The sequence below is a fragment of the Chenopodium quinoa genome, unplaced genomic scaffold (genome assembly GCF_001683475.1).
Source record: "Chenopodium quinoa cultivar QQ74 unplaced genomic scaffold, ASM168347v1, whole genome shotgun sequence".
Lineage (NCBI taxonomy): Eukaryota > Viridiplantae > Streptophyta > Magnoliopsida > Caryophyllales > Amaranthaceae > Chenopodium > Chenopodium quinoa.
The window spans coordinates 2,255,274-2,327,362 of NW_018742418.1; the positions used below are offsets into that span (position 1 = coordinate 2,255,274).

General features: G+C 34.9%; 7 protein-coding genes, 1 non-coding gene and 1 pseudogene across 9 annotated transcripts; 4 read left to right on the forward strand and 5 right to left on the reverse strand.

Annotated features, from left to right (window-relative positions):
• Nucleotides 1–6,515: 6,515 nt before the first annotated feature.
• Nucleotides 6,516–9,702, forward strand: LOC110709155 (2-phytyl-1,4-beta-naphthoquinone methyltransferase, chloroplastic-like). Of its 2 annotated transcripts, none has more exons than XM_021887377.1 (8): nucleotides 6,516–6,832; nucleotides 6,986–7,050; nucleotides 7,980–8,070; nucleotides 8,150–8,238; nucleotides 8,342–8,475; nucleotides 8,562–8,623; nucleotides 9,015–9,114; nucleotides 9,346–9,702. In XM_021887377.1, the coding sequence occupies exons 1-8, from the start codon at nucleotides 6,683–6,685 to the stop codon at nucleotides 9,396–9,398; spliced, it is 744 nt and encodes a 247-aa protein (XP_021743069.1). In that variant the 5' UTR covers nucleotides 6,516–6,682; the 3' UTR covers nucleotides 9,399–9,702. The 2 variants fall into 2 exon arrangements, with proteins under 2 accessions (XP_021743069.1, XP_021743064.1); XM_021887372.1 differs by having other exon boundaries at nucleotides 6,518–6,832; nucleotides 9,341–9,702.
• Nucleotides 9,703–9,844: 142 nt separating this feature from the next.
• Nucleotides 9,845–14,409, reverse strand: LOC110709145 (cysteine-rich receptor-like protein kinase 2). Its single transcript, XM_021887366.1, is given in 8 exon segments — nucleotides 9,845–10,700; nucleotides 11,861–12,014; nucleotides 12,331–12,565; nucleotides 12,655–12,684; nucleotides 12,687–12,858; nucleotides 13,059–13,198; nucleotides 13,298–13,411; nucleotides 13,800–14,409. Coding segments are annotated over 8 exon segments (1,776 nt in total). The 5' UTR covers nucleotides 14,392–14,409; the 3' UTR covers nucleotides 9,845–10,361.
• A 4,903-nt stretch (nucleotides 14,410–19,312) lies between these two features.
• On the forward strand, nucleotides 19,313–23,841 carry LOC110707077 (polygalacturonase At1g48100-like). Its single transcript, XM_021885112.1, has 8 exons — nucleotides 19,313–19,776; nucleotides 19,988–20,116; nucleotides 20,315–20,482; nucleotides 20,694–20,735; nucleotides 20,982–21,189; nucleotides 22,652–22,733; nucleotides 23,016–23,124; nucleotides 23,219–23,841. The coding sequence occupies exons 1-8, from the start codon at nucleotides 19,507–19,509 to the stop codon at nucleotides 23,633–23,635; spliced, it is 1,425 nt and encodes a 474-aa protein (XP_021740804.1). The 5' UTR covers nucleotides 19,313–19,506; the 3' UTR covers nucleotides 23,636–23,841.
• A 501-nt stretch (nucleotides 23,842–24,342) lies between these two features.
• On the reverse strand, nucleotides 24,343–30,658 carry LOC110707904 (annotated as a pseudogene).
• Nucleotides 30,659–39,230: 8,572 nt separating this feature from the next.
• LOC110707922 lies at nucleotides 39,231–40,211 on the forward strand. The gene is made up of 2 exons (XM_021886006.1): nucleotides 39,231–39,492; nucleotides 39,631–40,211. The coding sequence occupies exons 1-2, from the start codon at nucleotides 39,231–39,233 to the stop codon at nucleotides 40,209–40,211; spliced, it is 843 nt and encodes a 280-aa protein (XP_021741698.1).
• Nucleotides 40,212–44,853: 4,642 nt separating this feature from the next.
• Nucleotides 44,854–47,929, reverse strand: LOC110709168 (high affinity nitrate transporter 2.5-like). Its single transcript, XM_021887387.1, is given in 3 exon segments — nucleotides 44,854–45,411; nucleotides 45,414–45,574; nucleotides 46,325–47,929. Coding segments are annotated over 3 exon segments (1,509 nt in total). The 5' UTR covers nucleotides 47,473–47,929; the 3' UTR covers nucleotides 44,854–45,211.
• A 1,270-nt stretch (nucleotides 47,930–49,199) lies between these two features.
• On the forward strand, nucleotides 49,200–49,273 carry TRNAN-GUU. Its single transcript has one exon. It is a non-coding gene; the product is annotated as a tRNA-Asn (tRNA).
• Nucleotides 49,274–51,531: 2,258 nt separating this feature from the next.
• LOC110707930 (miraculin-like) lies at nucleotides 51,532–52,248 on the reverse strand. Its single transcript, XM_021886018.1, has one exon. It carries the CDS (start codon nucleotides 52,246–52,248, stop codon nucleotides 51,532–51,534), a length of 717 nt encoding a protein of 238 aa, XP_021741710.1.
• Nucleotides 52,249–64,223: 11,975 nt separating this feature from the next.
• On the reverse strand, nucleotides 64,224–65,399 carry LOC110707950. Its single transcript, XM_021886038.1, has 2 exons — nucleotides 65,117–65,399; nucleotides 64,224–65,074 (listed from the first exon to the last, which is right to left on the reverse strand). The coding sequence occupies exons 1-2, from the start codon at nucleotides 65,397–65,399 to the stop codon at nucleotides 64,224–64,226; spliced, it is 1,134 nt and encodes a 377-aa protein (XP_021741730.1).
• Between the last annotated feature and the right edge of the window lie 6,690 nt (nucleotides 65,400–72,089).

Consider the following 72,089-nt stretch of genomic DNA (forward strand, 5'->3'; position numbering starts at 1 on the left):
CATTAACACTACGAATAGGAGAAGTCCATAAATCAACATGATTAATGTCAAAATCACAACTCGTATTATTATTTGAATTAAAGAAAGGAAGTCTAGTATGTTTCCCAAGGTGATAAGAATTGCAAAAACGTGGAGTCATGGTGAGGGAACGCTACTGCTATGGGAGAAGAGATTGTGCGTGGTGGGAAAGGAAGTTAGCACAGATCCCAAGAAAACTGAAAAAAATTTAAAAAAAAATTAAAACCTAAGCTGTGATACCATGTTAGATTTCGAGAAAACTCCTTGGGTTAAAGTGTGTACCATTGATCAATATATATACCGTTTACAATACTAGTCCTAATCACGTTAGGAAACCTAGTACGAGAAGGATAAAAAATATACACAAAATATATCCTAATCTACGACAAATATTATCCTAAATATAATATCTATCAGTTGCAAACAATGTCAACCTTCAAAAGTAGCTAGTTTACGGCTAGCTCTAACCTCTATCTATCAATTATTTCAACCTACGTACAAGATTTTACTCATTACTCAATATTCATTAAACCAAGAATGATCATTCAATGTGCTTCTGATATTGGCCTGGTGTTCACTTTATAATTCAAAGGAGGTTTCACCTCAAAACCATATGGCAATGAGGGGAATAGCTGTAGACACCTGATTGTGTCTCCCCAAAAACCAAACCCAGTGATGAGTACCTTTCACGTCTTTGATTATCGAGTTAGGTGAAGAGTTAGTCTTGAGGAATTCCCTTTAGCCTTGACCATTTCTAACCTTTCCTTAAATGTTTTAATCCAAAATCATTCATTTCGTGTCTTTAAACCCAAAATCATTCATTTCATGTCTTTAAACCCAAAATCATTCATTTCATGTCTTTGAAAATCAATCATTTCGTGCCCTTTTTATAAAACGTCCAAACCAAATTATTTTGGTCCATAAACCTGGTCTAATTATTGTTTAGTTGGATGGGTCGTGAAAACATCTTTCCAATGATATATTATAAGCCCAAATTCGACTTATAATGAAGAAGTTATGGCCAAAATACTAAACCGAGCCTGAACCATGCCTTACCTGCGACCCGATGACCATGTGGAAGGTCTATTAACCTTAACCAATTAGAATTTATTACAAGCTTCTAGAATCCTATAGAAGGTTGTTTTCGATCCTAAATCCCTTAGGATTTATTATTAGCTTTTAGAATCCTCTAGAAGGTTCTAATTTATCCTGTTTTTGAAAAGATAAAGATTTAAGAATTTTACATTGGATAAAACATCTTTTTTTCAATGATCCTAATCCCGGTCAAAATAAAATACGAACGGATATTCGGTTAACCCAATCCGATTGGGAATAAAATTCCGTACGGATTCAGTCTTTCTAAAACCATCGCTGAGCGACAACACCATCGCACTGCGGCAAGGCTGTCGCGCCGCGATGGAACCTGTTTTACGTTAATTTGAATTCTAACTCTTTTTTTACCCTTCGACCCACTTTCTTTCCTTATAAATAGAGGTTGTATCACCCCGTTTTCAATCACCAGCAATCATCATCTAATCCTCTTTCTGAGCTAAAGCTTTTCTCTCTCTTCTTGATTTCTAGCCTTAGCCTAAACATCCCAACACATCCAAACACACATCTTTTGATGCTTTTCCCAAGCAAACACCATACCTCCTTCACGAGCCTTGATTACTCCAAGCCAATCTCGAAGTTGCCTTTGACCTCGATGTGAAAGGTTGATAGTTCTAAGGGTTTGGTCCCAAATCTATATTTTAATTCTTATTTGATTTATTTGGTTAATCTTTCTTGAAGTTACTAATGCGTGTATTGTTTTGATAGAAAGAGATACGAGGCATCAAAGTGAGTAGATCTACTATCCTTATTCCTTGATTTTGATATAGAACTCATGTTAGGATGCTGTTTTTAATTCCTAGTATCATGTTTAGGGTGTTAATTAATATTTCTAATATCATGTTTATTTCTAGTATCATGTTTAGGCTATTTTTTTAATCTTTTTCATTAGTGACATGCTACGGTGTGCTATTAATTCATTTAGTATCATGCCTAGGATCTTGCTAATCATGTTTTGATTATGATGATGTTTTGTTGTGTCAATTATTATATGTTGCTTGATTTATTGCTATTGCTTGATTACGCCCCTTCAAGCAGGTTTAAAGGGAATTTGTACTTGAAATCACGCCTAATAAGATAGTTAATAATTTTTTTTAGGGTTAATATGATTTTAATTCAAGTGATCAACAATAATAGAGCTGATTGTGCATTAATAATCAACCAACGTAGATTAAATATGCGTAGGATTAATTTGATGAATGTATGTTGATCGAAAACGCACATGAATATCAAAAGAATTAAGTAGAGGACGATTTAGGGCGGGTTCAATCTCTTTTAGTTTGGATTCGTACCATCATCCCCGAATATCCAGTCATGGTTTCAGACCACTATGGAGTTAGTGATCTCCATGATCGTGAATGTGAACGGTTTACAAGTTCCTAAAACTTGTTGGCGACTCATTTATCTCTAGCTTCCTTCCCTTTGGACGCCACCATGCCTAAAAGCATGATCACAATAGGGCTCAAAGTTGAGTTTGAAAAATTCCCTACAGTTTTTTGGCGACTCCATTGGGGAGGATTTCTATTTTTGATTCCTAAAATTTATTTTGGCAATTGATTTAGAATGGGTGGATGAGACTTGAAAGATTCTAGATATTCATTGTGCGTAATTTTGATTAACATTGCGGCATAAGCATAAAAAGGTCCGCATTGAAAAGACCATCCGTAATGCGTCAAAAATATAGGATTTTTACACGTAGGAAAAGCTAGAAATATCTTTCACAACTAGAATCGAAAAGATACTACCATCAAGCGCATGGAGGATAGCTTGAGTCAAATCTCCAATGACTACAAGCACTTTGGAATAAGCTCTAAGGGAGTCTTAGTGGATAAGGAACTTATTCCGTAGAAGTTCTCTGCCAATGACCTAAATTCAAAGCTACTAACAACCCTTACTTCCACTTGAGGGCCTTTGAGACAATCATGGAGATCAAGGGGATTGACAAGAAAGTTTTCCCCTCGCTTTTCCCGCTTTCTCTTGAACCAGTATGCCAACAATGGTTCTTTTCCATAGGCACTGAGAAGATCGCTACTTGGGATTCAATTACACATGCTTTCATTGATAGATACAAATGTAATATTCAAGTAGAAACCGATCATAGGGAACTTGAAATTCTTAAACAAAAAGATAATGAAGGTTTCGCTGCATTTTACAATAGATGGAAGGAAACTTCCGCTAGAATGATTGAAGTTCTAAGTGAGAAGGAATATGTAAGGATGTTCATTAAGAACCTCCAAGAGAAATACCAAAAGCATTTGAAATATCAATGCAACCTAAATACTTTCAAAGCTGTCTATAACATAGGCATTGAAATTGAAGATGACCTTGCAAAATTGAAAGCTGCTAACAAATAGTTACAACAGTGGCTGGAAAGGAAAGAAGAACGACAATCCTTCTTCTTTCGAAAACACCCACTCTAGTAACAATGTTAGTACCTTTTACCTCAATGATGTCTTAGCCATGGATAATTAAGGGCCGAGAAGGCAACTAAGAAAGGAGTTCACCCCTATTAGGATGAGCTATGATACCGCCTTTGATCGACTCCATGCCAAGGGACTTATCACTCCCATTGGACCTACGCAAGATCCTCCACCTGAAAGGAGAACATTCAAGTGGAACCTAGATGCACACTGCAAGTACCATCAAGGTAGGGGTCATACTACCGAGAGTTATTGGAAGCTAAAAGAGGCCATCCAATATTTGATCGATAATAATAAGCTTCCCGTTCCCCCTGCCGGCAAGAAGACCGAGTGATAATGTGACAAGGCACATGATGCTACATATTTAGGATTTTCACGATTTTTCTTTCTTATTTTTTATTTCCCTTTTCCCCAATAAGTCTAGCATAAGCACCCTTCATCTTCCTTAGATTTATTTCATAAGTTTGTGTTTTTTTTTTCCTTTCCATTCCAATAAAATGAGCATTTCTTTCCTTGCATATGATCATTGTATTGCATTTTCTTAAAAAAAAAATAAAAAAATAAATAAAAATCCATGCTGAACTAAACATAAGGTATACCAATGATTTGAGACACCCTTTGTAGCCACATCATATTACCTTTACCCTCTTTTGAATATACAACCTCCCTTGATAAACCACTTTGAGCTAACCCACATCCACCTAACCTTGGGATGGAACGGTGTGCAACTTATGCAATTTTCAAAGTATAGTACAAAAGCTTGAGTGATTTTTACCAAAATTTCAAAAGTTTTAAAAAAGCAAATAAGGGCAAGTGTTCCAATGTCTTTGATATGAACACGTCTCAGATTGCGTCTCTTATCGAGTGCTCGCCACCATGCCTAAAAGCATGATCACAGTGGGGCTCAAAGTTGAGTTTGAAAAATTCCCTACAATAGCCCTTATCCTTATAAAGTGGACATAATTTATTCTTTTTCTTCAATGTGGAATATTTATTCAATTCTAATACTGACTCTTAATTTTACACTCAATTAATGCGAGACAAAACTTTCACTCATATATGAGTTTGCTCATGGGCTCAACAACTTCAAACTCGGGTCATGTTATAATGTTAAAACTAAATACACATATCGACCATTTGATTCATTCTATTTCTGCTTTACATTATATTTTTATATAGGGAATGTTTATTAGCTAATCAAACACTCAATAACTAAGACGTGAGCTATGACTCAAATAAGATAATTAATACTTTTATTTCATATTATGTGTTGCAAAAAAGCTTATACGGACTTTTAGGCTGAATTTGTTTGTGAATATTGAATGGAGAGGGAAAGATAGTGATGCCTATGATGAAAAGAGAGATCAAGAGAAATAATGACTTAAAATGAAAAGAAAACATTTGTTGCACATAATGTATAACAACCATTTTTAGTAAATGTTGCATTAAAAATTTAAAAAGGGAGAGGAATATACAAATCGAATAAAACTAAGAAAAAGATTAGTATTACAACTAAAAACTTTAGGTTATGGCCGACACGATTCTGATTGTAAGCCCAATCCAGCACAGTTGTTATCACCAAACATAGAATTGAATTATTTAATTTAAAATTAATTAATTCCATTTTCTCAATCTGGAAAATTCTGGTCAAAGCATCTTTGACACTTACCACATTTTGACTTCCGGAAAATAATGGCTTACTACAGATGGATCCCATATGTAGTATGCCAAATAAAGGTGTTGAAGTGATAGTTTAATCTAATTATTTAATTTAATGAGAAATGATTATCACATAAGAATAATTTTAAAGATTACTTAATAGGGATATTATCTCACATTATAGTATTAAAGAACATGACAAAAATGTCACTTTTTGTATCATTGTTAATTTGTTTAGTATTTGGAAGCCACCTTCAAGGCTCCAACTAAGATCATGTTTGGTAACGGTGTTTTCTTGGTCGGAAATAAATTCATTTAAACCAACACCATATTGAAGGTTTGGTTAGAAGGATTGGATAGCAATTATCATTTACTTAATGAGTTAGTCGTAATAATTTTTACCAATTTATTACCTCTTAAATTAAAGTGATTTTTTTTCATGGTCAAACAAAACAAATGAAATGAGAAGAGTTAATGATTCTTTTCCTCTCTTTTATTTGTTTTCTTTAGTTTTAGGGTAAATAAAAATGGGCATTTTGTTATTAATGTTTATACCAAACGTTCCTTTATTACTTTGTGTCCCCCCTTCTTGCAAGCAGGGAGGAAATTGGGGGTCCCACTTGTTTAGGATGAGGACCGAACCCTTCTCATAGGGGTGGAAGGAGTGCCTCCAACCAATTAGGCCAACCTTAATGCTCACGTTATGAATGATTATGTGTCCCCCCTTCTTGCAACCAAGGAGGAAATTGGGGGTCCACTTGTTTAGGATGAGGATCGAACCCTAGTCATAGGGGTGGAAGGAGTGCCTCCATCCAATTAGGCCAACCTTAATGCTCACGTTATGAATGATTATGGTGATTATTATATTATTGATAATAAATGTGTTTACGTGTGATCTAACACCCAATCAAGATATGAAGGTAGCGTGTTCAATTCTAATAGCAACCTTGGTGGTTGGGGTGTTACAGTAGTAACATAATACCAGAAATAGTTATTAATCTCTCTTATTTGTAATCCATATTTGTTATTTAACATCCGTCAATTGGATGAGATTGTTTTTACTCGCATATTTGAGCTCAATTAACATGTATTACAGTATGAGTCGTAGTCGGTAACATAATTTTAATAGTTGTTGAGATAGTCACAAATAATATAGTAGATGAGATTTGATCTAGTATTACTCAAATACTCTAATATTCATTTTGACAAATGGCATCTACTAACACAACTTAATGGATCAGTTAAATTGCAAACTTTGCTAAGTGAACAAAAACTTGAGTGTCTGACGTACTTGGGCCCAATCATTTCAGTTGCATCGAAACCGGCTAGAGATTGGGCTTGAGATTGGTAATATTTTTTTTCACGAAAGCCCAACTAAATTGCTATGAACGGCCCAATGAATCCCAATAATAAAAATTCGGAACTTTAATCTTTCTCTTCTGGAAGAAAGAGAGTGAGAAAGAGGATAACCCAAAATGCCAACACTACAACTAACACCACTCTTACACTGCCGTTCATCACTCCTTTCGCCGGAAAATTCTGTTTTCCGGCACCGTAAATTGAGGCTTCGATGCTCCGATCAACGCCAGGCGCTTTTTAGCCGCATTGCTCCTGTTTACGATAACGTACGCATTTTCTCTTTTTTTTTTTTTTTTCTTTTATTCATTCATATTTCACTTCAGTTAACCTTTTTATTTTCTTCTTTTGATAATTCATCTACCAAAGTAATTTTTATTGATTAAATCTGATTTTTTTTTTAAATAATTATAAAATCACAGTTGAATGATTTGTTGAGCTTGGGGCAGCATCGTGTTTGGAAGCGCATGGCCGTGTCCTGGAGCGGGTATTTTTTATTTTAATTTGTTTTTGATTATTTGAAGTTTAATTATGTGCCCAAATTTCTACAATTTCATTATTCTGATGACATTATCCTTGAACATATGCTAATTACTTGAATATTTATATTATTGAGAGGTGAATATTACTAAATTCCACTATTTGAGGTAGCTAATTGTTTCCTTTAATTTTGTTATCTGAGCTATTAACCGCAATTTTATAAAACTAGCTAATTTCTCCGTTTTTTTAGTTGAAGCATTTCTTGGAATTAATAAATTGTTTGTTTAGCAGAATGGTATTAGCCTACTAAGCAGTAGGTGTTATGTTACCTTGAATTCGTCAAATTAGAAAACACAGAGTATAAGTTTTGGTTTTGTTTTGCATTGCATTTCAATTAATTAGATATAGCTTTAAATAGATCACCAAGGGTGTTGATCATCACTATTTCACTCTTGGTTAATTGAATGGTGAAATCATGAAAGTTGAATTCGGTTGTTTACATTTGAATGATAGTGTTACCCTAACCAAATTGTCTTAACAAATACGGGGTATTTTTTCCTGAAAAATTAGAAAAGATGTTTAAGGTGGGAAAATGCTTATTTATTTATTTTTCCCTTTTATAATGTACTCCCTCCATTTAATGTGGTGAAAGACCAGGGATTTGTTGCTGAAACGCGTTTAGAAATAGGTTAATCTAATTTGAAAGAAATAGACAAGTGTAATTTTTATTGTAGAAAGAAGGAGGGGTGGGGGGATGTTATGCCATTTCTTTTTGTTGTAAGTGAATTTGTGAAAACTGAGTACATTATGTAAAGGAAATCATCAAACTTATGTTATGTGCTATTGGATTCCAAACTTTTAAGTTTTAACATTATTTTTCATAATTTATAGCGTATATGTTTCAATTGTTTGCTGTCCTTGCAATATTGCCAACAGAGCAAAGAGAGGGGATAATGTGTTGGACATATGTTGCGGAAGTGGGGATTTGGCGTTTCTTTTGTCCGAAAAAGTTGGCCTAGATGGACAGGTTTTCTATCTTTGTCTTTGTGATTTGAAAGTGTACCTACCTTGATTCCTAAGAGGTCGCAATAGGGATGTACTTACAGGTGATTGGCGTGGATTTTTCGAGGAACCAATTGTTAATTGCTTCATCGCGGCAGCAAGAAAGGTCCACTCTCTGCTACACGAACATAGAGTGAGCACTGGTAATTTTATAGTTGGTGGTGTTTGTTCGAGAATTCCTCTTGTAATAATAATTTTATTGGAGGTAGTTGAGTTTTGTATCAAATGCATCACAGGTGGTTGGAAGGTGATGCACTTAACTTACCATTCAGTGACAAAAATTTTGATGCCATTACTATGGGATATGGATTGAGGAACGTAACAGATAAAGAAAGAGCTGTAGAAGAGATTTTTCGAGTTCTTAAACCAGGTTTTTGTGATCTCTTCAATTGTCTACTCATCTATGGATATTATGTCACACTTTTTTTGTAGCTAAATGGTGAATTTCTTTGTCAGGGTGTAAGGCTTCAATCCTTGATTTCAATAAAAGCATGGAGCCGATTACTGGTGTGATCCAGGTACAGGTTATTGGTTTACAGGCTGAGAATTGAGTTCTGTCATGTTTGGCTTTTGTGGTGTCGATCAGTTATATTTTAATTTTTTCTTGTCTTTTGTGTTCTGAGATATTTGTGCTTCCAACTGATTCGAGCGTACTTGGTTTCATGTAAAGAAGAGTGTAGGCATGTGCCCCTGCTTGGCTGTTATTATTTGCCTTGTGCTTCCTCTGGAATCCTTTTCATTAGCTTATAGGAGTAGACGAGCTACAAAAGCATGAATATTTAATTTCCATGATGAATATTTATGATATTTGTTGCATTATATGAAGTTCATGGCTTCAGTTGCACACATAACAATGCTCATTGAATAGAGTTTGATTTTTCTTCTAATTCTTCTTTGCTTGTTTACTAGGAATGGATGATAGACAACATTGTTGTTCCTGTTGCTACTAACTATGGTCTGGCTGAGGAGTACCGCTACCTGAAAAGCTCAATTCAGGAATATCTGACAGGTCAGCACATTACATTAGCCTAATAGCTTGAGTTTATGCACCATAGCTTTGTCATGTAGGCATTCTCTACAAGTCTTAAGATATAAGGTTTTTGTTTTTGTTTAATGCTTCTGTTACTGTTTTCTGTGTTTGTTAAGAATGAAGAAATAAGGATAGACTAGATTATTATCTGAAAGTTTTAAGAGGTCAGATAGTTCATTCAGTCCATAAAGTTTTCTTGGTGTAGGAAAGGAATTGGAGCAGCTTGCTCTTGCGGCTGGGTTTTCAGATGCCAAATTTTATGAGATTGCTGGCGGACTAATGGGGAATCTGGTGGTAACTCGATAAGTGGGTCCTTGTCTATTACATCATAGATATGGCATTTTGATGAAATGGACATACATCAGTTATGTGCATTATTCAAGTAGTGTAGTATGAATTACTAGCTTTTGTTTTACCCTTGTCATCTTTTTATCTGTTAAATTACATACTGGATAATTTGTAAATGTAATGATTCTAATTATTGGTTCATATGACTTCTTTGCTACTTGTCAAGTTGTCATGAATCTGGAACTGATTAACTGTGAATAGAATCTATCAGTTATCTCTTTCCAACCTAGCATATTTTGCATTTAGCATCTTTTGCTTTGGGATTGAAGATGGACTTTTTTTTTTTAGGTAGATGAAGAGAACCTTTGAACATCCATAGAGTAAATAAATTGGTTATACTTCCTCCGTTTTTTGTAGATGCATCACTTTTAAATTCATGGACTACTAGGCAATTTTTGGAGCAGAGAGAGATAGAGAGAAAAATAAAGAAGGCCCATGTGATATGAGAGAGATAGAGATAATTTATTAATCAAAAAGGATATTGATGCATCTAAATTGAAACTTCTATTTTTAGAAAGTGATGCATTTAAAAAGTAATGGAGGAAGTAATACAGTTGTATTCGGATGATTGATGAATTTCGAATTATTTGAGCTGATTTACTGCTGTGAATGTAAGGTAACAATGCAGTGTTCCATTTATCGACTACATTAGTAGTATACATTTACTTTGTAACTATCTCCATATTCTAGTTGGTTCTACTGGAATTTATGGAGTAATGAGCATGCTGCTTACTAGCTCTTATGACAATATGTGTTATCTTTTCCTGTTTTACCTCTGTTTAGTCTCTAGCTTGCTTCACATACGCTTTACGATTGCCTTGGATTTTTTGGGTTTTCTTCTCTGAGAAAATGTGTCTTACCTTCACAAGTATGTAGTATCACCTACCGTGAAATGAGCTAAAAGCCAGAGTAGCGATAGAAGATGACGATTCTCCTCGTAGAGGGTGATTTGGATTTTCACACATATCATTGAGTTCCATAGTCCTTTCATCTATAAAAGGTGGACTAGAAGGTGGAGGAAGGTGCCTTTCCTTCTTCAGCATTTGTACTGTTGTCGACATTGATGGCCGGAGTGAAGGTACCTCTTGGGTGCACAGAAGTCCTATGTGCACAACTCTCATGGCTTCTTCATTGATGTTGCCGTCATTTTCTTCTGGTGGTGTTAAGTTTGGATCTAGGATACCTTCCAGAGTGCTCCTTTGGAAATGCTTCCATGTCTGTTAGAGTGTTAGGAGACTTAGGTCACTGGAAAATGGTTTTTGGCAACTTGATAGGACAAAAAAGAAAAATAGGAACTCACACTTGCTATTATTAAGCTTTCTGAGTAGTCTTCATTTTTTGTCCTGTTGTTTTGCATTCCTGTGACTATCTCTAGCAGCAGCACCCCGAAGCTGTAAACATCTGCCTTCTCTGTTAGCTTCCCGTGAGCTAAATACTCTGGGGCCATATATCCCCTGATAGATAGTGATGCAATATGCAATTTTGTGAAAATTGAGCTTTAGGCATGGAAATGAAAGAAGATAAATTCCCGACCCCTTATAATTAAGGACATAACATGATTTTTCTAAAACACCATTTGTACTAGTGTTAGGAGACTTAGGTCACTGGAAAATGATTTTTGGCAACTTGATAGGACAAAAAAGAAAAATAGGAACTCACACTTGCTATTATTAAGCTTTCTGAGTAGTCTTCATTTTTTGTCCTGTTGTTTTGCATTCCTGTGACTATCTCTAGCAGCAGCACCCCGAAGCTGTAAACATCTGCCTTCTCTGTTAGCTTCCCGTGAGCTAAATACTCTGGGGCCATATATCCCCTGATAGATAGTGATGCAATATGCAATTTTGTGAAAATTGAGCTTTAGGCATGGAAATGAAAGAAGATAAATTCCCGACCCCTTATAGTTAAGGACATAACATGATTTTTCTAAAACACCATTTGTACTAGTGTTAGGAGACTTAGGTCACTGGAAAATGGTTTTTGGCAACTTGATAGGACAAAAAAGAAAAATAGGAACTCACACTTGCTATTATTAAGCTTTCTGAGTAGTCTTCATTTTTTGTCCTGTTGTTTTGCATTCCTGTGACTATCTCTAGCAGCAGCACCCCGAAGCTGTAAACATCTGCCTTCTCTGTTAGCTTCCCGTGAGCTAAATACTCTGGGGCCATATATCCCCTGATAGATAGTGATGCAATATGCAATTTTGTGAAAATTGAGCTTTAGGCATGGAAATGAAAGAAGATAAATTCCCGACCCCTTATAGTTAAGGACATAACATGATTTTTCTAAAACACCATTTGTACTAGTGTTAGGAGACTTAGGTCACTGGAAAATGGTTTTTGGCAACTTGATAGGACAAAAAAGAAAAATAGGAACTCACACTTGCTATTATTAAGCTTTCTGAGTAGTCTTCATTTTTTGTCCTGTTGTTTTGCATTCCTGTGACTATCTCTAGCAGCAGCACCCCGAAGCTGTAAACATCTGCCTTCTCTGTTAGCTTCCCGTGAGCTAAATACTCTGGGGCCATATATCCCCTGATAGATAGTGATGCAATATGCAATTTTGTGAAAATTGAGCTTTAGGCATGGAAATGAAAGAAGATAAATTCCCGACCCCTTATAATTAAGGACATAACATGATTTTTCTAAAACACCATTTGTACTAGTGTTATCCCCCCCCCCCCCCCCCCCACCCCCTCCCACTTTATTTATGTGGTCTATATTTGGAAAATCAAACCATAAACTAGAATTATATTAGGAAGGGTGACGATACATTCCCCACATAATAGCATATGCTGCTTTTTATTCACGGAATTATTGCTAACCTATTATAAAGTTTTGAATTACATACAGTGTGCCTGCAATGGCTGTACTAATGTGGCTTTTATCATCTTGAAAAGTCCTGGCCAACCCAAAATCAGCAATTTTTGCTCGAAATTTTGCATCCAGCAGAATGTTGCTTGCTTTTATGTCCCTGTGATTGATTCTTGTAATTGTATTTTCGTGAAGATATGCCAAACCTTCAGCAGTGCCAATCATTATACCATATCTTTTCTTCCAGTTTAGGGTTCTACCTAACAAGGGATCTGATGATGTACATTCAAGAATTTCAATGTCGGGATCATAAAGAAAGATGAGCTTCAGTTTATTTAGTAGCAGAGGTCATAGTGATTACCAAAGATGAAGTGATCAAGACTCTTGTTGGGCTATAAACAAGGAGACTTTCAGGTCCCGAGCAACTACAGCCCAATAATCTAACCAGATTATTGTGCTGCAGGCCGCTGATTATGTTAACTTCATTATAGAAGTCTGCCGCTCTATGTTTATTGTTCAGGAAGAGTCTCTTGACAGCAATTTCCCTTCCATCAGCCAAGACTCCCTGAAGACACACTATTAGATTAAAAATTTGGTGAATGTAGAGCTGTGATAATTTTCTACTCAAAATGAGGCAGCTCCTTTCAGACGATTCAGGAAGAGTGTTCTTGTTGCCTTCAGATCCTGTTCTCTTAACTTATTAAATGATTATTGACTAAATTCAGTTTTCATCAGCAATAATCAGTGAAGAGGAAAGGGTGTAACCTTATATACTGTTCCAAATCCTCCTTGCCCTAGCTTATTGGCTTCTGCAAAAGAGTCTGTGGCCTTCTCAAGTGTCGAGTACTTGAAGTTCAAGCTACTATCATGAAGCATCTGCACTAATTCCTCTGCATCATTTGATCCTATTTGGAAAGGAGAAAAAATGAAAACAATGAGAATAGCGGAGATTGGAAAGTTTCAATCTATCTATAAATGCTGCATTTGTCAATTCATAGTTATACCTCTTCGTTTCTTCTTTATTCTCCTGAGCTTCCTGAAATGAATTCCAGCAGCTATCCCAATTGCCAAAAGAATGACGGTGCTGGTAACGCTGACTGCTATTACTCTGATAGTACCTGAAGAACTCCAAAGCAAATGGATTTTAAAGCTGATGCACTACTACCCGACAATAAGTTTCTTTTTTATGATCTTCACGATACACTGTCTCTGTATTATTACTATTCTTAAGCATAATTCGCACTAAATGAATTCCAGAACAAAAAAAGTACTGCCTCTGTCTCTTAATATTCTTCCTGGTTGTTTTTTGTATGGAAGTTAGTCGATACATAGAGAAATTAGTGAGAAATAGTGTTGGAATTGTGAGAAGAATTACGTTGATGTGATGTTGTCATGTTGAGATTTTTTTGCTTCCAAAGGATACCAGAAGATTAATTTGGGACAACCAATAAAAGCAAACGAAAGGATTATATTGTGACCGAAAAGGTGAGAAAATATTTGAATTACCTTTTGAAATTCCACTCTTGGATTCATTGTTCAGAAAATTGACATTTGAATACCTTACGAAGCACCCTGTGTTCAAAGCCCGTCCCTCAGACGATGGTAAGCATCTCAATATCTTTGAAGATGCGTTCGTTAAGCATAACTGACAAGAGCTAATATTTAAGCTCTCCCAGCAATTGGCAAGAACATAGGCCGACTCATTTCCTTCTCCTGTGACCAACACCTTTTCCCTCGCATACCCTTTATTTTTTGGTGCATTTGCTACTGCCTGCATCACAGCCCTCCTAGCTGACTCGACAAATGCTGGTTTAGCTCTTGTTTTGTTACCACAAACAGCTGTATCAGTTGGCCCCAAATATTCCTCATAGAAGTTGTAGTTCTCACTTCTTGCATAACAACCATCCAAGTATATGCGTCCTCCAGTAGAAGGGAAGCATTGGGGGAGGGCAGTTCGTGCTTGAGCATAGCACAGTACACAGTCCAGAGAAGAAAGGTCCCCGTAGCATTGTGCAAGGCCATAATTGGTGTAAGGAGCTGATCCTGAGACTGATTCCCCAAATCCAGAGGTACGAACTAGGTTGCTGAGGCTCCCCATTGTTGTCACAAAATTTTTGATGTAAACAGATGATCTTGACTGTCTGGATTCTTGGGTCTCCCATCGACATTTTCACCCAGAAGATAACAGTCACCAATGGGATAAAAAATTGTGGCCTAGGGATGGGAGAAGAGGCCGCCTTCATCGTTGAAAAATTTCGTAAGCTTTCTTACCCGTTTGCTGGTGGAATGAAAAATTTTCCACTTCATAGAGGGTTTGTCATCTCTACATGATTTTAACTCTAAATCCTGCTAAGTGGTGTTTACGGTTTGATCTTTACTCCAAGAGTTTGAAGTTTCCTATTTGCCGGTCTCTCTCAACTTAATAATTTTTCAAAGTCCATCCTGTTGACAGGTTCAAGTATTTGAAACTATAATTCCATTCACATTGAAAATGTATCGGTGGGCATTAGCTTCTGCTTTCTGTGCCTTCTTTTCGAGTGAAGAAAAGGTCCAACGTGTGATAACTCTATCGCTGCGCCTTCCCATTGATGGCCATTATTGTTGACCAGGTTGTGAAACTAGCTGGTCTTCAGAGTCCAGAATATTTTCTTTTTGACCATAGTGTATACCATTGTTGGTTTTCATAGCATTTTAAATTTCTGTGATGTGTGGTATCAACACATAGTGCTTGTCTATTTCAAATCAATAGGTAGTTACTGTACTGTATATTCAAATTTTCAAGCTTGAAAACAATGAAAAACGAAGGAAAAGATTTTCTCCCTACATTATTATTAATCTTAAGACAGTAGTTGAACAATTATTACATGATCTGATTAGTAACTCACTAATTCTCTTCCATGCAGTACACTTGCTTAGTAGGCAAATGTGAAGAGAGACATAAGCTCAAACTCACTTTCTGCATGCATGTATGTATTCGATCAATAGCAGCGGAGGGCCACTTCTTCCTTGTCCAAGTGAGTTGATGTTTCACTAATAATTTGTTTGGATATAAGGAAATGGAAGGAAAAGAAGGGAAGAGAAAGGAAGGGGGACAAACTCTCTTGTTTGTATAAAAGGATTGGGGGAAGGAAGGGAAAGGAGAGGGAGGGATCCATTTTCCCTCTTTCTTTAATAAGCATAATCTCTCCAAATTAGGAGAGATTTGGAGGGAAAATAGAGCTCGCCTCCCCCTTCCTTTCTTTTCCCTTCCCTTCCTCCTATTTCCCTCCCCTTCTTTTCCAACCTTATTTGCTATCCAAACAAAGCACAAGTCATCCTTTTTGTATTAATTTTTTGATTGAGACTCCATGCGGGTTTCCACATTGGGACCACGAGTGATTGTTACTAATCTGATGTTTAGGATAATTCTTGGTCTCTTCAAGCTTTTAGCAGATAATTTAAGGCTTGCCCTAAGAAATAGGATGGAAATCAGATATATATGCAGTGTTTTTCTGTTTTCTCTTTCTTATGGCTTATACTGCTGTTAGTCTATCTAATTTGGTCTTGGTAGTTGGTTCTGCCTGCATTTCATCATCTTGTTTCTGTTTTATTTTCTTTTTTTTGAATGTTATCATTCGTACTAGGGACATCCACAGGTTTTTGAGATTATTTTTCCACTTTTCTAAATATTACTTCGTATTATGTATTCTAAAATTACCACATCATCTATGGTCGAATTCAGTTAGAGAATCACATGATTAGGCTTTTCTGGCTTCCTACTAGGCTGCTACGCCCAGGGAAATTAGTGTCTGTTAGATCTCACAATAAACAATTGACCAAAACATGTAAGGAGAGATAATTAAGCTAGCATGGATAGAGAGACAAGGAAAAAAGAAAAGACTTGCATGATTTGCTAGCTGTGCAAACGAAACTGCAAAATGGTTATGGATCTGTGTACAATTTACTCTTGGCTGTTGCTACTTTAATATTATAATTCTTACATCTATAATATTAGAGCATTGTTACTTATCATACATTAATCTAGTTTGGCTAAACTCTAATTATTGCCAATATGACTCTGTACCCCTGGCTTATTGGATGACAACTTCTGTTCCCTTGTATGAAAACGGCAAACTCCATGGTCATTTGACTCATGCCATAATTATAATCTGTAGGAGAGCAACTTTGAGTTTTGACTGTATAGAATACTGTAAACACTAACCAAAGAAGTGACATTCACAGGCAAGCTTCATGAGCTTTTTGTTCTAAATGCTGCGATTAAATTGATTTCATTGAAAAACGTCCTCTTGACTACAACAGCTATCTGTTCGGTGTGTTCCATCAGGCAATGTCTTCTGACTTTAAGTAAGGGTCAAGTAGAAAATCATGGACTTAAATAGCCTGGGGCTTGCAGAAAGGGCTGATGATGGGAACATAATGTACTTTGTTAACTAAGCTAGAACCAACAGACAATTTTTTGGAATCATGGAATTAATTTGCTGCTTCTTCGAGAGTTTTATACCAAGTTTGAGCTTAAGATAAGAGCATTGTTCAATTTATCTCTGTGTATGAGGGTTATGCAGTTTAAGTTTTTATCCCCTAAGGTCTTTAGATTGTTTGTTTTGTTGCCTCTTATTCGTCGCTTAACAATTCTCTTCCTTCTTATAAAATTAGCAGCTTTAAACCTGAAGAAGAATTAGGAGAGACAGAGCTGATAGAGTTGCAGCAAGGACCACTACCAACCAACTAGCTAAGGTACGGTAAATCATTTTCCTTAACCTCCAGGTAGTTCTACATCCTTGAATTTCAGTGCTAGTGTTTTGCATAAATTCCTATCTTTTAGTGGAGGCCATTTTATGAAGTTCAATTCATTTGAGAGGGTTACGTTTCAGCTTTTTCCTTTTTGGTGTCAAAAGCTGCAGATATATAAATGTATATAGATAATGTAATGTATATGGGACGCGTAGTCTTAATTCTTAAACCAAACAAGATAAGAATTAAACTATGCCACAATGGAACAGGCTTAGCTGAATGCACAATTTGCAGCTAACTATTATACATCTGACTACCCGATTTAATTAAGGTGTTCATTCACATTAAATTACTTATTCAACAAATACACCCTTTGGATGTGGTCTTGTGAGTGACTGATGTGTCTAGTAGACTAGTGTGTAAGTACCCTGATGTATGTAAGAATTCGGAGTGATGACTAGCTGAGCAGGTGCAAATATTAGGTACTCTACGAAAAATTAACTTGAAGGAGCTACATTTGGGCAACCATCATATTGTTAAGTTTCTCATCATCCACCTTCCAATATTTTCCATATTTTATGGGATAAACAACTCTATAGTACTAGACCAATATTAGCATAATATGCATCAGCAGCACCGTCCCATTTTCAAAATGGACCCACGGCGTGCAAGGCATAAAGATAGGCCTAATTTTTCAGGCATCATAATTCATAAACCCTTTCACTTTATTTTTTTCCTTCTTTAAACCCTTTTTACTACTCTACTATAAAGCTCTATATTAACATGCAAGGCACCTTCTGCTGATACATTCTCTCTTTAAGGTATTGCTCACCAATTTTATAGAGCTTAGTGTCCTATCTTGATTGAATTTCTAGGGAAATTTATGCTAATGCGCCTCTATATCCATCCATTCCGATTTTAATTGTTACATTATCCCAAACTCTTATAATTATTGACAGTTTGGTACGACTACCTTTACATACTAAACACTTATTTATTAATTCCATTCCGATTTTCCTTTGTTACATTGCTCCAAATTCTCATAAATATTGACAGTTTGACACGCCTACCTTAACATACTAAACGTTCATTTATTAATAGTCGAGCCTTTCTTCACTCTCCCTTTTTTTTTGGCCTGTTGCTTGAATTTTTATGATGGTCAAGCGACACTTTTGCCTCATATACATAAGAAAAATAAGTGAAATTAAGGTGAGGATAGGATAACCTTAGTATTTTGAGTTATGTTTACTCAACTATGTTGGATTTCTCAACACTTGAAAGTTGAAACTCCACTCTTAGTAAAACCAGAGTCGTGAAAAGCAATTACATTCTCATTTATTTGGAGGAAAATGATATGCTCTGTAAGTAATGTCACTGATCATGGTGGTATTGTTAATCACTGTGGAATTTTTTTCATAAATTTCTAAATTAATCACGATAGAAGATTTATAATGGTTATATGGATACATCATAGCAGATTTGTGAATAATTAGTTAATCTTTTGTAAAAAGAAAATTCTCTTTATTGTTGCACACCCAAAACTAGAGAAAGACTATATTTAACCCAAAATAACTTGTTTTATCCCATTTATTTATTTACATGTAAATGCTCAAATTACTATATTAGTGAATGTGGTTGATTGGGATAAGAATGATGATAAATAATTTGGTTTATTGCGATAGACTACGGTAAACTAATAAAATACCGGTTTAAGGTTGAGCATTCTAGTCATTTAAAAAATGGGTTAGTTTTAGTTTGAGGGATTTTTAATTTGTTTTATAGTTTATCGACACGAACATGAGTTAACACGATTTATTTGTCAGCTCTACTTTTGTCAAAGGCCAATTCTTCATTCCTAATAAAGAAATTGAAATATCCCTTTATTGCATGGTGAAGTGTTTGGTATTCCTAGTTGTACTTGAACTTTATCCTACAGAGAGACTATAATTATCCGGAATGTATGTAAAATACTAGCAAGTGATTGCCCAATCATACACCAAGTCTTGTCTTAGTTAGGCTTCAAGAGCTGTTTTACTTCATAAATTAGGTTTGCATGCCCATATTAATAATAACCAAATTAGTACCAGCAAAGGTGCATGCACCTTTATCCTAGTTTACACCATTTTATCCTGGCTCATAATAAAGTTATAACTTCAAGCACTCAATTTCCACTAACTAGATTATCCTATTATTTAGCCCATCAACATGCATTTTGAGTATTATGTTTGACACATAACAACAAAGGCAACTACCAACTCATAAGTTTAGGTAAAAATAATGTTACTTTAGAACATAATATGGGGGCATAATCTACTATAAGTTTCTGGAATTAGGAAGCTAAGGTACTTTGTACTTACTTAGTACAGCATATATAAACTGTCCTCAACAACCAGTTGCTCCCCTGCCTCGTCTTATAACCAGTAAAATACCCATCAAACTTCTGAAATCCTAAGCAAAAATTTCCTGAAGGGAAGAATAAAAAATGAAGTGTAGGCAGTGCTTGTCCATACTCTACCTATTTTTCTTCTTAGCAAGTTTTCATGTCACATTTTTAGGTAGCTTGGTTGAGGCTAGGAAGAGCAGTGCTCTAAGTCATAAGAAACATAAACATGGCAAAGGGAAATCTGGACGTTATTGTCCAACTCCTGCTGCACCAACACCTCCTCCAGGTTCGACTGACCCAACTATGTCGAATAACTTTAATGTCCTTTCTTTCGGTGCAAAAGGAAATGAAGCTACCGATGATACCAAGGTTTATTAATTAACTCTTCTTTGCTTCTTATGTGTTTCATTTTGTGCTATTCGCCTCAGATTGATTATGCTTCATATCATGTAGGGGATGTAGAGGCTAAGGTGGTTTTAGATAAGATTTGTTGATATCTTATGATATGCTCCTATAGTTTTCTTGGTGTACATATACTCATATAGTAGCTGATTATATATTTTTTTCAAATGAATAATAGGCACTGCTAGAAGCATGGGAAGCTGCATGCAAAGTAGAAGGGGCAACAGTGGAAATTCCTTCAGGAAATAAGTTCTTAATTAACCCAATAACTTTCCAAGGGCCTTGTATGCCACAACTTGTTCTTCAGGTTTGTCTTTCTTTACTATTGAGTAGTGAGTACTATAGTTTTTTTTTTTTTCTTTTTTTTCATAATTCTCTTAAGCAAAACTTATAGATGGATTTTTTTTTTTTTTGCACTATTAAACAATTTATAGCCCATATGACTACTTTTAGCATTTTCCTTATAATTATATTGCTGAAATTGTTGCAAATATGATGATGACAGATTGATGGAGTGGTTTTAGCTCCCCCAAAAGTAAGCTCCTGGCCAAAATCTGGTCTTTTTCAATGGATTAATTTTAAATGGGTGCAAAATTTCACCATCCAAGGCAGTGGAATTGTTGATGGTCAAGGTTCTGAGTGGTGGATGTCCTCCCAGTCCACTACAAATAAGGTTAGTTATCTCAGAAAAAACATGTATGTGATGTATCCCTTCAATACAATCTTTTATCACTATTATTGCTGGACTAACAAGTAATACTTTGAGATGGGGCTAGGTAATACTGCAAAAATAATTTTAAATCATAACAAATGCTTAACAATATACAAAGTATCTAGTATAATGGATTACGTTGGTTAAATCTATTTGAATGGTTATTTTGCAGAAGAGACATCAACCTGCACGAGTTCCAAGTATGAAGCCATCAGTAAGCTTTCCTTCCTCTATACATCTACTCCTTTTGTTTTGTTGTTAAGTTAGAAATTCTACTCTTGCCAAAAAAAAAAAAAGGTTAGAAATTCTACCATATTTGCTCCCTCTGTCTAAATTTAGACGTCACATTACAAGTTCATATTACAATATCAACATGACTATTAATTTGGAGTCTAAATGGAGGCAGTACTTTTCATTCCAATTAGATGTACTTCTTAACAATCTTTTTGCACGCATGCAGGCATTACGATTCTACTCCAGCAATGGCATTACAGTACGTGATATTACAATAACAAACAGCCCACTGTGCCATCTGAAATTCGATAACTCTGTCGGCATTCAGGTCCATAATGTTACCATTTCATCTCCAGAAGATAGTCCTAATACGGATGGCATTCATCTTCAGAACTGTAGGGATGTTGAAATACATCATTCCAACATTGGCTGTGGTAAGTGTAAACCTACATTTGTGTCATAAAAAAATGTTGAAGTTTTCATGCCTCAATGGTTGTTTATAGTAAAACTTCCATCACTGAAATTGATCCTCTCTTAAATTTTGTTCTCTACTCAGCATGTTTTGTCTTTGTTTTTGTCTTCTTGAAGCTACACAAAGTGACAAAGACTTGTTCTTTATGGATACTTTCCAATAAAAATTCCAAATTTAAGGATAAACCAAATGATTCAATAAAGTAGTCTGCTCAAAGTTTATTAAAGTAGGCGTTCTTTCGGTTCTATATCACAAACCACATTTCTATGTTGGTATGTCTCAAAATAATAGATGATTCACTTATTAACCTTAATGGTACATGCAATAGAATATGTTGATGAAGGACTATTCTTGACATGATAAGGATGTAAATACTCACATAGAAAAGAATTCTAATTATTGTGACAATTCTACAGAATCATCCTAATTATTGTTTTAGTGCTAATCCTTTAATTTGGATTCATCTATCAGATGTAATCTATGTATTGATTAAGTATGAACGAAGGAGTAATATTTTAACTCGAGTGTATGTAAATTTCCTACGTACATATGTTTGCTGAGAATCTTTTTCCTTTTTATAGTGGTAAATACCTTTGACACGATTCACATAATTCATCTTGACCATATTAGATTGTATAAACGTATAAATAGTCTCTGCAAAAAGATATTAATGATAAAAGTTGTACTTCGTATGTTGGTAAACAAAAGTCTTTGCAGAAACATTATACCTTACAAGTTACAACTGGCAAAGATTAAGAGTATAAATGATTGCTTTTTTCAGGTTTCCTTTAATTCATTTGAGAGAACCTCGTTTAATATTAAAATCTGTCTGGTCTTTTGCCCTAGTTGTTTTAATGCATGTTTATCTATATGGTACTTTTTGGTTGTCAAGGCCCTAATTTATCTAGTCAAATCTATATTTATATAAAATAATTTCATCAGTATAGAATAATCCATTAATGTAGAGTATATATTATACTTGTTTATAGATTAAAAAACCATATTTGTAATTGAAAAGTGAAATTGACAGAGGCTCACTTCCTTTTTGTAATGGACCTAACTAAGAAGTGAGTAATTTATAAGCTTCCACAGTTCCACTGAATACTCAACTTTTTTGGAAAGCGGTTAACGGTTGCATAAAACGGTCACTTTTAACTAACTTTTAAAAAGTAGGCCTTTAAAAAGTACTGCTCCTGCTATTTGTTTACCTCCACTAACTTGGTAACTTCTGAAAAATTCCTGAGACTGAAATCTTTACATTAAACTGCCTTGCAATTTGCTAACTTAAGTATAATTTCTTGTTTTTGTAGGAAATTAATATTATAAAGTACTTGCTATTCATATAGTAATGCTCATGTCATGTATAGACCAGCTTTAACTATTTGCTTTTAAATATAAGATTAATGTTTACTGATTCTGTGCAGGAGATGACTGTGTATCTATTCAAACTGGTTGCTCTAACGTTCATTTACACCACATTACCTGCTGTCCTGGTCATGGTATAAGGTAACATTCTATATTTTGTAAGATGTATCATATACATTCTCCATCCGAAAATAAGTGTCACAATCTAACATCCTATCACGTTGTCCTTACATTGTAATTAAGATATGATTTGATTTTCATATGAAGCTTTTTATTTTTGGATCGTTCTCATGCTCTTGCCATCATTCAATTGTCATTACTACTATAGGAAGTTGAGAATTTTTCTCTGAGCATCTGAAAATATTCTATGTTAGTAAAACACTAAAATTACAACTTTTACTAAAAAGCGTTTCTTGTTTGCAGTTTGGGAGGTTTAGGAAAAGATAGAAGCATCGCTTGTGTCTCAGATATCGTCGTAGAGGACATCATCATGCACAACACGTTATTTGGAGTAAGGATCAAGACATGGCCTGTAAGTGATAATTAAGATCTTTTGCAGTTCAAATCAACATACAAACATGCTTCAATATGATCAATCATTTATATCTTGGTAAATTTATTTCCAGGGTGGTATTGGATCAGTGAAGAACGTATCATTTTCTGGCATACAAGTGAGTGATGTTAAGGTCCCTCTAATAATAGACCAATTCTACTGCGAAAGCAATGTTCACTGCAAAAATCAAACTGGGGCAGTAGCAATCTCCGGTATCCAATATAATAAAATAGTAGGGACTTACTCTACTCAACCTATACATTTTGCTTGTAGCAATGATATTCCTTGCTCTGATGTTGATCTAATTGACATTCAACTAACGCCGTCACCAAGAAATCGAGGTCTTCTGCAAGCACTGTGCTTGAACTCTTATGGTAAAACAGCTGCTCCTTTAATTCCTCAAAGTATAGACTATTGCTTAAGGGATGGTCATAGGTTGGCTCGTAGGGTGCAATCATCACATGAGAAGATTTGCCAATTAGGGTACTGAAGTGTAGTACTACTTTTTCTTCATGTTTAACTTGTTTTCTACATGTAAATTTTCACATTTTTCTCCTTTTTTCAGAGTAATGCTCATCTTAACTAAAATTGACTTGTAAATGTAGAATAAACTTTTGCTGGTGTGTGCCCTGAATTTGTATTTTTGCGCTGTTGCTAATCTTAAGTTAATAGTAAAAGAGTCATATCTTTCGTGTTGCTTTTTTATGTTATAACATTATTAACTAGGATTTCATATAGTAGTAGTACTAGTACCAAAATCTTGATTTTCTGTATCTTACCCTCCATAGGATCCCTTCTCCTTAAGACTTGATGTGCTCTAGGCCTATGACTGATTTAGGCATACAAAGATTTGATATGACGCAGACGTCTGTATAACAAGTACAGAAGTACTTATCAACATTCGTTTGCCTTCATTGGTTCTAAATCTTCTAATACATTCATGTCCAGATCTCCTATGCGGTAAGTTTGCTTCTTCTTCAGAGCCGAATCTACACTTTCTATGTGCTCGAATTTAACATTTTATTGTTTAATTGGCTAGGCAGTAGGCACTCCCCGCTTATGGGATTAAGGCTTTAATTAATTGAATTGGCTAGGCACCATTGTGTACATTAGTTGCCTCCTTAGCTATACGCGTATACACAACACAGTCAAAGTTATCTGGGAATCCTTATTTGTAAGAAGATTTGAAACCAATAGTTAATGGCAAAAGATCGAATTATTTCTCAAATACATTTAACTCATATTCCCAAAAAATGACAATGGATGGCATATATGTAGCATACATTTCGGGAAAGGAAAGTTCTAGATGTGCAGTAGAAAATGGTGCTCCTGAGTACGATCATATTGGACGTTTAACCAACGAGAGAGCCAAGCAGCCAACAGGGCGCAAAAAGGGATTGAAAGTGAACGATGACTACCGGCAGGCTGCAGCAGTCAGGATTTAGGCATGATCAGGTGTATTGCTCTCTTCTGTTGGTACTGACTTTGCCTTTATGCTCCTTTCATTTCTGCTATCTTCCGCGAATTTCATGTTTCCCTCATGCAGTCCAAGCTCCTGCTCCTTTGAATCCCATTCCCTTAAGTAGTATTCTTCTTCTGTAAAATTTGCTTTAGGACCGCAGAACAGACCTCCCCACTGTGGGAAGCATATGGAAGTTATGCCGAGGCTGCATGCTGTGATCATAATACCCATGTATGTTATACCCTTTTCTGTTGTAAACTGCGATCCTCTGAAGATCACTTGAGTTATGAGCGCACCGACATTCTACCAGCTCCGGTCATGCCAGAAACTACGCCCAAAGATCTGAAAAATATTGATGAATGACAGAAGTTTAGAATTAAAGTGTATTAAGATAAATGTCAGATTTCTCTCTGGCAGAAGGGTTTATAAACTTATACTTAGGAGTAGTAAATTGTTTTGTAGGAAGTAACACGAGAAATTAAAGTATTACCTTCTGGAAACAAAAGGAACAACCCCAAATGTAAGTCCTTCAGCGTCTTGAACGAACACAGAGAAGATAATCATCACTGCTATCGATGCACCCAAAGTGCTGATTGATCCCAAAGATATACACAATACACCACTTAGAGTCTGCACATTCCACCAGCTCCAGTCTTACCCTCATTCCAGACTTTTTGGCCATTATATCTGACATTCCACCACCTTTAGGTCTGGAGAAGAGATTGACCATCCCAAAACTAGCCGCGATGATTCTTGAATTAGTGAGGTTTAGATTGAACCGGTCACAGAAATAGTATGCAACGATATTATTCACTGCTAGCTCCACCCCAAAACAGAATCCGAGCCTAAAGCAGTGATCCAGCTCCTATAGTTGGCGATCCCATAATACAGAACCTTGGATAGTTGGATGATTTGTCCTTGTGCATATCACCAGACTTCTGCAGCTGGTTGAAATTTCCGTCTAGCAAGTCTTGGCCAAAAATCATAACTGCAAATGCTGAGGACATCTGGAAGAGAGCAGGGATGAAAATTGCAATCCTTCAGGCAGCAAACGATGTTGCATTTGTCTAAAGGATTATGCTATAAGCGAGAGGCATGATGAATTGCGCAACACCTCCTCCTAGGTTGCCCCACCCAGCTGCCTGTCCATTGGCTTGACCCACAACTCTTGGCAAGAGCATGGAGCTCATCCAGTATTGAGTCGAGACAAAAGTGGCTAAAACAAAGCCAGTGAAAAACCGCATAAGAAAGAAGCTTGAGGGTGAGTCTGTAACAGCAGAGAGGTAAACTGCAGGTGCAGTAAGCAGGGTAAGTGTAGCAGAGTCTAGTCGAGGACCAACTAAATCACAGGCAGCAACCATTGCAACACGGGCAAGTACTGCTCCAGACACTGATCCAACTCCTGCATTACCAATGTCATTGGTCGTAAGGTTAAGGTTATCATGAATGATAGGAAGAAGGGATGGTGCAGCTAAAGTGGATAAAAAGCAGCCTGACTAACTAATTGCAAGACACAATCTATCCACACAACCACATGGTGAAAACTATAAAGGATAAAAATAATTATATCATCATTATCATTATTAGTTATTGTTTAGAATATGTAAATCCTTGATTTACTCCATAACTATGATAGTCAAAGTATATCCCTTATAATTAGCTAACGTATCTAGTCATATATTGTATCTAGTCATAGTTTGGTATGTTTAATGTTCTAATCTTGTACTATATATACTCGTGTATATTCATCAATATAATTAAGTTTTCCAACATTCTCTTTTTCATAACTCTATCAAAAACACTATGTAATGGCCCAACGTCGAATACGTATTACACAGGGCTTGTAACTCTTGCAATAAAGTTTTTTTTTTCATACACGACAGTCTGATTGTAGAAGCTATTACAACCCAAATGTAATAGTTCCATTTATACTGGAAAGGTTAATATTCGTACATATATTCCAAAATGAAAAACCGTACAATCGAATACCACCTCTCCAGATTTTACATGCAATCATTGATTTACTTTATAATCAACTACTTTCACTAGTTTCAGTCACATTATCTGCACTTGCCGAAACTTCATTGATAGGGGAGGTAGATCCGGCACATACATGATTCGTACACCCACGTAAAGCACATAAGTCGGCACGCCTTCACCTATCTTTACTTCTTGAGACAAGAAGCTCAGATACATCCTACATAATACACACATTACTCCAATTAGTTTCAGCTTATTTTATTGTACACATTACTCCAATCAGTAATTCAGAGCACTCACAGCGTACAGAGGAAATTCTGGGGGCCAAATGTGTCCCTTGCTACTCTAGGGTGTCTTTTGCCATAAGCCACGTCTATCAACTACTAAAACCATATTTTGATGTCATTAACATGTTTTATTTTGTAATTCACATTTCAATGTTATAGAAAGTTAGAGAATTATAACACTGATATTACCCCTAATTTCCCATAGTCACCAGATATTGTGCGGTCGAGCTTCCCTGCTATCCCAATTCGCTTCATGCTCCAAGCCTTAACTCTGGGAAAAACATCCCAATCACTGGGAGCCAAATTAAGGCGGTCAAGGTAGAAAATCTGCAAAAATGACCGACATATTATTTATTGATCACCTATTTAACCTGTACATGATCAAAATCTCGAACAATCAAGACAAAACTGTCATACTCACCACACCAAATATTGCACATCCCCCGCACCCACCAGCAAAGCCACTGGCATAAAATCGCCTTGCAAAACTTGAAACACTGTCTATGAATTTTGATATTACCAATTCACACCAATCATAGTTTGTGCAATCCATAGAACTGTAAGAAATACTTAAGAAATTTAATGCGGAAATAAACCTTAAGCCTAGAATCAATTGATACATTACATACCATTTGATGAGCTTGGAGCCATGATTGTACCTTTGGTTGGATGAAGCTTGATGGGGAAGAAGAACAATACCAAACCCTTCTCCTCTCACTCTAACTTTAATACTGGGTTTTGTTTATTAGCTCTTAGACCACTCTCGATAGTGAGAAAAAAAAAATGCCCACCCACTATCTCTCTACCCTCTTTCTCTCTCAACAAATCTGTTTTGCCCATGGATAAATTTTTTCACAATTTCTCTCCCATTGATCAGCAAAAAAAATGTTTGCCCACTACTCTCTCTCTCTCTTACTTTTTCAATACCCCACTATTACTTTCTCTCTCCTACACAACACTTTTTTATTTATTAATTTCATTTATATTTTAACAATATTACTCCAAATAAATAAAAACTAGTCTAAATTTGTGTAACTTATTTTTTTTTATTTGTGTCGTTTTTATCGTTAAAATAAAGAATATGAGGATTTATGGTATTTCTGAAATTATACCAAAATATACCAAAATGCATGTCTATTTATAGAGAATTAAATTTTATGACTGTTGGTAATTTTAATTTTTTTTTTTAATAAATATTTATTTCAGAATTTGCATTACAAAAAATACAACCATTGCAAATTGTGGGGCCCACCAGAGCACTATTCATCTTCAAAAATGCTCAAGTCTTGGGCATTTTCAGAAATGCTCATGAGCATTTTTTGGCTTTTTCTCATTTGCTCACTATTGTAATGCATGAGCAAATTTTATGTCCACCTAAAATACCCATGAGCAAATTTTTAGCTCACCATTGGTAGTGCTCTTAGTGATGGAAAATGTAAGGAAAAAAACAAATATCTTCTTTTTTAAAATATAACCTTTATATTTATATATATATACATAGTCCAGTTGTCCTTAATAGAGGAGAGCTGAGGGCCCGATTTTAGTCGGATAAAATTAACTATTTTTTATATCAATAACTATTATCTTTTATTAATTATTTATAAATAAATAATTAATCGGCTAAGTAATCTAATCCATCAAAGGACACTTATCTTTTATACAATATTGATTTAATATGAGTATTTCTGTAATTGGATATATGTATTAACTTAAATAGTGGGATTTAATTAATTTAAACAATAGATTAGCGGGTCACCCACTTAACACGTAATGTGGAAATTACATTCTCCCACTTGGCCCGCTAAATCGATTATGAAAAACTTACATTATATATAAATATAAAATATATGTAATATATATATATATATATATATATATATATATATATATATATAAAGACATATTTCAAAAATATCCTTAACACGTGATCACGATTACAATAATACATATCCAACATGCTCAAAAAATAATATAATTACCATAATATTGAAGTTAGCACAAACGATTAGCACAAGTCATGGCGGTTAAACAGCAACAAAAACCATCATGCTTCCTTCTATGTACTACATACTAATAATCCATACTAATTCAACCTTTAATACTATAATGGCCCCTGTAATTTGTCTTGTCAGGACAATTCTTGTTTTTACAGAACATAATGTATACAATAACAAGAATAAGCAAAAACTACTTTAATTGCGCAAAATGTCAATTAGTACCACTATCAATATACATTTATGGATTTCCCAAAATGCCCATCCTAATAACATGTTCTAAGTATGCCTTTGGTGATAATCCTTTAGTGAGTGGATCGGCTATCATAAATGTGGTACTTATATTTTCAATTGACACTTGTTGTTTTTGGACTCTTTCTCTAACGACCAAGTACTTTAAATTCATGACCTTCGACCCACTCGAAAATTTACCATTCTTTGAGAAGAATACAGTTGCGGTGTTATCACAAAATATTTTCAGCGGCTTGGCAATAGAATCGATAACACCAAGCCCTGAAATTATATTCCGCAACCATAATGCATGATTTGAGGCTTTAAAACAAGCAATAAATTCGGCTTCCCGTGGAAGAAGCAATAATGGACTGCTTCTTACTTTGCCATGAGATTGCCCTATTAGCTAGCATAAAAACAAACCATGATGTTGATTTCATGCTATCGGAACAACCACGATAATCGAAATCCGAATAACCAACAACCTCTAATGCTTGTGACCTTTTATATGTGAGCATGTAATCCTTAGTTCCTTGAAGTTACCTCATAACTTTCTTTGTAGCTTTCCAGTGTTCAAACCCTGGATCGCTTTGGTATCTTCCTAACATCCCAACAGCAAAACTAATGTCAGGTCTGGTGCATGTTTGAGCATACATCAAACTCCTAACTACCGATGCGTAAGGAATTTTCCTCATTTGTTCCCTTTCCATTTCATTCTTTGGGCACATCAATTTACTTAATTTGTCACCTTTAACAATAGGTGCAATACCTTGTGAACAAGACTGCATGTCAGATCATATCTTTCTAAAACTCAGTCAATATATCCTTTCTGAGACAAACCTAGCAATCCTCGAGATCGATCCCTAAATATCTCGATGCCAATAACAAACTTTGCCTCACCCATATCAACCATCGAAAAGTTTTTAGAAAGATATTCCTTGGTTTCATGTAATAAACCAAGATTACTACTAGCTAGCAAAATATCATCCACATATAGTATCTAAAATATAAACTTGCTCCCACTAATCTTAAGGTATATACATTGGTCAACAATGTTTTCCTTAAATCCAAAAGATGTAATGGTATGTTAAACTTAATATACCATTGTCGGGAGGCTTGTTTAAGACCATAAATGGATTTCTTCAATTTGCAAAATAGTGTGCACTGTCCTTACTTGTGAACCCTTCATGTTGTATCATATAGATATCCTCATCCAAATTCCCATTTAAAAAAGCAGTTTTCACATCCATTTGATGTAGCTCCAAATCAAAATGAGCTACAAGTGCCAAGATGATTCTAAGTGAATCCTTCTTGGAAACAGGAAAAAAAAAATCGATGTAATCAATACCTTCCTTTTGAGTGAAACCTTTGGTCACAAGTCTAGCCTTAAATCGTTCGATATTGCCTTTAGTGTCGCGTTTGGTCTTGAAGACCCACTTACAACCGACGAGTTTACATTTACAAGGCAATTCAACGAGATCCCAAACATCATTATGGGCCATAGATTTCAACTCATCTTTCATAGCTTCCAACCATTTATCAGAATCAGTACTTTCCATGGCTTGTGAAAACGAAACTGGATCCTTTCTTATCCCAATATCAAAGTCAGATTCTTGTAGATACACCACATAATCATTTAAAATGACAGATTTTCTTTCCCTTTGAGATCTCCTCAAAGCTGCCGGTTATGGTGGTTCTACATCATTTTCAATGGCAACCTTTACTAGTAGTAATGAACTATCTCAATCATGTTGCTCATGATCCTCAACATGAAAAGAAGGTTGAGGGGCAACAATTTCAGTGGTAGAAAAGGTGGTGGGATATCCACTCTTATCTCCTCAATTTCAACTTTTCTCATTTTATTACTCCCACTATTCTCGTTATTCTCTAAGAATCTAGCATTTTCGATTTTAACAATTCTTGTACTATGGTTAGGACAATAAAATCTATAACTTTTCGATTTATCTGGATAACCAATGAAATATCCAGATACCGTCCTCGAATCAAGTTTCTTTTCATGAGGGTTATATATTCTAGCCTCCGCTGAACAACCCCATATATGCATATGTCTTAAATTCGGTTTCCTACCAGTCCATAACTCAAAAGGAGTCTTTGGAACAACCTTACTAGGAACTCGATTTAAGATATACATTGCGGTCTTTAAGGCTTTACCCCATAAAGAAATAGGTACAGTAGAGTAACTCATTATACTCCTAACCATTTCCATTAATGTACGATTACGCCTTTCAGCAACACCATTCTGCTGAGGCGTTCCTGGCATTGTATATTGTGCACAAATTAGGCCTGAGCACGGATCGGATATCCGATACGAAATTGGATTTCGGATCGGATATTCGTATCCGAAAATCCGGATAGTTGATATCCGTATCCGATCCGAAAATGTCGGATATCTGAAAATCCGGATATCCGAAATTTTCGGTTCGGATATGTGGGATATCCTATATCAGACTACTTTAATAAAAACCTAGATCTACATATACAATTATCGCAAAACAATTATACTAAAGTAATTAATTAGAAACTAAAGTAATTAATTATATAAGTATAAACTAAAATTCCAATAATATCAAAATTAATGATACTGTAAATATAAAATTGAAAAAAAATAAACCTAGATCAATTTTCTAATCTGAATTAGAATTAGATCTAAAATACAAAAACCTTGAAAATAGAAAAACCTTAAAAAACAAATCAATACTCCAACCATCAACCAGCATTCCAGATTTCCAGCAATGGTCTGTTTCAAATTAAGGAAAAGGGAAAAAAAAGGAAGAGAGAGAGAGAGGTGAGGGCTGAGAAGGGAGAACGTGAGAAGACCAATTGAGAAGTGAGAAGTCTACTGAGAACTTATGGGTGGTGGAGAAGACAGAATTCGCGTCGCTGCTGGTTGCCGGAGGTCGCCTAGTCGCTGACCTTGCTGTATGCATCGCTGCTCCCTCTACAATTCTAGGGTTCCAGATCGGTGATGCACAATATCGAAAGGTAAGTTACAAACCTTAAAGATTTAGGTTGGGGATGTCGAAATTGGGCTGAAATACAATCAATTTGGGTTTGTTCGTTCCAGAGTTGAAGCTGTATAATAGGAGGTTAAGACAATCAATCGCATTCTAGGGTTCCAGATCTTGATTGTTGAAGGATGCCGGTGAGAGTTTCCGAGAATTTTGTACCTTCTTCGCAAATACCAGGGTGAAGGGTGGCAGGGTGGGACTACTACTACAACAACAGCAGCGTAGTTGAAGAAGATGATTGTAGATTGGGAGGATTGGTGAGTTTGGGAGAAGAAGGTGGATGTAAAAGAAAGAGGCGGACTGGGTTAGGTTTATCCAAAAATGTTTTTTTTTTTGACTGGGAAAGAGAAAGAGGTGGATAAGTTAAGGTTATCCGACACTTTGAAAAATAATTTTGTTTTATTTTTTTTTTAAAAAAAGTGCTTTTTCGGATTTCGGATCGAATACCCGATCCAATATCCGATATCCGAAACCGATCCGAAAATGTTTTCGGATCGGTTATCCTAAATTTTCGGATAGGATGCGGATCGGAATTTCGGATTTTCGGATTATCAGATAGTTTTGCTCAGCCCTAGCACAAATACCATGCTTTTCAAGGAATTTGGCAAAAGGTCTGGGATTTTGTCCCAACTCATCATATCACCACAGTATTCACCACCAAGATCTGATCTCACAATTTTAATCTTTTTATCTAATTGTCTTTCGACCTCCATAATGAACATCTCAAAGATGTCAATGGCCTGAGACTTTTCATGTATTAGATAAACATCACCATAACGAGATAGATCATCTATAAAGGTGATAAAATACTTTTCTCTTGTAAAACATGATACAGAGAGCGGTCCACAAATATCAGTGTGAATTATCTCAAGAAGCTCAGTACTTCTTGTGGCACCCTTCTTTGTGTGTTTAGTTTGCTTTCCTTTAATGCAATCTACACATACAAGAAATTCACTAAAATTGAGATTTTGTAAAATTCCATCCTTCACTAATCTCTCAATTCTTTCCCTAGAGATATGCCCTAGTCTTTTATGCCACAAAAAGAAGATTTTTCATCAATCATACTACGCTTAGAACCAACAACAGAATGCAAGGAATTTAAAGCTTGTGCAAATTCTTGGTCCAAAGTCATTTTAGACAAACCATCATATAAAATTGCAGAACCAACCATAACAAAAAACAACAAGTCCATACGTCCAGAACCAATTACAATATTATAACCAGCATAACCTAATCTAGACAATGAAACTAAATTCCTGGAAATCGAAGGTACATAAAAAGTGTTTAAAAGATCCATCACATAACCAGTCTCTAGCAATAAACGATAAGTGCTAACAGCATGCACTTCAACTTTGAGACGGTTTGCCATAAGGAGGAACTTTTCACTTTCGTCCTTCAGTTTTCGAGTGGAAAGGAATCCCTGCATCAAGTTAGTTACATGAGTAGTAGCTCCAGAATCAATCCACCAAGTATTTGTAGGAGCATCAGAAAGATTTGATTCATGACATACAAAAGAAAGATTTATACCTTTCTTTTCAAACCAAGCCTTACGCTTGCTACATTCCTTCTTCACATGTCCTTTCCTGCCACAAAAGTAGCATTTAACAATGAATTTTCTCTCATGACTCTGGTTACTTTCCCTAGGTCTATCTTTCTTTGGTGAGATTTCCTTATCATTCCGAAACTTTCTTTTCCTTTTCATGCTTACTTGAGTTACATTAAGAGCAAGGCATTTTCCTTCTTGTCTTAACCTCACTTTCTCCTGAACACATTTACTTGACAACTCATTTAAATTCCACTTTTCACTGTTAGCATTATACTGAATTTTAAATGGTTCAAATTGCGATGGAAGTGAGTTAAGAATAAACTGTACTAAGAAGGACTCATTTATGCATATGCCCAATGCTTTAAGTTTTGCAGCCTTTTCAGACATGTTCAAAATATGTTGCTGAACACCTTTCTGACCATCATATTTCATGGTGATCAATTCAGCCATTAATGTGCCTGCAAGAGACTTATCAGTGCTTTTAAAACGCTCCTCGACATTCTTCAGAAATTCTGAGGCAGCCTTAGTAGCCGGAAGAGAGGTCTTAATATGGATGGCAATAGTCGTTCTCATAAACATCATACTGAGTCTATTAGACCTTGCCCATGCTTTATAATTTTCAACTTGTGCTGGAGTACTTTCATCCGTTATTTCCGCAGGTTTTTCTGTAATTAAAGTCATGCCAAGATCTAATACTCCCAGTGAGAATTGAAGCCTTTCTTGCCATTCCGCAAAATTAGACCCGTCAAACATAATCATTTCAGATGCCATGTTATGCAATGAAGTGGGAACTGTTCAAATAAAACACAATGCTCACAATTAAACCTCATATCAAAATATTAGGATGAACCATTGATATCACGAAAATTTTCCTTTGGGCAAATTTAAGCATATGTATTGTTCACTCCATGGAAACTTAAATATTCAATTACTTGTGCTATTTACATGTAACTTTTGGGTTTCCATTATAACTACATAAATAACACAAATAATTAACTTTCATATTGTGGTTTGAAAATCAATAATCTCCTTTGGGCTAGTATCAATCCCTAATCACAAACACACTTTATCCTTAATAAGTCTTCCTTAATCTTTTATTTAAATTAATAAGTGCATACTTCACTTCTTTAGGCCACTTTGGTGACAATCTAAATTAGTGATTCATACACCCATTAATTTTACATACGACATACTCTTAGAAGAGTTAATCATAATTTACCATAATATGAATTTTAAGCTTAAATTCAAATTAGTGGACAATCCAACATTTAAGCATTCCATAATGTCCAAATAAAATTGTCATAAATTTATAATAATTTTTAATACACAAATATGATAAAAGCCCCAATTTTATTTCCTTTTATTATGGTTATTTATTTAATTAACCATTACCGAAAATAAGAACTAAATTAGCCCAGAAAATCTAGTTCATGAAAAAAAGATTTGAAGGTACATGTAGATATATATATATATGTATATGTATATATATATATATATATATATATATATATATATATATATATATATATATATATATATATATATATATATATATATATATATATATATATATATATATATATATATATATGTATATATGTAGTCCAGTTGTCCTTAATAGAGGAGAGCAGAGGGCGCGGTTTTAGTCGGATAAAACCAACTATCTTTTATATCAATAACTGTTATCTTTTATTAATTATTTATAAATAAATAATTAATCGGCTAAGTAATCCAATCCATCAAAGGACACTTATCTTTTATACAGTATTGATTTAATATGAGAATTTCTATAATTGGATATATGTATTAACTTAAATAGTGGGATTTAATTAATTTAAACAATAGATTAGTGGGTCACCCACTTGACACGTAATATGGAAATTACAAGAACAACTTAGAGCCAGTAACAAGTCAGATGTCGATCTAGGTGATTGTGTGGGACATAAGATCATTTGAAGAGCTATAATTAGAAATAACGTTTTGAATTCTTCTTCCTCGTGAGCCTCAAAATGTCCCTCTAATCTATCCATCATCTCTATCGTTACCGGAATGCCAACTGAAGTGTATGTCCTTCCATATTTTAATAATATTTTTTGAACCTTAGCACGAACTTCCCAGGACATATGTTTGTTAGTTGCAACCGGTTTACGACCGCGGGGATTCCTAAAATCCAATGAACTTGGTTCTTAGAAAACTAGATTAGGCCTGTGCGATGCACAGATTAAAAAAATTACCGAAATGAAATAACTTATTTCTGTTATTTATTACTGCGGACATATAAATTAGATCATAAAAACATATATGTCATCATATATAAATTATATAAGTAACAAAATATAAAAATGAAAGCCGACCAATCCGATCTAATCAAAACATATGCATACGAATTTATATGTCATCTAAGAGTTCGAAATACAAATAAAAAATACTTGTAATTTAAATAAATAGAAGCACCTTGGAAATACAAAACAATGAAAACATTTACCGACAACATTAGTTAATTTTTGTATAACAACCATCTATATTATTAGTACATGACTTCATAGTTAGGTTGGTTGCACAATCCTTAGTAAAAAAGGAAAAAAAAAAACCACACACATACACAAAATAACATTAAAACCTTAAAAAGATAAAAATAATAATAAAAAAATACATTCATAGTTACCAAAAAATAATAATTATTTATTTATTATTTATTCATTGACACAGTCAAAAGATTGAAATGAAAATGATTAAAAATAAAAAATAACCAAAAATATATATGACATCATAAGTGTTTCGGGGTTTTTTGATGTGTCCTGCGGGAGAGTTACAATTCCAAGAATGCCCTTCGACGCCTGTGCCTGCAAAATCACGAAGACTCCTGGGGGTAGGAGCTCCGCCTCCGACGATCAAGTTAGTAAAGATACGGGAGGTAGAATGCACGTAATGTGGAAGTTACTTCTCGCGTAATGGGAGAATTCCGCAATTAATATTGCTCGGGGTAAGTGTGTTTCTTTTTGAGGAGTATTCAATGTGATCAACAAATGTTCCAGCCCCCATTAATGAGGGTCCTTCCACTATTTATAGTGGGGAAGGGATGGTTCCCCTTTTAGGGTTTAGAGGACACGTGTCAGCAGAGGATTGGAGCCCTGCTGACCAACGGCTGGATGCCACGTGTCACTAGGCCATTGGGCCACGTGTTTAGGGTATTTTTACCCCAAACAATAAGTGCATTAGGTGGGAAATTTTTAATGAGAAAGCGAAACGTATACAGTTTGGGAAAGATGATGATGTTAGCAATTTCCTGTTTTAGTAATAGTTAATAGATTGGAAAGACCGACTGTTTGTACCACATAAGGACCTATTGATTGGATCAACATGAGTCATGATCCAGTAAGCTAACTACCGTGGTAAATGCATCTGGGAAGCAAAATGGAGAAGGTCCCCCAAATCCCATCTCACACACCCATCTCATTCTCCGTTCATCAAATTTTTGGCATATTCTACCAAATGATTCAACCCGACAGTTCATATTTCGGGGTTGTCATTCATTAATGGCCAGGAGAGATTGGAAACATTAGGGATACAACAATTAATATAGCTCATAGCTCATATAATAACCAACACAACAACCATGTATGGACTACAAGAACATGAAACTCACTCTGCGAATTGCAATAGAATATGCATGAATCACTTGGCCATTTGCTTTGACAACACCACCCAAACTTAGCGAGTTATCCTATATTCCAACAACTATGTTAGATCGTTTATACCTTCAACTACACATCATTCATATGGGTATATCTCATTCAAATCTAAGACAACAAAATCTAAGACAACAAAATTACCGTAAAAAGTCCAAGATGTAAATCAATTATTTTGTGAACAATTCTATTTCCAACTAGTCCTATCTGCATTCACAAATGGCTAAGTGGGTTGTGTGGCTTTTTTGTTGGCTTTTAAGCTGGCTTTTCCGCCAAAAGCCAAAGGTAGTTGGCTTTTCCGCCAAAAACCAAAGGTAGTTGGCTTTTCTGCCAAAAGCCAAAAGCTAATAGGAGTAGCTTTTTCTATTGGTTTTTGACTTGTTGGCCCACTTTATCACTAATAAACAAGTAACAATCATAAATAATTTTACCAAACACTTTCGTAAACAGCTGGCTTAAATAACTAATTTTAAAAAGCCAATTCATAAAGCTAATACTTTCAGCTAATCAAACAAGCCAAACAAACAAGCCACCAACCGCCGATTGTCAAACAACCTCATTGTCTCACAACCCTCCGTTTGGAAGCCCTCGGCGTTAACCAATGGTGGATCGTAAAACCTTTTTCTATCGGGGCCAATTTTTATAATATTAATGAAACTATGTTAATCCATAACAAGAATCAAACAAATGACAGAATTACACTAATTGATATGGAACATGACTCAACTTAAACTATTGACACAAAATTGTCCGCATTTTTAAATTAATTTGAGAATGGACACTAAAGACACTCAGTAGCATGAATTTAATAAAAAAAGAAGTTAATTTAATAATGCCATTAGAATGATTTTTAATAATGATCAAGTTTTTTAAAAATGATCAAGTTCGTGTCTTTAATTGTATGTAGTACATTCTTGATATCAATGAGTGTTTTTAATTACCAACCAAGTTAATGTCAATTTGTTTATGATGAAATTTCATGTTAATGGTTATACTTCGATCTTAGTTCATGTTAATGAGTGTAATTAACATTTATCATATCATAAATGAGAAACACAATGTCACAATCTCATTATCTAGCAAAATTCAAGTAAGACTTGTAGCTAACTCTTTTAATAATTAGAAATCATCACTTAAAACTCTTAGACAAATTTTATTTTAAATATACACATTCAGATTGATTTATAAAATATAAAACGATTTTTTATTTCCTTATTAAAGCTTAACATTGTTGTCACATATCTTCTATTATTCTTCTATTCTTCTTCTCCTTAGAGCACTTACAATGGTGGGCCAAAGAATTGCTCATGGACATTTTGGTGGGCAAGTATGTCATTAGTTGTCTTACAATGGTGGGCTAAAGAAAACTTGCCCATGGGCATGTATTAATTTGCCCAAGACTTGGGCAAAAATTGGGATGAATAGTAAGCTGGTGGGCCCCACATATGAGCTGATGGAATTAAAAAAATTCGGTGGATAGCAGCCTAAACGACGCGTTTAGGGAAGCAGCAGAGAAGGAGGCACATCAAAACGATGCGTTTTGGTATGCGAATTCTGAAAAAAAAAAAAAACTTCAGTTGGTGTGGTCATTCAGATTTGTAACCACATATTCATTTGATATATTTGCTATATATAGTAAGCATGGCACATATCCACAACCACACCAATTCAGAAACTCGCATTATTAATACAAGATGTATCCCAGACCATCATCAAGTTCAAGTTCATCTTCTTCAAATACTGAAGAATATGATCAACTCGTTGATGAACTCTTCATATACCAACCCCAACTTTCCTCATGCCCCAAACACAATCCCAACCCCCTACAGAAATACCCAGAGGGGGTACGAATAGAAGAGATAGGGAAATGGGACATGCCAGGTTGTTTAATGATTATTTTTCCGATAATCCTGTGTACAACACCAACCAATTTAGAAGAAGATTTCGAATGCAACGACCTTTGTTTTCACGTATAATGAACAAGGTCGTTGAAGGTGATGTTTACTTCCAGCAGCGTAGGGATGCAGCTGGAAGGTTAGGCTTATCACCTCTGCAAAAATGTACAGCCGCGATAAGAATGTTAGCCTACGACTTGGCTACAGACGTCGTGGATGAATATGTTCGAATCAGTTAGTCAACCGCTCGAGTTGCCCTTCAACGTTTTTGTGCCGAAGTCATTGATCAGTTCGGAACTGAGTACCTGCGAAACCCTACAACTGGTGATTTGGCCCGAGTACTGCATCAAAATGAACTGCGTGGTTTTCCAGGCATGATGAGCAGCATTGATTGCATGCATTGGGAATGGAAGAACTTTCCAACGGCTTGGAAAGCGCAGTACGCCAATAGAAACAAGAAAGCAACGCTAATATTGGAAGCCGTTACGGATCAGGATTTATGGATCTGGCATTCCTTCTTTGGTATTCCCGGATCTTGTAATGATCTTAATGTGTTGTACCGTTCACCAATGTTCGATGAGATTCTGCATGGTCGAGCTCCTCCGGTAAATTTTACAGTTAACGACCATGAATACAACATGGCTTATTACTTAGCCGACGACATTTATCCGAAGTGGGCAACTTTTATTCAGGGTATCACACACCCTCAACTTCAGAAGGATAAAATGTTCGCTGACCACCAGGCTGCTCCTCGGAAGAACGTTGAAAGAACTTTCGGTGTTTTGCAAGCTCGATTTGCAATAATACGAAAACCGTCACTGGCGTACGATGAGGACATACTGCGGGACAAAATGAAAGCATGTATCATTATGCACAACATGATTGTTGAAGATAAGCGCCACAACTACACTCGAGCCGAAGTTCTAAGAAGCTTCTACGAAGAAGATCAATAAGAATTAACATCAGCATCAACATCTACAACGCCACCGTTTGAATTCAACGTAGGCCGACCTACCAACTTTGACTTTAGCTCATTTCTATAACGAAAAGCTTCCCTCCGTGATAGAGAAATTCATCTATCTCTGAAAAGTGATTTAGTCGAACATATTTGGTTACAATACGGGCCAACTAATTAGGGAAAAATTACCACGACTTAAATAAGGCCAAGTACAATGGCCTACCTACTTTTTCGTACGCAGTCGGGTTTTTTTTAATTGTTTTGTTTATTTTATTACCACGACTTAAATAAGGCCAAGTACTATGGCCTAGTTTAATTACACATGACGTTTCAAATGTAATCGGTTTCCAGTACTGTACCGCTTTTTAAAATAAATAAAAATATTTACGAAATTTTTAGCGTTTTGTTACAATTATTTCATCTAACGTACATAATTTAACGACAAATTTTACCGATAAAAACGACACAAATAAAAAAAAATAAGTTACACAAATTTAGACTAGTTTTTATTTATTTGGAGTAATATTGCTAAAATATAAATCAAATTAATAAATAAAAAAGTGTTGTGTAGGAGAGAGAAAGTAATGGTGGGGTATTGAAAAAGTAAGAGAGAGAGTGGTGGGCAAGCATTATTTTTGCTCACCATTGGGAGAGAAATTGTGAAAAAAAATTGCCCATGGGCAAAACTGATTTGTTGAGAGAGAAAGTGGGTAGAGAGATATTGGGCAAGCATTATTTTTGCCCACCATTGATAATGGTCTTAGTGGCTTACTTAAAGTTTAGCAAAATTTATACAATATTATAGTTCAACTCAACTTTATTTCACAAAAATGTTTCCAGGGCCAAGCCCCTAGCGTTAACTAAGGTAGCACCTCCGTCTACTGACGTGTAATGAGGAGTCATACAACGTGGCACAATGTGCATGTCACTCAGTGAAATTTACCGGGTTAGCCTCACTTTAAATGGCTCGAATACCCATAATACCCCTAGATTAATGTCTTATATCAATCAAAAAGATGAACAGGAAATTGGCGCAAAAGAGGGAGCCCCAGTTCCTCATCATGAGGAACACTTTTGTTCCTCATAATGGCATTTTGGAAAATAATGTGATGTTTTTCACTTGTGACGACCGCCTATGTGTAATGAGTGGAACTCTCAGATCTTGACACATACCCTATGAGGAACAAAACCTGTTCCTCACATGGAATTCCCCGTAGGATAATGTGGTTGAAATGTCTTGATTGAAATGTCATGTGCTGGTGGTTGAGAACTCGGATCCTATGCTATCTAGCTAATTTAAGGAATCAAATTCATAATCATGGATGGATCAGATCAACAAACCATGTTACTCCGTACTTATCACTATTCACATTATCAGTAGACTTTCTTATTTTTGTGTTTTGGATTGAGTTGTGTGACTTGTTCATATACTACATTCTTTAGCACTCAAATAAAAGTCACATTATTTGTCTTTTACACATTTTAAGGAATTTAAATAAAGAGAGAGTTATTTTTATGGTGAATAAAAAAAATGTGGAATTTAATTTGAATATTTGATTGGTTCAAGATGAATATAAAAATTCTTAATTTGAAATATGACTAACATAGTATTTTAATTAATGATAAAACAATATGATTGATTTACTTTTAATTTTTACATTATCATATGGACATAATTAGCTAGTCTTTTAATATCTACAATGCAAATATAATTTTGAAAATTTTACTCCAATATAAAAAAATAAAAAAACTGTATTTTTCGAGAAATTATAAAAAAAAGAAAAAAAAAACAACAACAATAACAAAACCTTAGTCCCAAAATGAAAAATAAAAAATTACATAAATAAAACTAAAAATTGGATAAATAAAAAAAAATGTTGATGATACTATTTTATACGTAAAATAAAGAATTATACTTTATTACTTGAAAAAAAATAAGTCATTCGATCTCCTGGAATTAGGAAGGAAACTCTAACCACTTGAGCTATCCCTCACTCTCGTTATTGATTTATTATTAGTGAGGTATTAATAACTCTTATTAGATACTCACTCAGTCCTTAATTGTGTTTCCTTATTTGACTTTTCACGATATTCAAAACACGTATTAAAATGTATATATCTCCGTATTCATATATATAAATTATAAAAACCTGATATAAATAATAATATACAGATTGAGATGTATTTAAGATCTTATTACATTACTACTGTATATTATTTCTTATATATAAACAGAAATTGATAGTCAGATTTTTAAAATTTGACCTACATATTTGCAATGGGGCAAAAAATTAAAGACGGATGGAGTATTAATTGAGGATAAAAAAAAAACCATTTAACAATACAAAAGCGGTTGTCAAAAAAAAATAAATACAAAAGCTAAAATCTAAAAACTACTCCCATTAACTTTTATATTTTGGCTTAAAAGTCAACTTTCAGTAGATCAAAAAATCATTCGTCAATTTTTTTTTCTTTTTTCTATTTGACCCAAAAAAATTAAAAAAAATAATCAAAGGCTAATTATAAAGCTACTAAATAACCATTTACTAAACATGGTCATTGTCTTTATCAAAATTTTACTGCGAAGTATAGTTCTTACTCACTAAAATTTATTCCTAATATACTTCTTGATCTCCTATTCTAGTAATATTGCAACAAGGATGAAATTACGCTTTCCAAAGCACAATTTATATGTTAAATATGTACGAAGTGTAATTATAAAATAGTAAAAATTATAAAAATATTAATATTATATTACAAAACGAATCTAACAAGGCTTCACATGACTACTCGTATATTTTTTTAACATATAAATCATGATATTCCCCCCGTCCTAGAATACTTAACACATTGGACTTTTTTTCATTATTCATATATTAACTTTGACAATAATCATTTACTAACATGATAAAAAAATATTTTATTATAAATGAATCTTGCTAACGAATGCCCCGGGGCGTTAGATAAACATTTAAAATATTACCGAAAGTGGTATTAATTTGGGAATGTATGACAAAATCACGCGTCGATCGATGTAATTAATGTTATTTTAATTTAATATTTCTACTTTTAGTTATCTTATCAAACGTCCTCGAGGCGTTCGTTAGCTTTCGTCATTATAAATATATTGTTAGATAGGTATTAATATGAACTTTCAATATAACATTTTTATAATATTTTCATTAATGTTATACGAAGTATAATAATAAGGTCAAACAAATACCAACTTTTCTTACAAAGTTTAATTGTATCAATTATTTTAAAAATAGAGAGAGTATGTGCTGAAACAAGCGCAATGAATTGTTACAAATTACAATATTTATTGGAACAAGAGTGATGAATACGAGTACTTCGTAACTCTTTGTAAAAATAAGTAAATAACCCCCTTAAAAATCATCTTTTTACGCTACAACTAGTGTGTGATCCATGCTTTGCTCCGGATGATACTTTGAATAATTTTATTTTTATATTAGACGCTGTAAAAGATTTATTAATTTTTTTAACATTGGTAAATTAGAATACAATGACAACAATAATTTATTCTACATTCTAATACATGTATGTATTTATATATAAATTTGGATTAATAGAACATGAATTAATTCTAATCAAGATGGTAATACATATGATTTCCATTCAATGAAGTTTGCACGCGACACGTATACAAATTTATAAACACCTTTTAATATATAGTAGTATAGATTCCCGTTGGCCCTTATGCTTAGCAAAAGGCCAAAGACCAGCATACATGCGTCGCAGCTCCAGCCACAACGTGCCCATATCACTCTGAACTAGCGCCCACTCATCTCATCTTGTTATTTCAGGTGCTTTTATTTTTTCGAATTTACCTTTCATTTTTATCATCTATAACTGGGTCTGATCTTATAGATTATTTTCCATGCTTTCTCTATGTATATAATTTTACTGGTCAGCTTTTATGTTCACTGAAATTGAACCAAATTGAACGAAATAATGAATCTTGACTGATGAAAATTTACTACACTACTAGAAATCCAAATATTAGAGTTTGGAGAATTCAGGGTTGAAATCAAAGAGTCAAGAATAGAATCAATATAATATATAAGCTAGGATTTAATTTATTAGGTTTCGAGACGGTGTTACTATTAGAGTTTGAATACATTTTGTATTGAATAGCAAAGTAAGTATTTACAACTATACACAGAGAAAGCAAATAACCTACCAAAGGATACTAAGCTATGGTAAAGCCTACAATTAAGGCTAGAAATCAGTAACAACCTAAAATATGATTGACCGTGAATAATAGTCAATAAAGAATAAAAACAGAAGCTATAATTAAGGAAAGAAGATGACTACAGCTATTAACAAGGAGATATGAATATCTCTTAACAGTTACAGGTAAGCCAGCCTAATTACACAGGTCATACTTAGATATTAACTGGGTTTGGGGTTTCAGCATAGATGTTTGGTTTTGATGGAATTGATTAATACAGGATTCATAATCTGAATTTTAGTTGTCTTGTGAGCTGTGACTATGGTTTGGATAAATGTATCATTACTAGCATTGCAAATAAGAAATAACCCTTCATTATGCATTACTGATTATTGGTGCATAGATGACATTAGGCTGAATGTTGATTACCTCTAACAAAGCCCACTCTTGTTGAAGCTAATCTCGAAAAAAATTTGCATATAAGTGTAATGCTTTTACATGTGCAGACATTACAAATGCTACATATACGAAAATTACAAGTCGTTTTATTGGCTGATTCTTGTTTGTAAGCATGCATTGCACATAACTTTCTCCTTAGTGAAATTATGGTTCAAGGTGTGGAGGTGAAATTTGATGTGTTGCATTAGGATATTTCAAACTCTTTTCATGTGAGTGTTAACTGTCCGACATGGGAATTCAACATATGAACATAAGTACATAACATAAAGTGTATAAGTGGCATAGACTTTTGAGACTTCATCAAACAGTGTGTGTGGCAAATGAGGCTACCGACAGTAAATTAGTCATACACATGATGGCAGGCTCTCGTCTGGGTGTGCAGACCTTTGTCTTCTGCATCTTTCACTCTTGCTGCTGTCTGCAAATCTCAAGCTTGCCTGATGATGTCCTTCCTGCTGCTCCTTTAAATCCCATTCCTCCATATAGTAGTCGTTTTCTGAAGTATCTGTGTTAGGACCACAAAACATGCCTCCCCACTGTGGAAGTATATGGCACTAATGGGGAGAGTGCATGCTACAATCATAATACCCATATAGGTTATTCCCCTTTCTGTTGTGTATTGAGATCCTTTGAAGAAAATCAATTGAGTTAAAACCGCACCCACATTTCCACCGGCTCCTGTCATACCAGAAATCACGCCCAATGATCTGAAATTGATATAGATAGACTTTAGGAACACAAGATCTTCCTGTAAGCTTGAGGAGAAATCATATCTTCATCATTAATTGTAACCTATGGCTATATCTCTGCTATCAGATTACTTCTCTCCACATGCAAAGTTGGATAGTCCAGTTACTCCAGTTCTTTTCTTTAGGATACTCATTTCTTTTTTCTTGAGCATGGTTTCATATATCTGTCCCGCTATCCTGAACTTATAGAGCTTAAAAGGTCTTGGCTTGATAATCTTGAGTAGTTGCATCATGTTACAGGTTGTATGCATCTTTTTGTTGTTCTCTATACACATTATACAAGCTCTCTCATACGTATTTTTGGAAATCGTGGCTTATAGTTAATAAGCCTTTCAAATTACCTCTTTCTCAAGTTTCATGCTTCACCCAAAATGATCAGGATTAATTTCTTCTTCTACTCTTATTTTGAATACCTTTTACATGATTGAGTTTTATGTTTGAGGAAGTGTCAAATTTTGCCAAGTTGAATGTGGGATGCTCACTTTTTCATGAGAATTACCATTTACATGGAGGGACTAGGTGAATTAGCTACTTTCTCCATTCCGTGGGAAGTTATTGTCAACCAAACAACTGCATTTGTTTCTACTATAGTAGAAATTCAACTTCCTTTGTCGGCTGTGTATTTTCATACCAACTAAATGATCACTAAAATAAATGCTTTTGCAGGAGGCAGCAGATACATTGCAAGAGATGTGTTAAAAAACTTACCTTCTAGAGACAAAAGGTACGACCCCGAATGCAAGTCCACAGGCTGCTTGAACAAACACAGAGAAGACGAGCATCACTGCAATCGATCCACTTAAAGAGTTCATCAGTCCCAGAAGAATGCATAGTATACCACCTACAGTCTGGATAATCCACCAGCCCCAGAGTCTTCCCCTCATTCTGAACTTCTTTGCTAGCAAATCTGACACCAATCCACCTCCCGGCCTGGCAAAAATGTTTGCCAAGCCAAAACTGGCTGCTATAATCCCAGCTGTATGCAGGGTGAGATTGAATCTATCAAAGAAGTACTGAGCAATGATATTATCCACGGTAAGCTCCACCCCAAAACAGTATCCATAGCACAGGGCAGTAATCCAGCCCCTATAATTAGCAAGTCCATGATATATAACCTTTGAAAGGTTGTCTTTGTGCTTTTTACCTGACTTGTGGAGCTGCTGGAAATTTCCATCAGGCATATCTTGCCCGAAAAGCAACACTGCAAATGCCAAAAGAGTCTGTAAAACAGCAGGAATGAAGAATGCTATCCTCCAGGCAGTAAAGTTTGTGGCTCCCATCCCAAGGATGAGTTTATACACAAGAGGCATGATCATCTGGGTTGCCCCACCTCCAAGGTTGCCCCACCCGGCTGCAATACCGTTAGCTCGGCCAACTACTGGTTGAGAAAACATGGAACTCATCCAAAATTGGGTTGACACAAAAGTGGCTAAAGAAAATCCTGTAAAAAAACGGATGAGCAAGAAGGCTGTGGGTGAGTCTGCTGTGGCAGATAGGTAAACTGCAGGTGCAGTAAGGAGGGTGAGAGCTGCAGAGGCTACTCTAGGCCCAACTAAATCGCAGGCAGTGCCCATGACCAAACGGGCAAACGCAGCCCCTGACACTGATGCAATCCCTGCATTACCAATATCAGTGGCCGTAAGATTAAGGTTGTCACGAATGATAGGAATGAGGGGCGGAGCAGCAAACGTTGATAGAAAGCAGGCAAAGAACTGGAGCCAAGATAGATGAAATGCCCGCATATGAGGCTTTGCAACTGACATTAACGAAAAGGTTGTAGCCTTGTGCTCTGCATCTACTGGAAGGGCAAACTTCTTTGTTTCAAATTCTTTCACACTATCAGTTGACGCCATCATAATGTTTGGTACCTAACTGATGTTATTGTAAATGATGTATGATACTCCATAATACTTTATGCTTGTATAGTAGAGATGATTACATATTGGATTGAAATATACCAACAAATTCCCAAAAGTGGCTCTAGTGGGGATTGAACCCCCAACCTCAAGGTTGGAAAGTACAACCCTTTTCACTGGACCAAGCTTGTCTAAATGTTGAGTTGTCTGAACTTTGAAGCAGGAAATTGGAAGAGCAGTAGGTGGATGCTTGACTTGGATCTTTAAGAATATACTAGGTAGATATGTTTTACAATCAAACTCGGGCAATTTCTATGTACAACCGACTTTATCAAAGATATTATACTCTCTTATTATAGCTTGAAATTCAATGATCATCAAAAGTATGGAGTTGAAAATTAAAAAAATAAAAATAAATAAATAAAAACATATATGCATTTTTTTATCTTGTCTAATCTTATAACTAATAAAGCAAAATCCGCTGACATTATTATTGTTCACATGACAACTTTTCAATTTTTCATCAATTCTTCATTTTCCACTTAAATAAATTTATACTCTAATATTCAAAATATACATGTTTTATATATATATATATATATATATATATATATATATATATATTTATTGCAAAACTTTTAATTTACGAATACTCTCACGAGTACTAATCTAGTTAGGATTATAAAACATCTCAAAATATACCGACTTATACATAAAGTTTTTGATATTAAATCATTTGATATTTTGATTATCTATCTTTTAAAAAAAATTGTCTATATTAACATTTTTTATAGTTATGAATTTAATATATTTTTTTTTTTTTTTTTTTTTTTTTTTTTTTTTTTTTTTTTTTGTGTGTGTGGAAAACGTAATACAGTAAAATTATACTCCATACTTGATTAAAAAAGTGATGGAATGCTGAAAACAATGTACAAGGCAACAAGCTTGTGAGTCTAGGAGCATTCATTATTTTTGCATTCGTGAGGACAGGCAATTTATTTTCAGTCTTCCCATTTAATCCCATGCATGATAGATTTATAACTACGGAGTACTTCCTCCGTCCCATATTAAAGTTTTTGTTTTTTTATTTTGGAGATCTAAAATATTGTTCTTGTTTCCGTTATTGGATAGTATGTAAAGACCCCATTCAAATTCAAATACGTCCGGATATATTTCACAAATCTAATTCTATTAGAAATCAAACTCCATACGAACTTGAATATTCTTTAAAACAAGCGCACAACGCTAGGACCAACGCACTGCGACAATCCCAACACGGCACATCAGCACCCAATGTGGCGCGTCAGCACCAGCGCGGCTTATACCCTCATTTTTTTAACTTTATTCATTGAACTTCCTAATTTACCCTTAAATTATCTACTTGTTTTGTACTTTTTTTTCCACTTTCTCTCTCTAACTTTTGTCTATAATTGTAATTTTCACTTTTTTTCCCTTTAAATTATCCACTTGCCTTGTGCTTTTGTTTAACTTTGTCCACTTTAATGTATTTCATCCACTTTCTCCTCCATTTCTTAAATATCGTAAAAAAAAATTCGCAATAATTAATGAACTTGGCAAGCCTGAGTCCTGACCAATGTCATTCAGCAACCAAAAACGGCTATGACAAAAAAGAAGGTAAACTACAGTACTATCTTTACTTTGTATTTCAACCATTATAATAGATATACGAGTATTTATTTTTAAATTTTCCTAACTTGATTATTGTAGCTGGAATAGCTCAGTTGGTTAGAGCGTGTGGCTGTTAACCACAAGGTCGGAGGTTCGACCCCTCCTTCTAGCGTTTTTGTCTTTATTATTTTTTAATTTTAAAGGGTAATCTACTGTAACATTTATATACCACGAGGCCCACGACATTAACATAAAATTTTCTATTTTGAATTTTAATGGTTCTTATCTTAGCTATTTGATCTTTTTCTTGTCTCTCCCCTGTTATTTTTTCCTATTCCTAAGACCATTATCAGCAGTGAGGAAAAAAAGCCTCTCAATCTCTCTCTACCCACTTTCTCACTCTTTCCATCCAATTCCTCTCATGAGAGGTTTTTTTTTACTACATTAATGCTCAAAAAAAAAACTCCTCATCACTTTATCCTCCATTATTTACTTCGTTTTTGTCTTTTTTATTTTTTAATTTTAAAGGTAATCTACGTAACATTTATATGCCACGAGGCTCACGACATTAACATAAAATTTGCTATTTTGAATTTTAATGGTTCTTATCTTAGCTATTTGATTCTTTTTCTTGTCTCTCCTCTCCTGTTATTTTTTCTTATTCCTAAGACCATTATCAGCAGTGAGGAGAAAAAAAAACCTCTCAATCTCTCTCTACCCACTTTCTCACTCTTTCCATCCAATTCCTCTCATGAGAGGTTTTTTTTACTACATTAATGCTCAAAAAAAAAAAAAAACTCCTCATCACTTTATCCTCCATTATTTACTATACTCCATCATAATACACATCACCTTTTTAATTTTCTCTTTATTTTTTAATAATGTTTATACTACATATTTAACTTTTCAATACAATTAAAATGTAATTAAATTCATAAGTTTTTATTTTTAGTTTAGTTAATTACGTTTTAAATTTAATTGAGTGATTAATGAATATAGGATATTTTTTTTGTTTTTGAAAATATGTCAAAATATATGAAAATGGATGTCTATTTATAGAGAAAAAAAAATTTATGATCATGGGTAAACTTTTTTTTTTAAAAATAAATAAATATGATTTATAACCGTTATAAAATTACTTTTAGCATTTTTTAGTGGGTCCCGCTGCTACACTATTCATTTCCAAAACTCCTCAAGAGTTGAGAGGTTCTTGTTCTCCTCATGAGGAGAATTAAAACTCCTCACTAGTGTGAAGCATTTTTTTTTTCTTTTTCAACCCTTATTTCTCCTCGTGAGGAGTTTTTCCCTCACTGCTGGGAATGTTCTAAAAGTAAAAATTGTGGTCGTTAATTAATCCTTATTACTGTGTCAAAAAAAAAAAAAAAAAAAAAAAAAAAAAAAAAAAAACTTATTACAGATTTTCAGTCTTTTCGATGTCTAAGAGCCTATCATTATTTCAAGATGGAAGGCATCATTTATGGATGCTGAAGCCTGAATCTCACATTTTTCATTTAATAAAAAATACAGTATAACCTAACCAACATAATTATACCGTACCATACTTAGCTTGCTAATGTCCTAATTTAACTTTTGAACTGTTTAATTTATATACCAGGCCACTTTAACTTTCATTTGTTCTTTATATACTTGTATGTATGTATAATATTTGAATATCACCTTCTTATAATATATAAGTAAATTTTTGTACGATTAAATATATTATTCCCTCCGTCCTATAACTTGGGACGTTGGGGTGGATACGTAATTTAAGAAAACTACGAGTGACCCATTTAAAACATTTGTTTATTATACTTCGTATAAAGGATTCTCTTTTGTATTTTTATATTGTAAGAAAACAGAATATAAATCTTATATTTTTTCTCTCCTCACTACCCCCACCTCCCCCACTTTCTGTTTTCTTACTGTATACTGCTAAAAATATTGTAAGAAAACAGAAAGTGGGGGAGGTGAGGGTAGTGAAGAGAGAGAAAATGTAGGATTTAATTGGGTTTTGGGTTTTGGGGTTTGTGGTCCACTGGTCCTAAAGAGAGTGCAGAAAAATATTTTTTTATTAGTAATTTCATTCCATATATAATAAGATATCAAGTATTTTGAGAGACGAAAATAATAACTGTGTAAAGTATTATGGGACGGAGAGAGTATTTGATAAAGTTTCGCATTAGCAAATATACCAATCAAATAGGACATTTGTTTTTGAAAAGTGAAGATCAAATTGTTACGAATATCAATAATAGAGAGAGTAGGATAAGCTAAATCCATCATAAGAGTTACTAATATGTCATAATTTAAAGACAGGTGGCCTTTATTTAATTTCAACATAGAGCACATAAATCATTATTTACGATAAGCTAGAGCAAGCTAGCTAGCTACTCGAACGGTCGAACAAACACAAATTATTAGTAGTGATTATTACGAGTAACTACTAGTAGTAGTAAACTTGGGGTTCAAAAAAGTACTAGTACTAGTAAACTTCTTGAACACAAACCCAAAGAAGGGAAGAGGATCATCAATGGGCACGAAACTTAACCAGGACCAGTCTGAACCGGGCGGCCCGGGTGCCGTAGAATCGAACTGCTGACAGTTTTCACTCCTCTGAGTCTGAGAACTGCTATCAGTAACAGGTGTGGCAAAGCAGTAAACTATCTTGTATGATCCAGGTCCAAAAGCAGCTTGCTCGATCTTGAACCAATCGGCCTTATTCGAGGCATTTCCGATAACTCCGTTGGTAGTTAAGTAGAATACTTCACCAGTGGTAGTACCGAGCTGCCACACCCCTTGGTTTCTGCAGACGTAGCTTGGTCCGAAGGCAATATTGACGTCTTCGCCTAGAGTTACTTGTGTTTGTGATGGGTCTGCAGGATGGAAACTCACGGGGCTACCTTGTTTAGTCCAGCTATAATACTGCCCTACGTACAAAGGGCAAATGCCATCGTAAAGATCGGGTTCAGCTGTTAAGCCACCGCGGCCTGCTGCTCCCCTGCCTGAAGTGAGGACATAGTATTGTGAGCCTGCTTCGAGTGGGTTCCCGTCTATGTCTAGGACGGGAGAGGCCGCGGCCGTGGGAGGAGAGAGAATGAGGAGTGCAACAAGTATGGTTGATGATAACAAGATAAGGTGATGTGCCATTTTTAGATTTTTTGGAAGGATAAGGAGGTGCTTTTTTTTTTATTGTATCACCACTATCACGCATATGGATTATGGAATACTTGTATTTTCTACATTCATTATTAGTTGCACAATTAAGGTAATTAATTAGTTGTGCAATACTTGTCCAGTAGGTGTCCACATATATATTTGGTCATCTACTCATCTGTCCAATTTGTCCACACACGTGTTCAATTGTTCAATAATTTCAGTATAAACTGGAAATTTCTCAAAGTTTAAACTTTAATTTTTTTATTGATAAGAAGGGTCTTACCATATCGAAACCTCTAATATGTCCATTTAATTCGGATTAACAGTCTAGGTATTTTGAAAGTGGAGGGAAAAGTAAGGGAATCCCCATCTCAAAGTATTTTAATTTTAGTGGATTTCGATCTCACAACCTTATACAGTTTTAAAATGCAACCTTATCAATAATTAAAGATATCATTAGTCAAAGTTGTACGTTAGCAAGTGTGACGGTTAAAATGGGGCACTTATATAAAAACAGAGGGAGCACGTATTAGTGCAACTAGCCTTTTGGTCTGTTCGATGCACGGGTTAATTATTACTTAGGTTATTTTTATATATAGGTTTTCTTTTAAATAGTTGGAACTTTTGATATAAAATACGAAGTAAATTGTTTCATGATCAATGAGATTAATGAAGTTCACTGATAAAACTTAAGAGAAAAAAAAGAGTGAGGGTAGAACTGTGGAAGAAGATGAAGGAATTTTGGTAAGTATATATACATGAATATTGTGGGATATGAAATGACATATTAGTTTAAGTTATATTTTAAGTTTAAGAGATGAAAAGATTATTTTTATAATACTTCATTTGTTTATGTAATGTGTACTAATAGTTCAACTTTATTTTATTATGGTGGAAATGAAGCACCTTATTTTCTTAATTAAATTTGCAAGTTACGGAATGCATAAAGACTTAAACATTATAATATATTTATTTTAATTTTTATATTAAAAAGAGAATACAAAAAAGGAAGATTAAGGGGGGGTGACATGCGGCATATGAGTGATCTGTGATTACATGTGGCATATGAATGATTTGTGGTTTGTGTTTTTAAATACTGTGTATAGATGTATAGATAGCTAGATATTACAATTACAATGGCCATAAGTTTATTAGACTTATTACTGTACTGTGGAGTAGACCTGATTATTGGATAAAGTAGCCCAATGATAATAGGATAAAGGCCAAGCTTATATGGCCCTTATTGAGTAGGGTCAATATAGGGCCAAAATATTTTTCCAATTTATAACATAAGAAAATAGACAACGTAAAAAAAATTACATGCATATTTTTGTATTCATATATACTTAAATATGGCTTTGTCTGATATTTATTTTAATTGATAGTTTGTTGGCCCGTTTATTATTGACCTGCTATTGGCCCTATAATTTGTGACCCTCTTTGACCCAACCTGCACCGACCCTGACCTGACCCACCCAATAACCAGGTCTATTGTGGTGTAATGAAGTGGTAGTACGAATGCTAATGCAGTAATGCCACTTCAATCATCCGAATGTTCGATTGTTTTTTTTTTAATTTTTTTTAATGTTTTTTAAAGGTAAGAAAAATTAATCATTAGGAAGCCCTCCTCACGCGGGGTATTCCTAATGTAAGTTCTACATTTTTACTCTGTATTCTTATACCTTGAAAGGATATAGGATGACGTGCCTTTTATTTATCATAAAAATAAATAAATAAATAAATAGGTGGGTATAAAAATATACTTTGTATGAAGTATATAGATCAAGTGACAATAAAGACATCCTTCTTGCTCTTCAGCATGAGATTCAATATTTACTCATCGAAGGTGATAATTTTCTACTTTCTCTTTGTTTAAATCAATGAAACATTTTGACTTTCATGGAGTTTTAGGAAGGTTAGTTGAATTTATTTAAATAATAGGTAGTGGGGTATAAGTCTGAGGAGAGAGAAGAAAGTAAGTGATTTTGTGGGGATCACTAGTTAGTAGAATATTATTAAAAAAAAAGCAGAATATTATTAAAATATAGAGAGAAGTTACTAAAAAAAAAAGGAAACGTTTCATTTATTTAAACACGGCCGCAAAAGAAAAAAATTTTAATTTATTTAAACACGGAGGGAGTAGTAGTCAATGTAGTCAAAGGAGTTTGGTCTATTCCATGAAAACCGATTACATCATTATCGACATCCTCTTTTTTCTTCAAAAGCTTCAACAATGAAAAATTAATCAAGTTTATAGAGAAACAAATAGAGCGGCAGAATAGATCGTAAATGTAAGTCATCTAGTTTGTGATAACATGGATATTAGTCATATTACTCTTTGTAACTCCTCATCTTTGTACCTTATCTTTGTACCCTTTTCCCCCTTTTGGCATTATCAAAAACCAACACACAAGCAATAGTATACCATAACACAGCATCAATCTAAGTGGTTTGGTGTTAAGACAGGAAGCATTCATAGAGAACAAATATTCACAAGGCATATACGCAAATTAAACATAGATACTAATCATCCAAAACCAATTTAAAACATCGGCCAAATGTACCAAATTCACAAGTCTAGCAAAAGATAAAAGTACCCAATAATTACAAACAAAAAGAAATTGTTTCCAAAAGCAAAGATACACATAGTATCATCAAAATAAAGGGGTAGCTAGGTAGGATAAAAACTAAGAAGAAGTGCTCTGGTCATCATCAACAGCAAGATCCTCTAGCTTCTTGCTGATCTGAGACACAATGTATTTGACAGTAGCAAGTCTTGCCTTCTTAGTGCTTGAGACCAGCTTCTTCAGGTCACCATCCAGAGTGAGCACACTCTTCTTCAGTTCCTCCATCTTCTCTTGGGTCTTCACCTATTCCTTGAGCACCTTCTGGAGGAGTTCCTTCATCTCCTTCATACTCTCCTCACTAGGAACCTTTGGTGGAGAGCTGAAAGCTGCGAACCCTGTACTTGAAGATGTATGCTTGATAGAAATAAGAGTACTAGGAATCTTATGCATTTCCTCCTGAGCACTAGAAAGATCAATGCATATTTTAGAAGGAGTTTCTTTCTTTTTCATCAATCTCAAGCTTTTTCTCTTTTTCCTTCCCCCTGTCTCAGTTACCTCCTCTACACTCCTTTTATCCTCTTCACCCTGATCTCCCTCAACATCCTCCTTAATTTCCTGTATTACGCTCTCAATCAACCCTACTACCTTTTCTTCCTATGCTTTCCCCCCCAGCTACAGAACCCACTTATTTTGGCTTCTTTTCTTCCTTCACAACTTCAAAACAGCCATCCACAACCTTCAATTTATGGTTATCAAGAAATATAGGTTGCATGTATTCGGTGTTTTTGAGAGGTAAAGGCTCAGATTTAGCAAAAGAAATGTTGAAGCTTTCAAAGACAGTGGTGAGAAGGTTGGCATATTCAACTTTCCATCCTTTTGGAACACAGTGGGTAAGGTGTTGGATCATGATGCAAGGAAAATTGGTAGGTATTTTATGGGCAAGGAAGTAAATGAGGGTTGCATCTAGCTTGTTGCTACATCTCGCTTTTGAGTGCGAGGAATGATGTCATTGAACACAAATTTTAGCAGAATTTTGTTAAGAGGAATGAGTTGGTTATGGTTTATGTAGGTTTCTTCAAGGTTCCAAGGAACTCCACAATTTCATCAATGTTAGCATCAGGAAGAGGGTTGCGAATGGTATACTTAAAATAATGATTATACCCAGTATTAGGCACATCAAACAACTCAGCCAAGTACAACGCATCAAACTCAATTTCTTTACCATACACTTTGCTATGAATTGTTCCCTCAGAATACTTAAAATTCTTACAAAAATCTTTCATACATCTACATACATGCTCCGATTAAAACATTCACTAAACAAATTGACCCAATTTTGAAACTCAAGCAAATCAAGCAATTGATACAATTTAACAGTTTAACACCAAGGAAAATTAAGTAAGAAACCTGTCACATAGTGCTCAACAATTTTCTCTTGCCTTTTCATGGTAGGAGGCTTGTCACGATAGTTGACACCCATTTCCGAAATGCTCTCTTCTTCTTCTTGCATGTCATCTATATCTTTCGTTTGCAAGAAGATTGAGATTCGGTAGTTGATTCATTCTTTGGAGGCTCAGAGATCTCTTTGATTTGATTTTCCGCATGGGATTCCATGGTGGTGTCTTGAATTGTGTTTGGGTTTGCTTCAGTTTCTGCTAGGGTTTTTGGTGAGATATCCATGGGAGAGAAGTTTGATCGGTTTGGGAAGTGATGTGGTAATTTTTCGAGCGGTGTAAATTTTGGTGAGGCTGACATCCTTTTTTTATTGTGGAGGTAAATAGGTGAAGTGAATTTTGTGAGGTGTCGTTTGGAGTAGGTGAGATGAATAATGGTGATTTGACACTATATTTATTGCTTAGGGAAACGTAAACCGCGTTTGAAGAGATAAGTTGCGTTTGGGTAACTTTTTGAACAAACGATAAAGATGGATATTTGATGCATTCATCAGAAATTGTGTTTGGATAGAAAAATTAGGAATTTTGAAAATCAAATAAACACAAAAATTTGATCTTTTGAATTTTGCCAAAGAAGTCTTGCAAATACAACTTGGTACACGGAACAATTCAACAAGGCTCATGCAATCAATTAAGGACTTTCATAATCTATGTCACTCTAGTTAACATGCTTTAACAAATAATGTTCCTACTTACAGACCTGTCTCAACTATGTAATTTAACATATAACATTTGTGCACAATATACAATTTCAAAGCACGTCAGTTTGAGCTTCATACCCGAGGGAACTTGATGCATTTTTCTTAGTTTAACTTAATCATCCCAAGTTCCATTCTCATCTTCTCATGCCTTTCTCTATTCAAGGGTTTTGTCAAAATATATGCAATTTGTTTGTCAGTTTGACAGAAATCCAATTTAATCAAACCCTTTTCGACATTATCCTTAAGGAAATGATGCCTTATATGAATATGCTTGACACTTGAATGATGGAATGGATCTTTAGATATGCAAATTGCACTAGTATTATCACAATTAATAGTAATGCAATTGAATTTAATACCAAAGTCACGTAACCGTTGTTTGATCCATAAGACTTGAGAGCAATAGGCAGCTGCTGCTACATACTCAGTCTCTGCAGTAGATAATGCAACAGTATTTTGTTTCTTGGAACCCCAAGAAACTAGACAAGAGCCAAGGAACTGAACCATACCTGAGGTGCTTTTCTTGTTGACTAAGTCACCAGCATAGTCAGCATTAGTAAATCCTCTAAGCATAAAGTCATCACTTCTAGGATAGAACAGACATAGGTCATCTGTTCCTTTGAGGTATCTCAGAATTCTTTTAATAGCCGTTAGATGTGATTCTGTAGGACTAGACTGAAATCTTGCACATAATCTAACACTAAAGGAAATGTCAGGCCTAAAGGCTGTTAGATATAACAATGAACCAATCATGCCTCTGTAAGCTAAGTAGTTTGATCCACACTTGTTCTTTGTGGATCCTCATCAAGTCTTATTGTTGTTCCCATGGGTGTGTGATTTGTCTTGGCATTCTCCATGTTGTATTTCTTCAAAAGTTCCTTGACATACTTCTGTTGGTGAATCATGATTCCTTCTGATGTTTGCTTTATTTGAAGTCCAAGGAAGAAGTTCAATTCACCCATCATACCCATTTCAAATTCACCACCCATTAGCTCAGCAGAGTACTTGCATAAAACACTGTTAGTTGCTCCAAATATAATATCATCTACATAGATCTGAACAACTAAAATATCAGTTCCTTGAGATTTAAGAAAAAGAGTTTTATCAACTTTTCCTCTTTTGAAATCATTTTTCAGAAGGAACTTTGAAAGCCTTTCATACCAGGCTCTTGGAGCTTGCTTAAGCCCATAGAGAGCTTTATCAAGCTTGAAAACATGATTTGGAAATTTTGGATTTTTGAAACCAGGAGGTTGTCCAACATAAACATCCTTATTTAAGTAACCATTGAGAAAAGCACATTTCACATCCATTTGATATAGTTTGAAACCCATAAATGAAGCAAAAGCTACTAATATTCTAATAGCTTCTAATCTAGCTACTAGAGCAAAGGTTTCTTCGAAATCAATACCTTCCTGTTGGTTATAGTCTTTCACAACCAATCTAGTCTTGTTCCTTACTATGGTACCATGCTCGTCCAGCTTGTTCATGTACACCCATTTGAGCCCAATGACTTTCTTGTTCGTTGGCTTTGGCTCAAGGTGCCATACTTTGCTTCTCTCAAACTCATTTAGTTCTTCTTGCATGACCACTATCCAGTCAGCATCTCCCAAGGCTTCTTGATAATTTCGAGGCTCTAGAATGGATAGAAATGCATGGAACGCACAGAAGTTTCTCATCTGCGATCTTGTTTGAGTTCCTTTTCTTATGTCACTGATGATGAGGTTAGTAGGATGGGAACCTTGATACTTGAACGGCTTAGGTTGAAATTCCCTAGCTGGAACTCCAATTTGAGGAGCTTCTTGCTCTGTTCCTTCTGCTTCTTCTTCATTAGCTAGTTCCTCATTGACCTGTACTTCTGGTTGAGGAACTTCTTCATTTTCCTCTAGATTTTGCTCTGGAATAGGTTGCTCTTCTCTGGTTTGTCTTTAAACTTCTTCTTCATCCTTGTCTCTTATCAATCCAATATCAAAATCATCGTATTCTTCCTGTTCCTGCACACTCACAAACTGACTAACTTCATCAAAGATTATGTGAATGTTTTCCTCGACACACATTGAATTTTTATTATACACTCTGTAAGCCTTGCTATTAAAGGCATATCCAAGGAATATAGCCTCCTCACTTCTTTCATCAAATTTTCCTAGGTTTTTCTTACCATTGTTATGTATAAAGCAATTACAACCAAAGGCCCTGAGATGAGATATGTTTGGCTTTCTCCCCTTGAACAGTTCATAGGGAGTTTTGTTGATGATGCTTTTGATTGTTACTCTGTTAAGAATGTAACAAGTTGTATTCACGACTTCAGCCCAGAAGTTCCTTGGCAATCCACTTGCAATCAGCATCGTCCTAGCCATTTCCTCTAGAGTTCGATTCTTCCTTTCTACAACTCCATTTTGTTGGGGATTCCTTGGAGCTAAGAATTTGTGGTTCATACCATTTTCCCTGCAAAACTCATCGAACTTAAAGTTCTCAAATTCAATTTCGTGATTTAATCTGAGATGGATTATGGAATGACCGCTGATTTTCTGTACTTTCTTGGCAAAGGCAACAAACTCGTCAAAGGTTTCATCTTTGCTAGCAAGAAAAATAACCTAAGTGAATCTGGAACTATCATCAACAATAACCAAAACATATTTTTTGCCGCTCCTGCTTTGAATTCTCATGGGACCACACAAATCCATATGGATTAATTCCAGAGGCTTTGTGATGCTCACCATTTTCTTCAATTTAAAAGATGAACGAACACGCTTGCCTTTCACACATGCATCACAAACTTTGTTCTATAGGAACTTGATTATAGGAAGTCCTACAACCAAGTTCCTTGACCTTAGTTTGTCGAGTAATGAAAAGCTAGCATGTCCAAAACGTTTATGCCATAGCAGGGGATCATCTTCAACAACACTCAGACATGTAAGGTTGTTCCATGGGATTAAGTTGAGGTCGACAGTATATGAGTTCCCTCTTCTAGTTCCTTCTAGAACAACTTTTCCTGACTTGTTGTTGATGATTTGACAAGAGTCGGAAGTAAAACTTACATAGTTTCCTCTATCACAGAATTGTGAAATACTGAGCAAATTGTGCATCAAGCCCTTGACCAGGAACACATTATCTATGGAGTGAGTCTTCGATCTTCCAATTTTTCCTTTTCCAACGATCTCACCCTTTTTATTATCCCCAAAGGTTATTGTTCATCCAGGGTAGTCTTTTAGTGAGAGAAGTTTTGTTATGTCACCTGACATGTGCTTGGAACACCCGCCGTCAAGATACCACGAGTTATTCCCCCTCACTAGAACCTGCAAGAAAACTAAGCATTAGGATTAGGAACCCAGGTTTCCTTGGGTTCCTTAGACGTGGAAGCAATATCAGTTTTCTTGACCCACAATTGCCTATAGTTTCTTTTGTTTTCTTCCTCTCTATTTCTACACTGCTTATAGAGATGTCTAGTCTTACCACAGAAAGTACATACCTTCATGCTCGGAAGCTCAACATATTTCTTTTGTTTACCTATTCTCTTGGCCATATAGCCAAGTCCTTTAGTACGTTTTGTTCGAGCTTTCGCTAACCACTTAGGTATGACTTTTGGATCTTTACTTCTATCCTTTCTAGCATTCAGTTCTTTCTCAAGTTGATCCTTTTGAGTTTTTAAAGTCGAAAGTTCATTTTTCAGATTTTTAAAATCAAAATTGAATTTAAGCAATTGATCACTTGAGGAACTGTTAGAACTGATATCAGAATTCATGAGCTTATACTAAGTTAATTCAACATTCAAAAGAATAATTTCATTCTTGATTCTATCAGCTATCTCAGCTATATGTTTATGCTTAATGTCTAGCTCTCTTAATCTACTCTGAGACGTAGCATAGGCTATTTCCAACCATGTGCCATGTTCTTTGCAATTTTTGAGAGCCTTTCCACATTTGTTAAGCTTGACACAAGTTTCTCTAAAGAATTCTTCTTCTTCTAGACATATATCAATTAGGACTTCTTTAGAGAGAGTTTTAAGCTGTTTAGGATCAAGAAATACCTCTTTCAAGAGTTCCTCAAGGTAGGCTCTTTCATCTGATTTAGCCATCAGACAAAAATTAGCCGTCTCCTCATCTGGTTGATCATCTTCTTCTTCTTCACTGTCTGAATCTCCCCAAGCAGCTATCATAGCCTTCTTCATGTCTGATTTGGAGAAATTTGCTTTGCTGAATTTTTCCTTTCCTTGCTCCTTGGGTTTTCCTTTGCCTTTATCATTTTCCCAGAGGGGACAGTCTCTGATAAAGTGGTCATGGGACCCACACTTGTGGCAGTTGTAGTCAGGCTTAGGAGTTGAAGGCTTTTTCATGAAGTTCCTTGAGGTGCGTCCCTTCTTGAACATCTTTTTAAATCTTCACACAATCATTACAACCTCATCGTCGTCTACTTCTGAGTCTTACTCATCATCAGCTTTAAGTGTCAACCCTTTGTTCCTTACATGTTCATTACTGACTCTAAGGTGCAGATCATGAGTCATGAGTGAACCTTCCAGTTGCTCGATATTGAACTTAGTAAAGTCCTTAGTTTCCTGAAGGGCTTTCACCGTAGCTCTCCATCTCTCATCCTGTGGGAGGCTTTGAAGAACCTTCCTGACCTGCTCATATGTAGGAATCTTTCTACCAAGGGAAACCAGCTCATTTATAATGTTAGTAAAACGGGTTAGCATCTCTTGAATAGTTTCTTTTGGTTGCATCTTAAATTTCTCATACTTAGACATAAGTAGATCAATCTTTGAGCGCTTAACCTCATTTGTTCCTTCATGAGTAATCTGCAGCAAATCCCAAATTTCCTTTGCGTTCTTGCACCCCATAACACGATTGTGTTCGTGAGGTCCAAGCCCACAATGGAGCAATTTCAAATCCATAGCATTGATTTCCATTTTGTCAAAATCTTCTTTCTCATATTCAAACATGGGCTTAGGAATTACCTCATTTTGAGCGTTTGTTTTGGTGACTTCAAAATCACCAACTTCAATGGCCCTCCAGACTTGGTAGTTCTCTGCCTTGATAAAGATCTTTATTCAGTTTTTCCAGTAAGTATAAAACTTGCCATTGAACATCGGAGGCCTCGGATTTGAGTATCCTTTCTCAAGCTTTTCATGCGTATTCATCTTGTCCAAGACCTTTCTTCCACAGGGAATTTCCTGATTTTCCGAGAAGTTAGGCTCTGATACCAATTATTGTTTCAATGAATACTACAAGAAGGGGGGTTGAATTGTAGTATGACAGATTTGTCAAACTTTTTGCAAAAATAAAAACAAGTAAGCTTAAGGATCTGAAAGTGCAAGAGAGATTTTACGTGGAAAACTCCTTGTCCCTAAACAAGGAGAAAAACCACAACCACAAGGGATTTTAGGAAAAGAATCTTCACTAGAATAGGGCAAAGACCTATTACAAACTAAATACTCTAACTTCGAGTTCCTCAACGAACTCAAAGCCCCAAGCAACAAGTCACCCAACTTGTTACTCTTCTCTTCTCTTTCTCTCTTCTCTTTCTCCTAGCTACACTCAAAGCTAAACAGAAGTTCACTCAAACTTCCCAATTCCCCAAAATACAACTCGAAATAATAAACCCTAGTATAAGAACATAAAAACACTCTATTTCACTAATGTGGAATTGGACTTTTGCCTCGATTAAAGAAAGCAAAAGATTAAATCTATTTGAGCAAGGGTGAGTTTTTCCAACTAAAATCAACTGACTATTTATAGATCAAAATTTCTTTGAAAAACTTCATCGTGCTGCTTATCCATGTCGCCACTACTCAAACCCCACTAAGTAGAACATGCCCTAAAATTAAGGACACGAATTCCTTAATGTGCAAGTCCATGACATGAAAAAGTCATGGAGAGTAGTCCGCAAGTTTTGGAAAACAAAAATCAGATTTCATTTAATTAAATGATATTTCGAAAATTAGAGAAAATAAAATCCTTTTTATAAATTAAAAAGATAAGATTTAGAAGCAAACTGTTTTCCTAAAAATAAGCATTGCACACTTCTATCCTTTAGGTCGATTCCACATAGCTACTTTAAAGCGTAATCAAATTCTTATACTTACATAAATCCTAAAGCATAAAAATATTTTAGTCTTCATGTTTCTCTGATGTAGCTTCTACTCCGAAGCCTCTGTTCCTTGTAAGGAAATTCTCTTCTCTAGTGAACTTCTACTCTGAAGCTTCTGTTCCCTGAGGGGAACTTCTCTTCTCAAGTCTTCATTTCCGAAGCACAAGTTCCTATTAGGAAACTCTTCTCTTTTGGATTACTTTGCCCCTTGCTATCTTTTTCCTCATGGAATCTTCGCAAGACATCCAATTTTCCTAGTCATTGCATCTGATCACACACTTAAAGAATCAAGCTCTTATTAGTCTGTAAATAAGTTAGGTTGTGTCATCAGCAAAATCATAAGGTCAACACAATCCAAAACTCGATGCATCACTATACACTTGATATAGATCACTTCCATCTGGCAAAGCCAACACAGGTGTTGTGGTTAACCTTTCTTTCAAGGTCTTGAACGCCTCTTCACACTTTTGAGTCCATGAGAACTTATGCTCCTTTTTCATCAAACTTGTCATGGGCTTTACAATCCTTGAAAAATCTTTCACAAACCTTCTGTAATAGCCTGCCAAACCCAAGAAACTTCTCACATCCGACACTCTCTTTGGGGTTGGCTAATCACTAACAGCTCGAATCTTACTTGGGTCTACTGAGACTCCTTCCTTGGAAATCACATGACCCAAAAATCCTACTTTTTCCAACCAGGATTCACACTTTGACAACTTTGCATACAACTGGTGCTCTCTCAAACATGACAACACTTGTCTCAAATTCTCCTTATGCTCCTCTTCATCCTTTGAATAGACCAGAATATCATCAATAAATACCACTACAAACTTGTCAAAATATGGCCTGAAAATCCTATGCATCAAATCCATGAACATTGTTGGTGCATTGGTCAAACCAAACGGCATAATTGTGAACTCATAATGACCATAACGGGTCTTGAAAGTACTCTTTGCAATATCTTGCTCCGTAATTATCAACTGGTGATAACCTAATCTCAAGTCTATCTTTGAAAATACTCCAGCCCCTTTCAACTGGTCAAACAAATCATCAACCCTTGGTAATGGATACTTATTCTTCACTATCACCTTATTCAACTCTCTATAATCAGTACACAATCTCATACTTCCATCCTTTTTCTTTACAAACAACACTGGAGCTCCCTAAGGTAAGGAACTAGGTCGAATGTAACCCTTTTCCAACAAATCATCCAACGTCTTCAACTCCTTCATCTCAGCTGGAGCCATCCTATATGGAGCTTTAGAAATAGGTCTAGTACCAAGCACTAGGTCGATAGTGAATTTAACATCCCTCACTGGTGGCATACCAGGAATCTCATCTAGAAATACATCAGGAAACTCCTCTACAACAGGTATACTTACATCACCTTTCTTTTCTTCACTGTCAATCTCTTGAACACTACACAAAAACAGAGGACAACCCTTCTTAACTAGCTTCTGTAGTTGTATCGCAAAAATAATTCTCAACCTTGAACTTTTTCCTTCCTTTTTATACACCACTCTGGCCTTACTTAGGCTAGTCAAAGTAACCTTTTCAGCTGCACAATCAATCTTTGCATCATACTTTCCCAACCAATCCATACATAGAATTACATCGAGATCCTTCAAATCGAACTCGATCAAATCCGACAGAAATTCTACTACATAAATGGAAATAGGTATACTCTTAAACAACTTGGAACAACTCCTCACTTCCCCAGATGGAATAGACATATCTAGAGAAACTGGCTCAGGACTTTCTAACCTGAGACTTCCAACTACTCTCTTAGAATTAAAGGAATGGGATGCCCCCGAATCAAACAAAACTTTCACAGGCAAAGAACTTATAAGGAAAACACCAATTACCACATTATTAGCAGTTTTAGCCTCACAGCTTCTCATCACGAACATACGACCCTTTGGGGCACCTCCTGCAACGCTACTAGTTCCAACCTTGGGTGTAGGTCCACTAGACTGAGGTGGTTTACTAGGAACACTAGACTCTTTCACCTTCCCTAACTTAACGTCAACCTCTTTCTTGTAACACTCTTACTCACGGTGTCCCAACTTCTGGTAGTAACGACAAGTTACCAGCTTTTCCTCACAATCCTTCCTTGGGTGATCTTTCTCACACCGCTTGTAGAAATACTTTCTCTGAGGCTTCTCACTCCTTTGGTTCCCAATCTCCCTAGCATTAGACGACTGGCATCCATTCCCTTTCCCAAAGTTCCTTTTGTTGTCCCTCCTATCTTCATAATTCCCTTGGTAGTTACCATTGGGCTTAAGCCTCTTTTCACCCCCCGTGAAAAGAGTCTGGGTTCTTCTTTTTCTCTCCAACATGCTCCAATTCCCTCCCCTTGATTCCGTACAGGTGGGCTACACAGCCATAGACTTCATCTAAGGTCTCAAAGGTAACTCCCCTAGCTTCCCTTGGAGGGTCAGGGTTAGGCCTTGCTCAAATCTCTGAGCTTTGATGGTTTCGGTAGGGACTACTTCTTGGGAAAACTGCATCAACTCAATAAACTTGTTGTAGTATTCATTGATAGACATGTTCCCCATTCTCAGGTGGGTAAATTCCATGCATTTCTGCTTTCTCGGGTAAGAAGGGTAAAACTTTTCCGGAAAGGCTTCCTTAAACTCCTCCTAACCAAAGTTTGGTCTCTTCAACATCTCATCCTTTCTTTGGGCCCACCATAAGTTAGCTTCCTCCCTCAAATAGTAAACACCATTATTCACCCTCAGCTCACTTAGGCAATTAATAGCATCAAACAACTTATCAAACTCCCTAATCCGGTTTTCAAGGCTGGCTGGGTCTTCCTTTCCCAAGTAAACAGGTGGTTTGGCTGCAGCAACTCTCTTAAAAACTTCACTATAAGAGTTAAGGTCAGAATTCCGGTCTCCCTTGTTCACCACTTTCGTGATGTTTTCAGTGATATGGGTTAACTTTCTAAGGACCTTCCCTACTTTGGAACCAGTGCGCTTACTTCCCACTTGGTTTCTCATCCTTGAAGATATACTTCTTGGGTATAATTATCATACTTTGAAAATTAAAACAAGTTCTACTCACATAAGCATTTAATTTACTTAGTAACATAAAGAAAATTTCAATAAAAATAACTTCATCTCATTAATAATTAAAGAAAAGTACAACTTTGCCATCTAAGGCAATTATTCAAAGCAATAAACATAATCATAGTTCAATCATTCAAGCAACACTTTCAGCATAGTCATCTTCATCCGGATCATGGTCAGGATCATCTCGCTTGGACTTATCCCTATCACTTAGGCCAGTCATGAAAGTTGGGTTATAGCCACTATAGCTTGGAGTACGACCTGATAAACTTGACCCAGATTCACTTAGATTATTGTCCGGGCTTGGAGTGTAACTTGGGCTTTTGATTGGGCTCACATCACCACGAGGTTAGTTTGAAGAAGTATTGGGCTTTTGAACTTTTGGACTTGGTGATTTTTTATTGACAGCTTGGGTACGAGTTCTAGGCCTTTTTGCAACATGAAAGTGAACTTTTGGACTTGGACGTGTTGGAGGTTCATAGCTTGGAGTACGAGTAGGAAAAGGGTAATTCTTGCTTCTACCAAGAGGTGGTATGGACTCATCACTGGATGACACAAACTCATGAGGGTCTTTGCGGTATGAAAAGGGAGTTAGGCATTTAAATAGTACATTTGCTCATCTTCTCTCAATGAAGTGTTTGCTCGGAGTTTAGGAAATTTCACAATTCTCCTTCTAGGTTCAAACTTACGTTCCACATAGTGCAAGTCTCTCTTAAGGCTAGACATGCTTGCTAACCACTTCCCCTCATGATGGTGATTTTCATTCCACAACTCATTCTTCTTGATCACATCCCCATACTTGTCAAAGAGAGGTTGATTTTTGGGAACTCTAGGTAGATGGGCTAAGGCCAAAAGAACCATCCAAGGTGGTTGGGTGAAAGCTTCCAGATTATACTTCTCATAAAGGTTTAAGGCCAAAGTAACAATTTCAGTAATAAACTCACTAACTGTGACTCCATCATCTTTCAAGTAATACAAGTTAAAGTAATTCTTTCTTATATCATCAATCTTTTCCATCTGTTTCACATACACATACAAAACAATCAATTCAATGCTAAATCACATAAACAATATAATTCAAAATCCATTTGCAATAAGAAATTCATAACTCAATGAACCAACTATAACTCAAGATCACCCAATCATGGGTAATAGCTCAAAAATTTCGGACCTATAGACCATACCCTAAGGTGTTTTAACACCAACTTTAATGCACACATAATCACACAACTCAAGTTTCAAATAGTTTCAATTCTTTTTGTTTTCGAAAATAATAATAATGTACTTGAGTCATATAGGAAGGTCGAGCCTGCGTCTCCTAGGAAAGTTACCTATAGCGCCGAGGCGAGCCTTTCCTAGACAGAGAGGCATGCCCATTATAGGCCTCCGTAGAGAACTTGAGAATCCTTTTCTCAATCATCTTTCCACAAATACGAAAACAATTTTATATAAAAATAAAGCTTTTGACTTTCACACACAAATGCGAAACTCTATCTATCATATATGCCCTCTTAAGTCTACCCACAATTTTTATTATTATTCCCAATTTTAATCTTTTTAGGACCTTGAAAACTGATACCACTTTGTAACACCCACAAATCTCCCTCTACGGAAATACTAGTATAATACGTATAATTATACCATAGAGATAAACTTAGGCGTATTACCGCCGCATGATTACGCAAGGCTATTCAAACTTACTAACCAAAACTAATACTTTGCAGCGGAAACTTCAATAATTTTTTTTATTAATAATAACTATAAATAGAAATCATCTTCATGAGTACTCATAAATAAACAAAGACCAACATTCCTAATCTAGGTGAAGAACATTCTCAGGACTTCCATATGCTCAATTTTTGACTCCACCTGAGATTAGTCAACACTGCTTACCATTACAGTAAACAGGGCGAACCAAAACAAATAAGAAATACAGATAAGCAAAATATGCTAAGTACGATAAGTGCAAGATAAGTAAAATTCAATTTATTTGCAAACATGCTTTTAAAACCAATTCCAATAATTAATCCAATGAATTCTAAAACTCATGATTCAAAACCAATTCTCAATAATTCGATAAAACGATTTATAAAACCAATTCCTCTTTTGAAAACCAATTCTCAAATAATCTCAAAATAATTCCAATAACTCAATAATAATGATTGGTAAAATCAATTATTTTTGAAAACTCAATCTCCTCTCTAAGTGTGCACACCCCCCAAGCTAGTCTCCCACTATTTCAAGGCTATTCTTGGGAAAGACTAGGTCATACAAAGTCCACAATCTTCAATGAATCTACATAATGGGATTAATATAATAATTATGCTTGTAAAGCTTTTTAAATTATTCAATAATTCTCATGAAATTCCTCTTTGAATAAAATCAACCTTTATAATATGTTAACTCAAAACTCCTTTTTAATTAAATTCAACATGATTTTAAAATCAACCTTTTTAATAAATACTTGACAATTAAATCTCATATTAATAACTTTTCAAAATCAATAACTCTTCCTTTGAAAAAAATAAACCTTTTATTTAATTCATCAAACTTTTCAAATAAATTTCTTTATTCAAACATGATAAGTAATTCAAAACATAACATCAATCCTCCAATTTATTTATCAAACCAATTATTTAAACATGTTTTTATTTCATAAATCATAATTCAATTCAATTTAATTCAATCATCATAAAAATCATGCAAAACATGCTTATTCAATCCAATCAATTTCAAAGGTATCTAGCCACTTAAATGTACCTTTGGTCCTTGCTTAGAACACACAAAGAAACTTCAAGAACTTGGATCAAACACTCCCTACAAATAAATATAATCCTATTAATATAAGGTCAACAAATAATCCGTGGTAGGTGGCTGTTTGGTGGCGGCGGTGGATGGTGCTGACGGTGGAGGGTGGTGATCGTGGTGATTGGTGGTGGTGGCGCAAGAAAAGAAAAAGAAAAGGAGAAGAGAATTAGAGAGAAATTAAGAGAGAATTAGAGAATTTGGTGTAAGTGTTTAGCCATGAATCAATGGGTATTTATAGGCTAGCTCATGCATGAATTATGGTAGGAGAATGTAGGAAGAATTATGGTAAAAGAATTAAGGATATTACTTGGAGAAGAGTGTTAAAGAAATATGGAAAGTTTGAGATTAAGGTGATTAAGAATAATAAAATTAAGGAAAGTATGTTGTCATGAAAAATAATACGGAAAAAGAGGTTTACTTGGGGAATAATCAAGGATGAAATAAGATAGGGAAATAAGATGATCAAATATATTTAGGAGATGAGAAATAAAAATTAAGGAAAATAATAATTTTGAAGAAGATAATTAAAAATACAAATTACGAAAATAATTCCCCCACAAATCAACCAAGAGGGCCGAATATTTTGAGCTTCCATAACTCCAAATTTTTGGACCTCATTAGTGTATTTTTAGGAAGTTATTTGCTAAATTTAAGGATTAAAAATAATTTTGTAATAATATATATTGTATAAAATAATTAATTAAGAGAATACCAATTATTCACTAAATAAATTAATTAAGAAAATAAGATTTTCCACATTAGGAAAATCCGAAATTAATAGCCAATTAATATGAATTTTCAGACCTCCTAATTTAAATAATAAAATATAGTTTTTGCTTAATTAAAATATCCGAAATATATATAAATAATTTGGTTTTTAAAATAAAATAAATGGATAAAAAATCTTATTCATAATCCAAAAATAACAATTAAGTTTTAAAATACTTTTGGCGCCAAAATTCAAATATCATTTTGGCTCTAAAATTCAAATAGTGAAATAAATTACTAAAATACCCTTTTTAGAAAATAATAATTAATTAATTAATAAGAAAATACTTTTCAAAAATACGAGGTATTACATATCATGTATATTGTACCATGTTGTTCTCAATCCAATTCCTATACATGAAGTACTAGTATGTGCTCCTATATTTTTTGACCATAGCATCTTATCATAGTTGAATGTGCATAATCTTTGTATAGAATATGCATAATATTCAAACAATATGTGCATGTATTATGTTTAGCCAAAAAACCATGATAAACAATGAAAACTAATCTTGAGCGGAACCTGTATATTAGATATACGAACAAGCCAAATTCATAATTTCATCAAAAATGTCTACCGCTGCCTATTTCACACACAAATCGACTCACGTATCTTCTTATAACATTTTAACTCACTAATTTTGTGCAGATTGTTGTAATCATCAAATTTTCAATTAATTAAATTGAAATTCAATGATAAAAAAAAACAGACACACCATAATTTTAAGAGAAAGAGAACTTGTGAAAGGAGAGAGAGAAAAAAGAAGAAGAGTAGTGTCAAAAAGTGAAAGAAAAGTGAAAATCTGAAGACGAAATTGGTCGAGCTTGATTAATGGAAGAATGTGAATTAGTGGGAGCTAAATAGATCAATCTAAAGTTCTATAATATGCTGGTGATATTCGATAGAGGTTTGGTGAGGGAGATGAAGTAAATTACAGGTGTTTTTTTGTTTTTAATATCAGCCACTAAATTGTTTTGTATGAATGGCTAAGATTTCTTCTCATTCTTCTTATATTAAGGTCCTTTTCATTGGATCCTAACCCTATATATAATTTGTTAATTTATGAATAATTTTTATATAATTTGTGTATGTTATTTGAACTCACTTATAAAAAAATGCTAGATTCGCCAGTGTGTGGCGGCCTGTGTAACCAAGTTGAGTACAGAAATCGAACTCACATACTTCCAACTATCCGCAGGAGAAGGCGTAATGTAGCCAAACTCAATTCATCATCAAGTGCTTGCCTTGTCAAAAAAGTCGCCACCATCAGCCCAATCAGCATGCTTATCATCATTGCGTCCATATTCTCCTATTTTTTTATTATTTTTTTAAAATTCTGGTCAATTATATTTTTATTAGTATCAAATTCCGGAAGAAAAAAAAATGTTTAGTCTTCATGTATCTATTCCTAGGCTTAGATGTTTAGTAAGTAGGGTGCCCTTTCAGCATTCAATTTTTGTATGAGTTCTAGTTTTTATTTTTTTTAAAGTATTACTTCCTCTGTTATTCTTTTATTGCACTATAAGACTTTTACACTATTTACTTAATCTTCTTTGACCATCATTTGTGATTCATCCATTAGGAAAAACATAGTCATGTGGGATCTAGTTAGTCTCGAAATCTACTTTTAAAATATTAATTTTTTTAATAATTTTTACAAAAGTATAATTGAAGATATTAATAGTTAAAGTAATGCATTGGCAAGCGTGAAATATCTCATGGTGCAATAAAAAAAGAACAGAAGAAGTATTTGTTTTGGGAATATTTTGGTTTTAATTGTGGTATGAAATTATGAACAAAGTTAGGAAATTTCATTTGTTCAAATCGTGCATCGCATGAGACTAATCAAGTGTATATTTAAAAACCCCTCAAACTCAAATATTGATAAAATATTTCCTTAATTATTTTAGATGCATTACTTTCATATAAATAGAAGTTTCAATTTAGGTTTTTTTGTTAATAAATTCTCTCTATCTTTTTCATATCATATGAATATTCTTTATTTTTTCTAACCATATCTCTCTAGTCTAAAAATTATCTAGGACCCCATAAATTCAAAAATGATGCATTTTTATTTTTTTAAAAAAAGAGGAAATATAATCCAATACAAACTTGAATCTCATTACTACATAGTGGTAACACAAATTCTCCCAAAAGGCGGGTGTACGTTAATTTATTGTAAGACGAAATAAAGTTATCGTAAAAGTACTTAAAGTTACTCTTTATACTACAAAAGTTATTATTTATCTAATAATGTTTTATCTTACAAAAAAATTATAGTGTATTAAATTAATTATATTAGCCTTCATAGTATGTAATTATGAACTTATAAGAAATTACACGTTAAAATAAAATTCAAATCAACGACAAATTAAAAGTTG

Excerpts from the sequence above, each read along its gene's own strand:
- LOC110707950 (XM_021886038.1), bottom strand. The coding sequence starts at position 65,399 with ATGTTGGAGAGAAAAAGAAGAACCCAGACTCTTTTCACGGGGGGTGAA. Across the intron at positions 65,075-65,116 it reads CTACCAGAAGTTGGGACACC|GGAAGGTGAAAGAGTCTAGT; the intron begins GTGAGTAAGAGT and ends ACGTTAAGTTAG.
- LOC110707922 (XM_021886006.1), top strand. The coding sequence starts at position 39,231 with ATGGGACATGCCAGGTTGTTTAATGATTATTTTTCCGATAATCCTGTG. Across the intron at positions 39,493-39,630 it reads GGATGAATATGTTCGAATCA|GCATGATGAGCAGCATTGAT; the intron begins GTTAGTCAACCG and ends GTGGTTTTCCAG.
- LOC110707930 (XM_021886018.1), bottom strand. The coding sequence starts at position 52,248 with ATGGCACATCACCTTATCTTGTTATCATCAACCATACTTGTTGCACTC.
- LOC110707077 (XM_021885112.1), top strand. The coding sequence starts at position 19,507 with ATGAAGTGTAGGCAGTGCTTGTCCATACTCTACCTATTTTTCTTCTTA. Across the intron at positions 19,777-19,987 it reads AAGCTACCGATGATACCAAG|GCACTGCTAGAAGCATGGGA; the intron begins GTTTATTAATTA and ends AATGAATAATAG. Across the intron at positions 22,734-23,015 it reads TGTCCTGGTCATGGTATAAG|TTTGGGAGGTTTAGGAAAAG; the intron begins GTAACATTCTAT and ends TCTTGTTTGCAG.
- LOC110709155 (XM_021887372.1), top strand. The coding sequence starts at position 6,683 with ATGCCAACACTACAACTAACACCACTCTTACACTGCCGTTCATCACTC. Across the intron at positions 7,051-7,979 it reads ATGGCCGTGTCCTGGAGCGG|AGCAAAGAGAGGGGATAATG; the intron begins GTATTTTTTATT and ends TATTGCCAACAG. Across the intron at positions 8,239-8,341 it reads CTCTGCTACACGAACATAGA|GTGGTTGGAAGGTGATGCAC; the intron begins GTGAGCACTGGT and ends AATGCATCACAG.